This window comes from Miscanthus floridulus, chromosome 8 (assembly GCF_019320115.1).
Source record: "Miscanthus floridulus cultivar M001 chromosome 8, ASM1932011v1, whole genome shotgun sequence".
NCBI classification, from domain to species: Eukaryota; Viridiplantae; Streptophyta; class Magnoliopsida; order Poales; family Poaceae; genus Miscanthus; species Miscanthus floridulus.
The window spans coordinates 48,744,450-48,816,538 of record NC_089587.1 but is presented as its reverse complement, the minus strand read 5'-3'; the positions used below and the strand labels follow the sequence as shown (position 1 = coordinate 48,816,538).

The window sequence follows — 72,089 nt, the reverse complement described above, 5'->3', positions numbered from 1 at the left end:
GATCCTCTATGGAACTAACCTTCTCTACAACACAGGCAAGCCCCGATGCATACCACCCTTTTATAGCATTTATAAATCTTTATTACACTTTAAGTCTTATGAGATGTGCATTAAGTAATTAGGAGTTAGTCAAATACCATTGCTGCATGATTACCTTGATATACAGATATCCATAGTTATACCCTACAAGTATGACTAGGTCGATACCTCTTATGCTTAGTAATGCTTAGACTTCGATAGAAGTCGAATGATGGTTTCATCGTTCGAGAGAAAATAGGTTTACCTTGCTCTTCTCAACTCTGGTTATGGGTTGTGGATATCATGGTTAAGATAATGTTAAATTGAGATTGGGCGGGTGGCTTGCATCGAGTATGGAGTCTCCCTATAGTGCTTCCATCTGTGTCGATTAAGGATCATTCGTTGTAGGCCTATTGTGGTCGAGACCTTGTAGTACTGGCCACATACTCCGGTAAGCCTAATACCTTAGCTATTCCATTATGTGAAAGGACAACAGCGCACTGGGAGTGGGAGATGGTGAGAGTAGCATGTACACATCCTGTGAATCCATCGTCGAATTGCATAGGGAGGTGGAGTACTATACTCTTGGGTAGCGTTGGAACCATTCATGTTTTGGAGGATCCAAGTGAGGGTTGATATATGTAGGTCTATGACCTGCATATGTCATGTGGTAAGAAAACCCCAGCTGGGCCAAATCGATTCAAATCATCGTGCTCCTCAGTTATGGAGACTCGATCCTCCGACCACTCATCGTAGTTAATCAATGAAACATGGTTACTGATGGATATGAGATGATATAAGTTGAGAAGAGATGTGATGATTAATGAAGTGCTTGAGCTAGAATAAGTGCTAATTGGATACTGGTACACCTAATACAAAGCTAAAATATTAAAAGTAAGGATCCACTTGTAGTAAGCTTTTCTGTAGAAGTTATTCTTGCTTCTACCTTGCCTTTAAGCCTGCATACCCTTGGAGTATTTTCTTTTAGTCAGGTAAGACTTGTTGAGTACCCTCAAGTACTTAGGGTTTGTTAACCCTTGTTGCAGGATCTGACTTGTGCTGCTAGCGGAGGTCATGTCGGTGGGCTCGACATGATCTTGTCGTGTCTCCTACCTTAGATGCTTCACCTAAGTTGCTTCTGAATTTCTACTCATCTTTTGGAACTTAAGTTAAGTTTGACTTGAACATATTTTGTACACTAATGTTAAAATTCTTCCACAATCTGATGTAAGTTATCTTTGTACCAAATGTTGTAATGTTGTGGCAACTCCATGTTGATCCTGTATAAGTTGTAAAATGTGGATGATTCGAGGTTCCCCGAGGACGCCCGACAGACTACCTGAGTTATCTAGCTCTCATGTGCAGTAGTCAGAGGTCTTAAGGACAATGATAGGTGCATGTGGGCCATATAATTAGGGTGGTTCTGCCACCTGCACCCGGGCCATGTGGGGTGGTGATGGGGTGGGGAGGGGCTACAACAGATGTGCCGGTGCTGGGAGGGACCGCACGCAGGCCTATGTGGGACCATGATGGCTATGGGGGTTGTGATGGGGTGGGGACAAGTAGCCATGCTGGTGCCGCACATGGTGCCCGCGGCAGCCACACCGCTACCCTCCATGTTAGTGTCGCTCGCACAGGTCATAGGCTCTCGACCTACGTGTGAACAAAGAGTTTTTTTCTTTTCCATAAAGAGTTGAGAATACATGGCATTCTTGCCTTTTGTATGTGGCTCCACAAGACAGTTCACAATCGAGGTAGCCTTAATAGATGGTAGTTTCATTTTGGGAAAAAATCCAAAGGAGGCTAGATAAGGAACATTTCAAGTTTGAGTGCTAGTCAAATAAGGAATTTTCTCAATTTGTTTGCATATGAATGATCAATGAACTACATTGATTTTATTGGACACATTTTCTTTTCTAACTAATAGGTTCGGTAGTACGACATTGCCTATGTAATATACTATGGGTCTATTTGGTAGGCCGCACTAGCTCCTGCCAGGCCCGCAGAATGCAGGAGAACCGTGCTGGGCTATGGTCATGGCCTAGCTCCACGCGTGTAGATGCAACATTGCGGCCTAGCTTAAGGGGCATGCAGAATTCGATCGTCGCTGCCAAGCCCGACTCAACTGGGCCAGCGCGCAGCCCACACAGATGCCCCCCACACTCAGTTTTTGCAGCTCAGGCTAGGAAATTAGGAAACCAAACAAGGACTAAGCTTAGTCTAGCTCAGTTTAGCCTAGCAACCAAACAAGTTGGGATACATCCACACATCCTGGCTTAGTTGGGCCTACATCTGGCTCCTAGCCAGGCTAGCCCTAGAGCGGACTACCAAACAGATCCTATATTATGAAAGCAATGAATTTATCTCCCTAGTCGGAATTCTATAGAATACACTTCATCGTTCTACAAGCACCACTTTGCAGCAATAACCCCTCTAGCCCCCTTTCTTTGGATTTGGAAATCCAAATGCATCCCTCAGATTCAATTCAATACTTACCTTATTTTTGTTGATCGGTTAAACACAAGGGGTATGCCCTTGAAGAAGGCTATAATTGTGTTATGTGCCAAGATGAAGTTGAGGAGACATCAATGCATCTCTTCTTTGAATGCTCAGCTAGTGGGACACAATGGTTTGCACTTGGCTTCCAGTGGGACATGCAACCTCTCAGCAGCCATACTTCATGGAGATATTCATGATATATAGTGGTTTGGTGTATTTGGAAAGAGCGTAATGCTTTAATTTTTTATAACAAGGTTCCATCGGTCTCCTCATGGAAGGTCCTTTTTTAGCTAAAGTTAAGCTTCATCTGAATCTATTACCGACTTCTTCGCATCAAGTAGTTATGGATTAGTTACATAGTTTGTAATTTTAGTTGGTTGCTTCTTTCCTTTTAGGCCTTGCGCCCTATTTTCAGGTGAGTCTTTGTTAGCCCTCTCCTAACCACCCTCCCCCCTCCCCAATTTTGTAAGTTGTTTCACTCAATGTGTTTAATATATTCCTAGGGACCTTTGGTCCACAGCTCCGATCAAAAAAATCCAAAGAAGGCCTGATAAGAAACATTTCAAGTTTGAGTACTAGTGAAATAGGGAATTTTCTCAATTTGTTTGCATATCAATGATCAATGAACTACACTGATTTTATTGGACACATTTTCTTTTCTGCCTGATGGGTTCAGTAGTACAACATTGCCTATGTAATATACTATGGGTCTGGTTGGTAGCCCACACCAGCTCCTTCCATGCCCACAGCATGCAGGAGAATAATGCTTGGTTGCCTGGTGAAAGCCCTAGTTTGGTTTTGGATAATTGATGAAACCTAGCACTAACCTTAGTCATGAGTTATGATATGAGCTAGGTTGGTGCAATCCAAGTAATTGAGCAAGATGAGGTCCATGGTGATTGTAAGGAAAATGGACCCTAGGCCCATTTACGTTAGATTTTGGTGTTTGATGACAAACACAACCAAATTGGACTAACGAATTTGCAAGTAATTGTTTTGTAGTTCAATAGGATGCAAGACGTGACTTGGACAAAGGCGACATGATGATCCGATGATCGACACCTTAAGCAAGACCTTAGGAGCACAAGAGAAGACCCAAGATATCAAGCAAAGTCCAAGCACGAAGATAGGAACTAAGCTGCACGCAAGATCATGAAGAAACGAGCTCATAGAGGTGACTGGACGCTGGAGGAAAGTGACCAGACGCTCCGATCAGTGGCTCGACAACAACAGGCGTCAACAGCAGTGATTGGACACTGAACAAGTAAATCGACCGAATGTACTGATGGCATTGTTCATCAGCCAGGCAACACACTCAGCATTGACCGGACGCTGGTGACAAATCGACTAGACGTAGGACAGCAGTGATCGATCGAGTACAAAGAGGTTCTAGAGTGGCGAACTTGCGACCGAACGCGTTTGGTGGCAAGCAACTGGACGCTGGCAGCATCCAATCAGTTGTTCGTGGCTCCAATAGTCGGGATGACCTGACGCGTTCGGTCAGTAGCAGAAAAGCGGGATTTCGTCCCCAATGGCTACTTTCTCAGTGAGGCTTATAAATACAACCCCCAACTGGCCAAATGAGAAGTGTGGAGCTAAGGAAACATATCAAGGGTGTTGATACACCATTTTAGTGATCTCCACATGCATAGTGCTTAAAGTTTCATTAGGTGATTAGCGTAGGTACTTTGCGAAGTGCTTAGGTTGATTAGACCACCGCTTATATGCCTGCTCTAGGTTTAGGCCTAGTGTTTAGTGATGTTTGCATACCTCTTACAACTCGGTGCTTGTGTGCACCATTGTTGTACATCGGAGGGGCTTGTAGTCTTGCGAGATCACACCAACTGAGTTTGTGGTGTGGCCGCCACCGTGTATCGGAGGGAACAAGGCCCGTGGCATTTTGGCCGGAAGCTTAATAGTGAAGACAACGGAGAGCATCCAGGAGAGACTTGCCGGAAGGCACGTCGGAGACCCACTTGCGTGTGGGGAAAGCCCGAGGCTATCCACAGAGTTACCCAACTAGGAGCTTGGCCCTTGAGAGGGATTCCTTACAAGGGGCTCCAACGAGGACTAAGGGAAAGCTTGCGCGCTTCTCGATACCTCGGTAAAAATACCAGAGTCATCGATGGGAGTTTGCATATCTCTACCTTGCTTTTTAGCTTCCACATTTAGATTGATTATATTACTCCTTTTTTGCGGTAGAGATAGCAACACACTAGCAAACCCGTAGTTGCATATTTAGATAGTTTATCTTTTGCATAGGTTTTGCTAGGGATAGAAAAAGATGTCATAGTTTAGAGTTGAACTTTTAAGTTTCCTAATTCACCCCCCCCCCCCTCTTAGGCGTCACGGACCCCCTTTTAATTGGTATCAGAGCCGATTGGCTCAATTTGGACCTTTGGCTTAACCGTCGTTGAGCCGATGCTATTTAGAGTAGTTGGGATGGATACCTCTAGGCCTCCGTACTTTGATGGCACTAACTTCCCATATTATAGAGCTAGAATGGCTTGCTACCTTGAGGCTATTGATTTGGGAGTTTGGAGAGTCACTCGTGACGGGATGAAACCCATTAAGAATCCCGATAAACCCACGAAGAGTGATGAAAAGGATATTCATTTCAATGCTAGAGCAAAGAATTGCTTGTTTGAATCATTTAGCATGGATGTGTTTAACCAAGTATTCACTTTAAACACAGCACATGAAATTCGGTTAAAACTTCAAGAGCTCCATGACGGCACAAGTAACGTCCGTGAGTAAAAACATTGTCTAGTCAAACAAAATTATGATTCCTTTGAAATAAATGATGATGAGCTTGTTCATGATATGTATTCTTGTTTGAATCTAATTATCAACAAGCTCCATTCTATAGGATTAACAAAGCTAGATGATGTGGACATCGTGAGGAAGATCATCTCTGTGCTACCACAAAAGAAATATGCAAGCATCATCACCATCCTTCACAACATGGAGGACTTGAGCACCATGACCCTAGCCATAGTCATTGGCAAGATAGTGGCATTTGAAATGTCATACAAGATGGGTCAAGAAGAAGCCTCTTCATCAAGCAAAGGCAAAGCTCTTGCATGTGGCAAGAAAAAGAAGATGAAGGGCAAGCAAGTTGAGACAAGCTTAAGCTCAAGCTCCTCAAGTGAAGAAGAAAAAGATGAGGATGATGATGATAATGAAGATTCAAGTGATGATGATCAGTCTTCCTCCTCCACCTCCGACCTTCATGAAGAATCAATCAAACTTATCAACAAGGTGGAGAAGATGATCCAAAGGCTCAATGTCAAGGGTGTGTCCATCCAAATTCAAGAGATCATCTTCACCAATCAAAGAAATGAGCAAAGAAAAAGAGGATGCTATGGATACGGCGAGTTGGGGCACTTTGTGGAAGTATGTCCAAACAAGCCCACACCCAAGACAAAGAAGAAGGCATGCAAGAACCAAGCCCTCACATCAATAGGGTCATGGGATGATTCTTCAAGTGAAGAAGAACACCATCACAAGAGGCGAGGGCGCAAGCACTCATCATCAAGCTCTTCTCGTGTGTGCCTTATGGCATGAGGTAACGAAAGCTCATCCTCTAGTGAGAGTGATAGTGATGATGAAATGCCTTCTTATGAAGAAATTGTGCAATAAAATCTTAATTATGCTAAAGTTTACACTAGTCAACAAAAGAAGCTCGGAAAGATTAAAGAAAAGCTAGATAGTTCACAAGAAGCATACAAAACTTTGCTTGAACAATATGAGAACTTTGCTAATCTTAATGTTGAACTATCTACTAAAATTGAGTGACTTGAGGCTAGTGCAACAACAAATGCATGCACAATCAATGATGAGCAACTTATAAAGAAAAATGAAAAATTAAAAGAAAAGTTAGCTAGCTCACAAGATGCTTATAAAAGTTTGCTTGCTAAAATGGAAACCATGTGCAAACATTGTGATGAGCTAACTAATAAAGTTGCTAATCTCAAAGCCATTAGTACTACCCCCACCAAGGCATCTAAAAAGAAAAGCTCTACCTTTAACATGTCTAAAAAGGATGCCTCTACTTCTTGTAATGATTTATGTTTAGACTCACCTTTGTGCAACCAAGTTTATGTTGAGAAAGTTATTGTAGATACATACACACAAGAGGTTGCAAAGGAGAATGAGCAACTCAAGCAAGAAGTTGCTCGCCTCACCAAGGACTTGACTCAAGTGAAAGGCAAGGCGAAGCAAGTCCAACTTCATCAAGATAACACCATCAAGGGAGTGAAGAAGCTTGATGAAGGACAAACCGTGGTTTGCTACGTGTGCCACAAGGAAGGCCACAACTTTTATGAGTGCAAGGTGAAGAATGGGGGAGGAGCAAAGAAGAAGGAGAAAAAGCAAACAAGCAAGCTCTCCAACACCAACACCAATACCAACAAGGTGGACAAGAAGGCCTCCACACCTTATCTCTTGAAGAAGAAGAAAAATGATAAGGTGGTGGCCATCAAGGTCAATAAGCAAGCCAACAATGGGGTCAAACACTTTTGGGTGCCAAAGGAAATCATATCCAACATAAAGAGCACCAAAAAGGTTTGGATCCTAAAAGGGAAGTGAGAAGTCCTTTGGACTTTGGGGAATTTGGAGACTTGGCAAAGTATGGGTGCATTTCATAGGGTGCATCATGATGGACAAAATCATTGCCAAGTGGGTTAGTGAATACTATGGACCCAAATTCCCCTCCCCATGTTAGGTAACTAGATTCAATTTCCTTCAAATGGTATTAGATTTAAATTTTCCAACAATTGGTATCTTTTAGCATCTAGTTACTCTTCAAGCCTAGGTTTGCATTTGCCTACTTATATCTTTTGTCATGCATACACTAGGTATATCATATGGTAGGCTTGCTCGGTTTCATTCTTAACCCTTGAAGCAAACCTACATGGTTTAACATTGCTTAGAAGCACTGCACATAGCTTGTCCTTCAATTATTCATCTAATATGTGCTAAAGTCCAAATTGTAGATAATTTCTCCCAAATGTCGCCTTCGAAAATGACTCTCATATTCATGTGATGTCATCTTTCAAGTGGTATTTTTTTCTAAAATCAATGTGCATGTTTCCTACAAGTATTCCATACTTGTGTGCACAAATTTAGGGGAAGGTTACTCTACAAGTTGGATGCTTTGAGACTAACACCTTTTCAAGCTTATCATGTGTGTAGTAGTCTCATTGAAAGGAAAATGGAGTCCCCGGAGTTAAGCATCATACTTTAAATATCCACCACTGATTGCAAGTGGTAGAAATCAAATTGGTTTCCACATGTGGTATTTCTAAACCGATATCATCATATTGATTTCATTTTGATATTTATATGCTTTCTCCATGCATTATATACATTAAATTCCCTTGAGCAAAAGTTTGCCAATTGTGCATATGCTTTGTCTTCTACCATATTGAAAGGACCGTGACGCATAAGAGGGGGGTGAATTAGGCAACTTAAAAATTCTAACTCACAACTATGGCCTCCTTTTCTAACCTTAGCAAAACCTATGCAAAAGATAAACTATCTAAATGTGCAACTACGATTTTGCTAGTGTGTTGCTATCTCTACCACAAAAGGAGTAATACAATCAATGTAAATGCGGAAGCTAAAGAGCAAGGTAGAGATATGCAAACTCCCGTCGATGACTCCGGTATTTTTACCGATGTATCGAGAAGCACGCAAGCTTCCCCCTAGTCCTCGTTGGAGCCCCTCGCAAGGGCCAAGCTCCCGGTCGGGTAACTCTGTGGATAGCCTTGGGCCTTCCCCACACGCAAGTGGGTCTCCGACGTGCCTTCTGGCAAGCCTCTCACGGATGCTCCCCGCCGTCTTCACTATCAAGCTTCCGGTAGAAACGCCATGGGCCTTATTCCCTCCAGTACACGGTGGCAGCCACACCACAAACGCGGTTGGTGTGATCTCACAAGACTACAAGCCCCTCCGATGTACAACAATGGTGCGCGCAAGCACCGAGTGGGAAGAGGTATGCAAACCTCACTAAACACTAGGCCTAAACCTAGAGCAAGCGCATAAGCGGTGGTCTAATCAACCTAAGCACTTCGCAAAGCACCTACGCTAATCACCTAATGAATCACTAAGCACTATGCATGTGGAGATCACTAAAATGGTGTATCAACACCCTTGATATGTTTCCTCAGCTCCACACCTCTCAAATGGCCGGTTGGGGGTTGTATTTATAAGCCCCACTGAGAAAGTAGCCATTGGGGACGAAGTCCCGCTTTTCTGCTACTTACCGGATGCTGGAGTCATCCTGATCGGACGCGTCCAGTTGTCCTGATCGTTGGAGCCACGATCCACTAATCGGGCGCTACCAGCGTCCGGTCACATGCCACCAGATGTGTTCGGTCGCATTTTTGTCGCTCTGGAACCTCTCTATACTCGACCAGACTCTACTGTCCTATGTCCGGTCGATCTGCCACCAGTGTCTGGTCTAGCGTCTGGTCACGCCTGTTGCTGAGCCTCTTGATCGGAGCATCCGGTCACTTTCCTCCAACGTCCGGTCACCTTTGTGAGCTCATTTCTTCGCGATCTTGCGTACGGCTTGGTTCCTATCTTCGTGCTTGGACTTTGCTTGATATCTTGGGTCTTCTCTTATGCTTCTAAGGTCTTGCTTATGGTGTTGATCATCGAATCATCACGTTGCCTTTGTCCAAGTCACGTCTTGCATCCTATTGAACTACAAAACAATCACTTGCAAATTCATTAGTCGAATTTGGTTGTGTTGGTCATCAAACACCAAAATCCAAAGTAAATGGGCCAAGGGTCCATTTTCCTTACAATCTCTCCCTTTTTGGTGATTGATGACAACACGACCAAAGCAAGCAAATAATAAAAATTTGTAATTTTAAAATTTATCTACTTGCTAGGATGCAATGCAAGGGGCAAGGTTATGTGATGCTAAAAGATACTACTCGTAAGACTAAAAGATACTACATAAAAACTTATCTTGCCCCCTTGCAAATGTCCCATGTGGCATTATGGATTTAAGCCTTGCTTCCTACAAATTCTCCCCATTACATAGGCAATCCATAATCCACTATCCTCCCTTTCTAGGACTATTAGCACTTGTAAATTATTAATGCTTGCTTTTGGTCCTCTAAATTGTCCCCCTTTGGAATCAAACACCAAAAAGGAAGACATTAGTAGCATAAGGGAGGGTCAAACTTTGTGATCCTTTGTGTGTAGAGTGGAATAGGTCACAAAATTTGACTCTCACGTTATATAGATTAAGCTCCCCCTAAATATATGCAAACATATGGTAGAAAGCAAGGCATATGCATATTTGGTAAATTATTGCTCGAGGGAATTTAATCTATATAATGCATGGAGAAAGCATATAAATATCAAAATGAAATCAACATGATGATATCGGTTTAGAAATACCATATGTGGAAACCAATTTGATTTCTACCACTTGCAATAGGTGGTAGATATTTGAAGTATGATGCTTAACTCTGGAGACTCTATTTTCCTTGCAATGAGACTACTACACACATGATAAACTTGAAAAGGTGTTAGTCTCAAGGCATCCAACTTGTAGAGTAACCTCCCCCTAAATTTGTGCACACAAGTATGGAATACTTATAGGAAACATGCCCATTGATTTTAGAATAAAAAATACCACTTGAAAGATGACATCACATGAATGTGTGAATCATTTTTGAAGATGATATTCGGGAGAAATTATCTACAATTTGGACTTTGGCACATATTAGATGAACAATCAAAAGACAAACTATGTGCCGTGCTCCTAAACAATTTTAAACCATGTAGGTTTGCTCCAAGGGTTAAGAATGAAACCGAGCAAGCCTACTATAAGATATACCTAGTGTATGCATGACAAAAGATATAAGCATGCAAATGCAAACATAGGCATGAAAAGTAACTAGATGCTTAAAGGTACCAATTTGTAAGAAATGCCACTTGTAGGAAAAGCAAATTGATACTACTGGAAGAAAATTGAATCTAGTTATCTAACATGGGAAGGGGAATTTGGGTCCATAGTATTCACTAACCCACTTGGCAACGATTTTGTCCATCATGATGCTCCCCATGAAATGCATCCATACTTTTTCCAAGTCTCCAAATTCCCCTAAGTCCAACGGACTTCTCACTTCCCTTTCGGGATCCAAACCTTCTTGGTGCTCTTCATGTTGGAGATGATTTCCTTTGGCACCCAAAAGCATTTGACACCATTGATGGCTTGCTTGTTCACTTTGATTGCCACCACCTTGTCATGTTTCTTCTTCTTCAAAAGATAAGGTGTGGAGGCCTTCTTGTCCATCTTGTTGGTGTAGCTGTTGGAGAGCTTGCTTGTTTGCTTCTTCTCTTTCTTCTTTTCTCCTCCCCCATTCTTCACCTTGCACTCATAGGACTTGTGACCTTCCTTGTGGCACATGTAGCAAACCACAGTTTGTCCTTCATCAAGCTTCTTCACTCCCTTGACAGTGTTATCTTGAAGAAGTTGGGCTTGCTTCATCTTGCCTTTCACTTGAGTCAAGTCCTTAGTGAGGCGAGCTACTTCTTGCTTGAGTTGCTCATTCTCCTTTGCAACCTCTTGTGTGCATGTATCTACAACAACTTTCTCAACACAAACTCGGTTGTACAAGGATGAGTCTAAACATAAATCATTATAAGAAGTAGAGGCATCCTTTTTAGACAAGTTAAAGATAGAACTTTTCTTTTTAGATGCCTTGGAGGGGGTTATACTAACAGCTTCAAGATTAGCAACTTTATTAGTTAGCTCATCATATTGTTTGCATATAGTTTCCATTTTAGCAAGCAAACTTTTATAAGCATCTTGTGAGCTAGTTAACTTTCCTTTTAATTTTTCATTTTTCTTTACAAGTTGCTCATCATTGATTGTGCATGCATTTGTTGTTGCACTAGCCTTAAGTTGCTCAATTTTAGTAGATAGTTCAACATTGAGATTAGCAAAGTTCTCATATTGTTCAAGCAAAGTTTTGTATGCTTCTTGTGAACTATTTAGCTTTTCTTTTAATTTTTCAAGCTTCTTTTGTTGACTAGAGCAAACTTTAGCATAATTAAGATTTTGTTGCACAATTTCATCATAAGAAGGCATTCCATCATCACTATCACTCTCACCAGAAGATGAGCTTTCGTTACCTCATGCCATAAGGCACACACGAGAAGAGCTTGATGATGAGTGCTTGCGCCCTCGCCTCTTGTGATGGTGTTCTTCTTCACTTGAAGAATCATCCCATGACCTTATTGATGTGAGGGCTTGGTTCTTGTATGCCTTCTTCGTTGTCTTGGGTGTGGGCTTGTTTGGACAAGCTTCCACAAAGTGCCCCAACTCACCACATCCATAGCATCCTCTCTTTCTTTGCTCATTTCTTTGATTGGTAAAAATGAGATCTTGGATTTAGGTGGGCACACCCTTGACATTGAGCCCTTGGATCATCTTCTCCACCTTGTTGATTAGTTTGATTGATTCTTCATCAAGGTCGAAGGTGGAGGAGGAAGATTGATCATCTTTAATTGAATCATCATCATCGCCATCGTCCTCATATTCTTCTTCATCTTCACTTGAGGAGCTTGAGCTTGTCTCAACTTGCTTGCCCTTCATCTGCTTTTTCTCGCTACATGCGAGAGCTTTGCCTTTGCTTGATGAAGAGGCTTCTTCTTGACCCATCTTGCGTGACATTTCAAATGCCACTATCTTGCCAATGACTATGGCCGAGGTCATGGTGCTCAAGTCCTCCATGTTGTGAAGGATGGTGATGATGCTTGCATATTTCTTTTGTGGTAGCACAAAGATGATCTTCCTCATGATGTCCGCATCATCTAGCTTTGTTAGTCCTATTGAATGGAGCTCATTGATAATTAGATTCAAATGAGAATACATATCATGAACAAGCTCATCATCATTCATTGTAAAGGAATCATAATTTTGTTTAGCTAGACAATGTTTTTGCTCATGGACATTAGATGTGCCGTCATGGAGCTCTTGGAGTTTTAACCAAATTTCATGTGCCATATTTAAAGTGAACACTTGGTTAAATACGTCCATACTAAATGATTCAAACAAGCAATTTTTAGCTCTAGCATTGAAATGAATTTTCTTTTCTTCACTCTTCGTGGGTTTATCGGGATTCTTAATGGTTTTTATCCCATCATGAGTGACTCTCAAATACCCAAATCAATCGCCTCAAGGTAGTAAGCCATTCTAGCTTTATAATAGGGGAAGTTAGTGCCATCAAAGTGCGGAGGCCTAGATGTATCCATCCCAACCACTCTAAAAAGCGTCGGCTCAACGGCGGTTAAGCCAAAGGTCCAAATTGAGCCAATCGGCTCTGATACCAATTGAAGGGACTATGACGCCTAAGAGGGGGGTGAATTAGGCAACTAAAAAATTCTAACTCACAACTATGGCCTCTTTTTCTAACCATAGCAAAACCTATGCAAAAGATAAATTATCTAAATGTGCAACTATGATTTTGCTAGTATGTTGCTATCTCTACCGTAAAAGGAGTAATGCAATCAATGTAAATGTAGAAGCTAAATAGTAAGGTAGAGATATGCAAACTCCCATCGATGACTCTGGTATTTTTACCAAGGTATTGAGAAGCGCGCAAGCTTCCCCCTAGTCCTTGTTGGAGCCCCTCGTAAGGAATCCCTCGCAAGGGCCAAGCTCCCGGTCGGGTAACTCTGTGGATAGCCTCGGGCCTTCCCCATGCGCAAGTGGGTCTCCGACGTGCCTTCCAGCAAGCGTCTCCTAGATGCTCCCTGCCAACTTCACTATCAAGCTTCTAGCTAAAACATCGTGGACCTTGTTCTCTTCGGTACACGGTGGCGGCCACACCACAAACACGGTTGGTGTGATCTCGCAAGACTACATGCCCCTCCAATGTACAACAATTGTGCGCTCAAGCACCGAGTGGTAAGAGGTATGCAAACCTTACTAAACACTAGGCCTAAACCTAGAGCAAGCGCATAAGCGGTGGTCTAATCAACCTAAGCACTTCACAAAGCACCTACGCTAATCACCTAATGAATCACTAAGCACTATACAAGTGGAGATCACTAAAATGGTGTATCAACACCCTTGATATGTTTCCTTAGCTCCACACCTCTCAAATGGCCGGTTGGGGGTTGTATTTATAAGCCCCACTGAGAAAGTAGCCATTGGGGACAAAGTCCCACTTTTCTGCTACTGACCGAATGCTGGAGTCATCTTGATCAGATGTGTTCGGTCATCCTGACCATTGGAGCTACGATCCACTGATCAAATGCTGCCAGCGTCCGATCACATGCGACCGGACACGTCCGGTCGCATTTTTGCTGCTCTAGAACCTCTCTGTACTCGATCGAACTCTACTATCCTACATCCGATCGATCTACCGCCAGTGTCCGGTCCAGTGTCCGGTCACGCCTATTGCCGAGCCTCTTGATCGGAGCGTCCAGTCACTTTCCTCCAGCGTCCGGTCCAGCGTCCGGTCATCTCTGTGAGCTCGTTTCTTCGTGATCTTACGTATGGCTTGGTTCTATCTTTGTGCTTGTACTTTGCTTCAAATTTTGGGTCTTCTCTTGTGCTTTTAAGGTCTTGCTTATGGTGTTGATCATCGAATCATCATGTTGCCTTCGTCCAAGTCACGTCTTGCATCCTATTGAACTATAAAACAATCACTTGCAAATTTATTAGTCCAATTTGGTTGTGTTGGTCATCAAACACCAAAATCCAAAGTAAATTGGCCAAGGGTCCATTTTCCTTACACATATGTATGCATATATTTAGGGGGAGCTTAATCTATATAATGTGAGAGTCAAATTTTGTGATCTACTTCACTCTAAACTTTGTCCCCAACGGCTACTTTCTTAGTGGGGCTTATAAATACAACCTCCAACCGGCCATTTGAGAGGTGTGGAGCTGAGGAAACATATCAAAGGTGTTAATACACCATTTTAGTGATCTCTACTTGCATAGTGCTTAGTGATTCATTAGGAGATTAGCGTAGATGCTTTGCGAAGTGCTTAGGTTGATTAGACCACCGCTTATGCGCTTGCTCTAGGTTTAGGCCTAGTGTTTAGTGAGGTTTGCATACCTCTTACCACTCGGTGCTTGAGCGTACCATTGTTGTACATCGGAGGGGCATGTAGTCTTGTGAGATCACACCAACCATGTTTGTGGTGTGGCCGCCACCGTGTACCGAAGAGAACAAGGTCCATGGCATTTTGGTCGGAAGCTTGATAGTGAAGACGTCGGGGAGCATTTGGGAGAGGCTTGTCGAAAGGCACATCGGAGACCCACTTGCGTGTGGGAAGGCCTGAGGCTATCCACGGAGTTACCCGACCAGGAGCTTGGCCCTTGCGAGGGATTCCTTACGAGGGGCTCCAACGAGGACTAGGGGGAAGCTTGCGTGCTTCTTAATACCTCGGTAAAAATACCAGAGTCATCGATGGGAGTTTGCATATCTCTACCTTGCTCTTTAGCTTCCATATTTACATTGATTATATTACTCCTTTTTGCGGTAGAGATAACAACACTAGCAAAACCGTAGTTGCACATTTAGATAGTTTATCTTTTGCATAGGTTTTGCTAGGGTTTAAAAAAGAGGCCATAGTTTAGAGTTGAACTTTTAAGTTGCCTAATTCACCCCCCCCCCCTCTTAGGCGTCACGGTCCCCCTTTCAGTGATGAAGGTGGACATGTGTTGATAATGATCAAGCTCAACTTGGAAAAAAAGAAAGAGAAAAACAAAAACCGAGATGATCAAGACAAAGGTATAAGATATGTTTTTGTTTTGGCACTTAAGACACCATAGAGGGTGTAAGTGCACTTAGGATCGATAGTTGTACTATAAAGAGGGGAAATCTTTAGCTAAACAGTTTATCAAGTGCCACTAGGTGACATGACTCATGCATTGCATTTAGGAACCTAGTGTGCTAACTTTGACCCTTATAATATGCTTTGAAAAAATGCTAACACACGTGCACACAAGTTCTACACTTTGTGGTTAGCAAGTTGAAAGCAAGGGTGAAGTAGTTGTGGACTTAGAAAAAGAAAAGGAGGAAGAAGTCCATGGCCAGACGCTGGCCACGGGGTGACCCGACTCACCTTGGGCGTGTCCGATCATTTATAGGCGAGACAATGCGGCTGGCCGAGAGCTCAAGGCAGCGACCGGACGCATGCTTGGTTTGACCTGCGCGTTTGGTCATCTTCTAGATGGCGATGGTTCCACACAATCGGATGCGTAAGCCCTGAGTCAGGTGCGTGCTGATGTACGGTGATGTTAGCCTCGTGGGCAAGCTATGAGAGGCACATTGGACCAAACATTGGGGCACATCAGGTCAATGAAATGTAGCTCAAAAACCTCTCTAGAAATGATCAGACTCGGCTTCGCACAATAGAGGAGCACGTTTGATCGAACTTTAACTTAGGCACTGACCGTCTAGTTACCATTGAGATCGAATTGTATTCGAAGCGGTGACACATGGCATGATTCACACGACCGAACGCTGGCGCGGGCGCGTCCGGTCAACTCGACCGGTGGTTCGGTCAGTACGTAGGGCACCCCTCGTTGGCTCTAACGACTCTATTCGTTTGGTAAATAGTGTTTGGCTAGCTCCGAGGCAACTCTCTTGGCATTTTGACATACTTGACATCCTTGTGAGCCTAAGAAAACACCTCCCACTCATCTCTATCAATGATTCATCATCATAGTGAGATTGGGAGTGCTTCCAAGTATATTTGCTTGAGTGATTGTATCTATTGGCACTTGGGGATCATTGTGGCTGCGGATTTCTTATTTCTCTTGGTGGTTGCCACCACCTAGATGGCTTGGACCAGCAGAGGAGCTTCGGTATGAGTTGGTGATTGTTTGTGGCCAGCTCCGATGATTGTGAGGGGTCTTGTGCCTTCCCCGGTGGAGAGCCGAAAGGTAACTCTAGTGGATTGCTTGTGTCATTGAGTTACCACACTTGTGGGTAGGTTCTTGCAGTGTTCAATTGTGTGGACAAGGTCCGTGCAACACCTCTTAGCCACTGAACCACCAAGTGTTGGTCGACACAACGGGGACTAGCGTGCCGGCAAGCGCGTGAACCTCGGGAGAAAAATTGATTGTCTCTTGCCCTTTGGTAGTCTTCCGATGATTGAATTGGTATTTATCTTGTGATTGGTTCACTCCTCTACGCGGCGGTATAATCACCTTACTTACTCATTTATATTCCCGCAAACTAGTTGTAGTAAGCTCTTTAGTGTAGCTAGAATTGAGAGCTTGCTTTGTATCTTAAGTTCATCTAGTGGATCTCTTTAGTGTAGCAAGTTTGAGAGCTCTTAGTGAGTAGCAACTTAGCTCTTATGTGTGCCTAGTGATTATAGCAACTAGAATTGTTTGAATAGGTGGCTTACAACCCTAGTAGAGCTAGAGCAAAATTGTATTATGCCGTTTGTCATACTAATCAAATTGCTCTAATGATCTTATAGATTTTTAAATAGGCTATTCACCCCCCCCCTCGAGGGGCACGCAGTATTCGACCATTGCTACCGAGCCTGGCTCAGCGGGGCAGCATGCAGCCCACATGGATGCCCCCTCACTCAGTTTTAGTGGCCCAGGCTAGGAAATCAGGAAACCAAACAAGGACAAGGCTTAGCCTGGCTTAGTTAAACCTAGCAACCAAATAAGTTGAACTACATCCACACATCCTAGCTTATTTGGGCCTACATCTGGCTCTCAGCCAGACCAGCCCTGGAGCAGGCTACCAAACATACCCTATGTTATGGAAGCAATAAAATTATCTTGCTGGTCGAATCTATGTGAGTTTTTAGAGCTACTTGTGAACACAGTTGTGGGGGAAATAGAAGCTATACAAGAATGCGCATAGCGTAAATATCTAGCTAAATATAATATTGTTGGCTAGCCTCTGGTGTTGTCTGTGTTAGACTAATCTCACCAAGAACTAAATTGAGATCAATGTGGTCCTCGTGTACTCTACCACCTTGTTCCCTTCATCTTCCACATCCTTTGCCGCCTCGTTGGCGGCCGTGCGGTTGCCCTAACAGTTTGTCATTTTCCTCCGCCAAAATCCCTCTTCGTCTATTATTTGTGCAAAAGTTAGGAGGATTAAATAATGAAGAAACTGAGGACTAATGGACTATCTAATAATTATCATAGCCTCCTACGCCCTCATGCATGCAAGACCTAGTATATCTTTGCCAAATCAGCTGCCAACATGGCATTTTTTTTGTCTACGTGTCGTGACCATGAGAAATTATGCACCCACAGGCCAAGTTATTGAGCTCATATGTACATTTAGAGAGATGATGTAACTAGCTAAGTGCACCCACGTGCTAAGTTTATGTACTATTTGCGCACGAGGGACATGGGAGACCTAAGCTCGAGATTAGGCTTGATAGGAAAGCTGTAAAATATAAAGATGAAAAAAATACAAGCTATTGTCACGTCTCATATAAGACTTAGTCACACCAAAGAAAAAGGTGTGACTCTGATGCATCATCCGCTTTCACGTTACTCAGTCACACTATCATGACCAGCATGGCCTGACTTCTTACGGTAATACCATGTATAGACACTACCGGAGGTGGTTTCTTTGGCGAGTGCCTGAGGCACTCAGCAAAGGCTGATATACACTCAGCAAAGCCTTTGCCGAGTGTTACACTCAGCAAAGGGCGCTCGGTAAATAGTTTATCGGCAAAGACCTCTTTGCCGAGTGCACTTTATCGGACACTCGGCAAAGAAAAGTGGCTATGACGGCGAGCGCCACCGTGACGGTGGCTTTGCCGAGTGTCAAGGTCAAGCACTCGGCAAAGGTACCCGCTTTGCCGAGCGCCGTTGACTTAGACACTCAGCAAAGGTGGCCACTATGCCGAGTGCCGCCGACAAGACACTCGGCAAACAGACGACCTTTGCCAAGTGCCTGGCCCGTGACACTCGGCAAAGCATGTTCCTAGGTAGTCACTTTGCCGAGTGTCATGGCCATTGCACTCGGCAAAGTGACTAAAAATAGTCTTTTTATTTGTTTTTTACATCCCATCCAAACAAACAGAAGATATATATAACAAACATCACCAACATCACATATATATCATCAACAGCACATATATATCACCAACACCACATATATATCACAAACATCACATATATATCACAAACGTCACATGTCTCACAATATATCACAAATAAGTTCACAAGTAATCCAAGTGCTCCATCATCTTCAACCACAATTGCAAATAGAAGTACCATTAACAACCACAAGTATCATCACTGATTTGGTGAAGGATTCGCTGAAGCATAAGGATCGTTCGATGCCGCCGATTGATTCTGAACAAAGAAGAAGAGATTGCATGTGTGAGACAAGATAAATATATACCATACATGAAAACTTTCATACTCCACCAGGTTTGACCGTAAGCATGAACATACAAACTAAAATATTTATACTCATAGGAGTAGAATATTGAGGATGTGGAGGTGGAGGTGGAGCGAATAGCGAAGGTGGCGGAACTACACCCGTAGCGGCGCCAAGACTTTGCATGTACTGAAGAATCTCCGCCATCCTCCGCTACTCGGCCTCCTGCTCGGCCTCCACCCTCTCCATCTTCACCTGCATCTGCTCCCGTATCCTCCTCTCATGTTCCAGCTAGGCCTACAATATATTCACCCCAATATTACAATAATGCAAAGGAAAGGTATGAAAACCCCAATGAACGATGAATAAACCAGGAATAACCACGAGTGCCTCCACCCGATGGTGTGAAGTGTCCTGCCAAGGTCATATGGCCGGGCTCCTACTCATGCTGCTTGCTCAAATCTGGGATAGACTAGGAGTAGCGGCCGAGTCGATTGCGTCATCGCCAATCCAGTACCACCCATGCTTCTTGCCTCCTCCCACCCTCATGACGACTTCTCCATCAAGGTCCTCGGTGCTTGGATCATACTATGGCCCATGGACCTCCCTTGCCATCGATGTGTACTCACTGAGACGGTTGTGGACAGTCGCATTGTTGTACGCCTCGGGCCTGTCCTCTAGGTTGTAGTCGACGTCGGACGTCGCCTTGCCCTTGTGGGCCATAGCAAATGCCTTGAAGATGGAACAAGGCTGGCCACCATGTGACGCCGACTGCGAGAAAAACATCAAGATGATTAGAAATCATGCAGAATTGAGCGTTACAATAAATAAATAAATTCACGTACCCATGTTTCTATGTATCCGCTAAGGCTACGGCTACCTTGATGGTGTGCTACACCTAGCATCATCAAACGCCGCTCCTGGCACAAGTTGTGTGTCTCCTCCCACTCGCATGAGCACCACTTGTCCACCATATGTTCCTAGCACTGGGGATGCATGGCACACCAATAAGGAATCATCTATAGGCCATCAAGTACATGACATATCAGAAGATGAAATTAAGCCTACTTAATCTCAAAATGAATCAGTATTAATATTCTGTATTTACCTATAGGTACTGGTCCCGGGTGAGCGTCATGCTCCTTGCATCCCTTTTGGTGACCTTCATTCCAAGGACGGTCCCATGGTAAGTTATGACGGCCTAGATGCACGCCTCGTACTGGGCATGGGAACTTCCTATGAACACACCAGGCGCAGAATATCCCATACGCTAGGAAGTCATGCAGTGAGTAGTGGTACCAAACATGCATTTTGAAGTTTTTCTTTGTAGCTCGGTCGTATGTCCATACCCCTTCCTCCCAAGCATGGACTAATTCATCAATCACAGGCTCCAAGAACACACCCATATTATTCTCCGGGTGTCCAGGAATTATCAACAACAATAATACGTTCTGTCGTTGAAAGCATACGCCGGGGGGGAGATTGAGGGGGATAATGAACACGGGATAACATGTGTATGGGACAGCCATCATTCCATAAGGATTGAACCCATCTATTGCTAGCGCAACACATGCATTATGAGCCTCTTAAGCTTTCTCATGATGAATGCCATCAAAGTCGGTCCATGCTTCACCATCGGATGCATATACCATCCTATCAGGATTGTATCATTTGCCATTTTTGTGCCATGTCATCTGTTTTACGGATTCCACGGTCATGTGTTGCCGTTGGATCCTCGGTATGAATGGAAGGTGTCTTAGGATTATCACAGGAATATCAAGCTACCTCTTCTGGCCATCACCAGAATCTACCTCTAGGAATCTAGAGGATTTACACTTTGGACAGTACTTTGCTTCCACATATTCTTTCCTAAATAGGACGCACCCCTTTGGGCAAGCATGTATCTGCTCATACAGCATCTTAAGTGCACGAAGGAGTTTCTGTGACTCATGCATGCTCTTTGGTAGAAGGTGACCCTCTTGAAGCAGGCTGCCAATAACTGTCAACATACCATCGAAGGCGTCTCAACTCAGGCTATACTAGGACTTTAACGCCATTATGCGTCCAATGGCATCCAGTTGCAAAACCTTTGTCTGGCCATGAAGGGGTTTCTATGCTGCGACAAACATGTTGTAGAACGCCTTTGCGGTTGCCTCTGGCTCCTCCTCCATATGTCCTTCAGCGAACTGTGCCTCGTGATAGTCATTTAACATGTCTGCTACCCCGGCATCATCATCATAATCCTCGACGCGTGGTCTCACCACCTCCTCTCTCATACGATAGGCTTCACCATGGTAGACCCACCGGGTATAGTCTGTCGTAAATCCATTCTTCCAAAGATGTTCCCCCCATGACCTTCTTCGTTTGTCTTTTCCTGTTTGCACATTTGCTGCAGGGACAACAAATTTTACTCGCTCCTTTAGCAGCCACGCCAAATGCCCATTCCAAGAAAGCATCGGTCTTGTCGATCCATGTACATTCACTCATGGTCCTCCATCCTCTAACATATATAGCGACGAGTAATATAAACATCAACTGCATCTACATGACGTTCCTACTATCTAATAGGTGAGGATAGGTCCTAATCCCATGCGAGGATCCATAGATGAGGTTAGTTTCCATGCTCTACTCCTATCTGAGACAGAATTTCGATAGCACCTCTCCGTTGTTCTCCAAATATATGTCCTGCTAGGGAGAGTGTGTATCCAGAGAACAAAAGGGAGATGATGCTGAAACTCTATCTCAGATCAGAGCAGACCATGGAAACTAACCCCACCTATGTATCCATGGGCTATCCAAAAAACGTGGACAATTCAAAATAGATACGATTTTAGATATGAAAATTCTACATATTTCCAACCGTATCTCTTTCGAATGGGAGACGCCTAACTAGGTTACGTGATCTACGACCATGATACGGAAAGAGGGGTTATACCTAGAGTGGCGATGGAGTCAGGCTAGCGGGGCCGTGGTGGGTCGGTGCAGTGGCGAGGCGACGCGGTGCAGGTAGACCCGCAGCGGCGAGGAAGGTGATCGGGGTCACCGAGGTACTCCGACTCCACTCCAACGGGCTCTTCTCTGAAAAAAAAGAAACATAAAACTATCAATATAAAATTTCGGCGACACCTCCCCTGCACGGTGAGGTTTTCAAAACCTGCAAGAAAACCAACGGCACGATGGCCGACATGCACATATATATGAATGACACGATGGCCGACATGCACAAAATTATGTAAGGAACAAGTAGCAACGTAATCAGGATAAGCAAGGATTAGGGATTACAAATTCAGGATCTGTATCCCATTACTAATATATTCCATAAGCTATATTAATTTATGACAAACATCAATCCATGCATCCACAATCCATCCATGCTAAACCTCATATTTGCAGCTATGCACCATAACCAGCGTCTACGAAGGCACCCTAACCAGGACATCTTAATCTACTCATGCATCCACATCCATCAAGTAGAGACGACATAGGGGCTCACCACTGCAGAATGGCGACCGAGATGGCCGGATACGGGTCGCTGCTGCTGATGGCTACGCCGCACCATGGCGGCGTTGCTACGGCGCCGCTGCAGAAGCGCGCGAGGGCCAAGGCGTCGTTGCTTCGACAGCCACTTTCTCTTCCTCCTTCTTCCTCCTCTCCTCTTCCTCCTCTCTTTCTCCTCCTCTAGCGGCGCGGCGTGGGGGACGGCGCTGGCATGGGCGTGCGGGCAGCGGCGGCGTGGGCGTGGGCGGGGGCGAGGCCGGTGCTGGCGCGTGCACGCGGGCGAGCGTGGGCGCCTAAGCGAGCGGCGCTGCGCTAGGGCACGGGCGCGGGTGTCAGCGGCGCTGGCACGTGCGTGTGTGCGGGCCGGCCCAGCCGACGGGGTTAAGTCCTCCCTTTGCCGAGTGCCCCCGATCTGGCACTCGGCAAAGGTTTTTTTTAATTTTTTTTACTTCTTTGCCGAGTGTCACCTGGCCTGGCACTCGGCAAAGAGGGTTTTTTTTTTAAAAAAAATCTTTGCCGAGTGGCCCCGATCTGGCACTCGGCAAAGTATTTTTAAATTTTTTAAAATTCTTTATCGAGTACCAACCGGGCTGGCACTCGGCAAAGAGGGGTTTTTTAAAAAGTTTTAAAAATCTTTGCCGAGTGTCAGCTGTCCCGACGCTCGGCAGTGTCAGCTGTCCTGACGCTCGGCAAAGAGTCTTCTCTGTCAAGTGTCATTTTTTGACACTCGGCAAATCATATTTTTTCACTTTTGACCTTCAAATTTTTTTTGCAGTCCTCATACAATACCTGGTATTCTATGTTTCAATGTGGCATATTTCTCGGACTTTTTCTATATTTCTTTAATTTATTTTATTTAATTGAATTTTCTTGGATAATTCAAATTATAACTGCTAGTCCTTCGAATAATGAAAAAATGAATGGAAAAATGATATTCATGTTATTTAATATAATGTGAGGCCGTATCCAGGAACAGACCATCAATTTTGAATTCTTGTTCACAAAATATGACCACGAACTTATGGTCGAGTTGTTTTTAAATTCTATAAAAAGCAAACGAAGTCCAAAAATCATAAAACTTGTCAAGATATCAAGATATCATATGTGAAGGCTGTGATAAAAAAAATTGAGGAGGTTTCGCACGAGTTTGTCACGTACGATGCTTACCACCTCGTCGGCCTCTTCACGAAATCATGAAACTTCTTCGGAGATTCTTCGGTTTGCAAGCATCGTACGTCACAACTTACGCGAAAGATTCTCAATTTTTTATCACAACCTCCACATATGATATCATGACATCTTGATAAATTTTATGATTTTCGGACTTCGTTTGCTTTTTATAGAATTTAAAAACAACTCGACCGCAAGTTCGTGGTCATGTTTCTTGAACAAGATGTTCAAAATTGGTAGTTTGTTCCTGGATACGGCATCGCATTATACTAAATAATATGAATATTATTTTTTCATTCATTTTTTCATTGTTCGAATGACTAGCAGTTATAATTTGAATTATCCAAGAAAATTCAATTAAATGAAATAAATTAAAGAAATATAGAAAAAGTTCAAGAAATGTGCCACATTGGAACATGGAGTACTAGGTATTGTATGAGAACTGCAGAAAAAGTCTAGAGGTCAAAAGTGAAAAAAAAATATGGTTTACCGAGTGTCAAAAAATAACACTCGGCAAAGGAGCCTCTTTGCCGAGTGTCAGGATAAGACACTCGGCAAAGGATTAACGATGCCTGCCGGCCGTTAACGTAGACGGCCCTTTTGCTGAATGTTCTAGTTTGCCGAGTGCCGAGCCGTCCTAACACTCGGCAAACCACCCCTTTACCGAGTGTTATTGTTTGCCGACCACTTCTTTGCCGAGTGCCAGTTGTTTATCGAGTGCTTTCTCTCTGGCACTCGGCAAACAATTTCTTTGCTGAGTGTCCAATAAAAAACACTCGATAAAGTTTAGGACACTCGACAAAGAAGCCAGGCAGGGAGACGTGTCTTCCGTTAGCGTGGCCGTTCAAATCACACTATTGTAACGTGATTATATATTTGTCATGATATAAGTGTATTAAAGTGTCCAAAAGAGCTACTTACTGAAATTATAGTACACCACGTGTTTTTGTTTTTTAAAAATAGATTTTTTGTGTTAAAAATATCCTTAGCTTGGTACGAGTAGTTAACCACTCGCTAGCAAGCCCCTCCGGCCCTGACCTGCATTTTGTTCTCTCGTCTCCCTAGCCTACGCGGTCGCTCACTTCTTCTCTCTCTCGCCTCCCGTTCCCCCCGCGTGCGCTCTCTCCCTCCCTCTCTTGTGAAGAGTGAGGTCGTTGTCAGGCCCTTCGCCAGCTCTTCTCCGGGCCCTTCGCCGGCGACGAGCACCCACCAGGTACGCCTACCGCTTCTCATCCCCTAACTAAAGCTATCTGCATTCGGATCTGATCTAGTTATAAGTGTAGTACGCATCTAGTGTTTTCCTACTAACTTCGATTTTCCTTTACTGGTCCGCCCCTCGTTATGTGACTGGATCTGGTGCTGGTTTTCGGATCTGGGAATGGTGCCATTGCTTCGTCTGCGTGGGGTGTGATTCCTCTCATGGCGGGGCTGGCGAGATTGTTCATCTCTGTTCAGTTCGTGCGTAGGATTTGTGCTACTTCTAATTTGCTCGTAGATTTTTTTTTTAGCTCCGGGTTGGTGCTGAAGCATAGTGAAATCGGGCTTTGTGCGAGTTGTACAATTTTTTTTGAGAGAGGTGGTGGGGCCCTGATTGCGGGCTGTAGGTTGTGCATGTGCTGGCGCTATTGCTTCATGTTGAAATTATGTTGGCATGTACCTGTCAAGTTCTTTGCCGAAGCTTTAAGCTATACTCGTGATCTGATGGTATCGGTGGCGTGGTGGTTGTTTAATCCGCTGCCCGTACTGGTCGATATCATTTGGTAGGCACAGTTTGCTCTTACGTGGGATGCACTTTGTGACGCTGATGTAACCGTCGCTATCAGTTTTTTTTCTTGGGGTATTTAGTTCTTTGACTGTGGTCAGGATCGCTATGTCGCCGCCTCCACAAATTCTGCCTGTTTTGAGGCGTTTGTCTGTACTCTTTAGCTCTTTAGGTTATTTTGGTCCGAAATGGGTCTTACTTTATCGCAATGATGCGCGTTACACTATATACGTTGCTGAAACCTGAAATGGTGCTGCCAAAGCAACAGGTTTACCTCAGCGAGTGTTTGCTGTGTCTACTTGTGTTTGGGCTATATTTTGTTCCATGGAATTAAGTTTTTGCAGTTCGGGTGCGTAACCCTGACAGTTGTGTTTAGCTAACACACATGCACACACCCCTTTTCCTATTGTTAGCCTAGTTAACCCCACCTAACTTAGCCAGACAGTATTTAGCCAAAGCAGCAAAGCTTATTTAAGATAATCCAGCTTGTCGTAACCCGGAGCTAAATGCAGAGGATTTCAGCATGAGAATCTTCAATTTGCCTGCGCACAAACAGAAGCGCTACTCTGCTAATGCTAAGTATTTGCTCTTTGTTATAAACATGGTAACATTTTAGTCTAGCTGCTCTATATAGTTTCTATTTCCTAATCAGTGGGAACGTGTTTTGTAAGTATTTGTGCCAGCCAGTTTTACGTTACTATGTAAATGCTAATGCTAACACCCATCGCTTTACGTTACTATTGTAACTGGTAACGCCCATCGATTAGTTAATTTATACTTATTGAACCATCTCTGCTGTGCAATCAGCTGATTTGCACCTTGCATTGCATTGTAGAACACTATGAAAAGCTTCTTCCTCTATGATCGCTTTGATTCTTGCAAATCTTTGTCAGGGTGATACTTTTGTTCTCAACCTTTTTTTCTGTGCTGTTTGTTTTAAAGCTGTTCCATCTGGATGTCATCTGCTGAATCTGTTGCGCATACCCTTTTCTTTTCAAGATTAGTGATATGATCAAGTGTCTCTTGTTTTCATCTTTCAGTTGCTGATGCAAGGCTTTCACAAGTTTAACAGTCTCACTTGACGCAAAAGCAACACAATCAATCTAAAGGTTTAGACAGTCATTTCAGAGCATGGGTTCACGGTTTCCATCCCACCAGCTAAGCAATGGCTTGTATGTCTCGGGCCGACCTGAGCAACCTAAAGAGAAGGCTCCAGTCATTTGCTCCTCGGCTATGCCATACACTGGTGGGGACATAAAGAAATCTGGAGAGCTTGGAAAGATGTTTGATCTCCACAGAAAATCTGGTCCATTGGGTAATCAACCTTCAAGGAATACTTCCTTCGGTGGTGCTGCCAACAACTCTGGACCAGTTTCTAATGCTGTCGGTCGCTCCAACTACTCTGGTTCTATTTCGTCTGCAGTTCCTGGTACTGGAGGATCTTCTAGAACAAAATCTAATTCTGGACCTCTCAATAAGCATGGAGAACCAACAAAGAGGTCATCTGGCCCCCAATCTGGTGGAGTAACCGCAATGGCCCGTCAGAACTCTGGCCCTCTGCCTCCTGTGCTACCTACAACTGGGCTAATCACATCAGGTCCTATCACCTCTGGTCAGTTGAATTCATCTGGTGCTCAACGGAAAGTATCAGGCCCTCTTGATTCTAGTGTATCAATGAAGATGCGTACCACCTCTTTTGCACACAACCCAGCTGTCACAAATCTCAATGTGGGAGATGGTTACTCGATTAAGGGCAGCATTCCGACCACAATAATCTGGCTGGTCGCGTTGCTCTTTTTGGTTGGGTTCGTAGCTGGTGGCTTCATTCTCGCTGCTATTCATAATCCGATCTTGCTTATAGTTGTGGTGGTGATATTTGGTTTTGTTGCTGCACTGGTGACCTGGAACATCTGCTGGGGAACAAAAGGTGTGATCGGGTTTATCAGTCGCTATCCTGATGCAGACCTTAGAACCGCAAAAGATGGAGAGTATGTGAAGGTTACTGGGGTATGTGACTGATCTCTTTGTTGTAATGTACTAATGTTATTCAGTTATTCTTTGTATTAATCCTCTAGTGTTTTCTATGCACTTCTGCTGTTATCTTATGTTTGTATGCTTATGTTAGAATTTATCCTCAAAGTAAACTGTTTCTAGGTAGCATTGCACAAATAAATTCTACATAATCTGATGAGTCTGGTAATCTTTTTGCATTTGCATTTCTGGCTGGTTCTGTTGCACCATGCTTCTAAACTGCCTGCTAACTATATTTTGATGTAATTTCACTGCCTTTTTCAACACTAAGTATTTTGATATAGGTATAAGGTAAATTATGTACACTGTACAGGTATTACACTTCAGGTAGGTTTCATTTTTTTTTAAAGATAATTTTGAGGTTACCAGGAACATACAAGGGGATATCCCTTGGTGTATGTTGTTCGCTGATGATGTAGTGTTAATGGACGAAAGCTAGGCGGGAGTAAATAGGAAACTAGAGTTATGGCGGCAGACCCTTGAGTCTAAAGGTTTTAGATTGAGCAGAACTAAAACCGAATACATGAGATGCGACTTTGGCGGAGTTGTACAGGAGGAGGGAGATGTGAGTTTGGAAGGTCAAGTAGTGCCTAAGAAGGATACCTTTTGGTATCTGGGATCGATGCTACAGAGGGATGGAGATATTGATGCGGACGTTAGCCATAGAATTAAAACAGGGTGGATCAAGTGGCGACAAGAAGTGGCGACAAGCTTCTGACATTCTCTGTGACAAGAGGGTACCACAAAAGCTAAAAGGCAAGTTCTATAGAATGGCGATTAGACCGGCTATGTTGTATGGAGCAGAATGTTGGCCTACAAAGATTCGACATGTTCAACAACTGAGTGTTGCAGAAATGCGTATGTTGCGATGGATTTACGGTCAAACAAGAATGGACCGAGTTCGGAACGATGATATACGTGATCGCCTAGAGGTAGCACCAATTGAAGAAAAGCTTGTCCAACATCGGTTGAGGTGGTTTGGCCATGTCCAAAGGAGACCTCCAGAGGCACCAGTGCATTGTGGAGTCCTAAGCCAAGCTAATAATATGAGGAGAGGTAGAGGAAGACCGAAATTGACATGGGGGGAGGCAATAAAAAGAGATTTGAAAGCTTGGGATATACCTAGAGATCTATGTTTGAATAGGAGTATTTGGAAAGCAGCTATTGAAGTGCCTGAACCATGACTTGGGGCTCTTGGTGGGTTTCAACTCTAGCGTACCCCAACTTGCTTGGGACTGAAAGCCTATGTTGTTGTTGTTGTTGTGATAATTTGGATGCAGAGAACACAGAAAATTTACTTCACTCAAGCAGGTTTTATGGCTGTCAGTAAGAAAATAACCTTATTTATACTAAATATCGCTCCCCATACATGGACTAGTAAATGATGTAGCTTCATGTTATGAGTTTTCCCATGCAGTGATTTTTCTACTTATAGTTAAAGACATTGGCTTTAAGCACCAGCATTTTTGTGTATCATTAACAACAGCTAGTCCTCACCTAGTATACTGAACTTTGCAGGTTGTTACATGTGGAAATCTGCCCCTTGAGTCCTCATTCCAACGGGTGCCGCGATGTGTTTACACTTCAACTTGCTTGTATGAGTATAGGGGTTGGGATTCAAAAGCTGCTAACACTACGCATCACCGATTTACTTGGGGTCTCAGGTCAATGGAGGTGAGTTTGGTTGAAATACAAGCATGTCATGGAAGAATGCCTGACTCTTGCAATGCAGCTCTTTTCACCTTAATCATTTCTCTGGTTTGTTTTCTTCCTGTGCAATATTGGCAGCGACATGCAGTGGACTTCTACATCTCTGATTTCCAGTCTGGACTGCGAGCATTAGTCAGGACAGGATCTGGTGCACGTGTAACCCCATATGTGGACGAATCTGTTGTTATTGACATAAACCCAGACAACAAGGACATGTCGCCTGAATTCCTGAGGTGGCTCCGTGGAAGGAATCTCTCGAGTGATGATCGGATTATGCGCCTTAAAGAAGGGTACTCTTTCTTCCTTCATTTGCTTTCTCCTAGGCACAGCTTATTTTGTGATTACTATCAATTCCATTTGACACGGCCATTGGGGCTGCAGATATATCAAGGAGGGCAGCACTGTGAGTGTGATGGGTGTTGTTCAAAGGAATGAGAACGTGCTGATGATCGTTCCTCCAGCTGAACCCATCTCCACTGGCTGCCAATGGGCCAAGTGCATCCTCCCGGCCAGCCTCGAGGGCCTGGTCCTGAGATGCGAAGACACATCTGACCTGGATGTGATACCAGTCTAGCTAGAGGGATTGGTTCTGGCGATCCTCTGGTGCGGAGAAAGAGAGAAAAAAAAAGATGCCTTGACTTTTGATTTGGTTTCTGTGGGTTGTTAGGGTTGAAAGAATGTGCAAATGCAGGGTGTGATTATGGGCTAAGTACAATCTCAGTGGTCGGTCAGTTACCTGGAGCTTGGTCGTATAGTATATTATATTGTAATTTTCTCTTCTCTTTTTTTGGTTGAGCCATGGATGGTGCTTGTAACAAGGATGGCTTGCTGTCAGTATTACCTGCCTTACCATGGAGCCTGTTTGGAGATTCAGTGGTTTCCAGTTCATATTATGTTCCTGTTTTTGTTGTAGGGTTCCAGCAATGCCTTGAAACCTGCAATTTCCTTTTTTTTGTACCCAGATCTCCATAGAAATCGCTAACCTGCACATGGCAGGTATATTTCCGATGGTGAGAAGTCAGTGTAATTGATTGAATCCTATCCGTGTTGATGTGTTTACGCAGCTTACCAGGGACAAGAATCTATTGCCGTGGGTTTGTTGAGATGCTGCTCACATGGTGTTACATGTACGTAGGCTATATGGTAGCCGCGCATCTGCAAATGACGCGTTTGGTGTGTGTAAAGTGAAGGGGGTATGGGTATTTGCCCGATTCGTTTCATCCCTCTCCATTTTGACAGGGCACAAGCACGATCGTCACATCTCACATCCATACCGACCGGCTGGTGTGCCACACTGTCAACGTTAGGTTAGTGGTTAGCAACACAAGCTGCAGTGCATGAATTAGGAAACAACCGGGGGTTGCCGGGGAACCTTAGCTGGTAGCCTGGTCCTGTCCTGTCTGTCAGTGTCTTGTTCCGCTGTGGCATCACTCGCTCGCTGTCACCATCTACCAACCACGACCACAGCTTACAAGGCAAGTCTCGACGAATCTCGTCGCAACATAATAAATAAACGACGTGCAAACGGTATATTTTACTCACGGACACGGACGGAAAGCGACACGATATGACACAGCTGCTGGTACTGTAGCATGTCAAGTCGTTCAAATGAAATCTTACACCAGCAGCAACAAGCTACGCAATCTTCAAAATTTTGTCAGATTCAGATGTATTATTAAAGCAACAACGAGAGTTGAGGAATCGTTTAGGTCCTCGCTTCTTGTTTTTTTTTTATGGTTTCTTAGATAAAAAAAACTACCAAATGCTAGCTCGTAAAATGGCTTTGCGAGAAAAGCTACAAAGAGGAGCAGCCGTTTTTTTAACTAAAAAGATAAAACTAATCTATTGTTTTATATAGGTAGTGTACTAGATATATGGATGTCTATTGATAATTTAATATCTTTTAATGATAAGTTGGTGGGTTTTCTAAGGTGCTTGTAGGTAATGTAGGATCCTTGGAACTGAATTCATTTTAATAATCACAATTTAGACACATTAATTAAGCTAATATGGTTGTATATGGATGATATTTGTATATTATTGTTAGTTATATGAGAGAGATTGCATTTCTACCGTAGAGGAGTGAGTTGAAGAGCGTGTTATAAGTTGCAAAGTAGAAACATAGAATGATGATCTATAGAATCAATTATCATCTCTCACTCTATGAATTTGAGATAGGCTTATATGTGAACTTTGAAAAACGGTGGAATGTCAAATTCCAAGCTAAATAGCCCAATTTATTAAGTAGATTTTAATTTCTTCAAATGAAATGATCCAAACAGCCCCTCATTGAATTTGTGAGAATTGATAAGCTTAAGCAGAGATAGACAATTCCTGTGGGGATTAATTCCCTGGAAGGAACGGGGACGGAAAAGAAATTATCCCCAATGACATTCGTGGGGACGGAAACTCCCCCGCGGGAATAGGAATGGAGACCTAACTCCTGACAATAAAGTCCCCGTTGACATCTCTAGCTGCATAAAAGTATTATACAGACTAACGCTAATGAAAGCAACCAATCACACTCTTACTAGCCAACCTTCAACATTCAGGTTCAAACTTCAGTAGAGTACAATAACAACTATATTCGAGATGCAGATGGAATTCAGTGCCTGGAAATCAGTATGCACTAGTGAATAGCGAGTCATCCAGCAGTAAATTTTGTGACGAAGTCAGTTGAATGTTGCACCGAAACAACATCTTGAGCAAATATAATCTATCAAGAATGTACAGAATCAGAGACAAACTGAGTCTAGCCTAACTGCCTAAGTAAACCTTTCAGAGGTAGCATGCATGGATCTTGATGCTGAAGCTTGCCTTGCTGTCACAAAGTGGATCTGAACAGGAGCTCCATATTTCTCTCGAGCAATTATGTGCAAATGGTCCCTAATCTGAAATAATCCAAGCAACTATCGGTCCTGTTATCGCAGAATTAATGCGCACATGACATAACCTGCATACTGATATACCATTACAAGCCTCGACAACAATCTAGTACTGGTGGACCAAAGATCAAACCAGCATTCATCTTTGGGAGAAATTCTGATGCGTAGTGTTGCCAGTGTGACCCATGCACCATCATTAGATCAATACAAATAACAGGTTCTGTGCATGTGACGACCCAAGGACTGAATGAGATATGGTCCTCCTGCATTGAGCTAACTTGTGACTGGGATGCAAAGATCCAAGAGCAGCTCCATATGGTCCCGAGCAATCCTCACGCGTTGGATTATTATGGAAAACAACAATTATCCCTCTTCCCATGACTATATGATGGCTCATCAGGTAGCAAAAACAACCATCTGCTCCAGATGGTATTGACGGACATTCTTTGGAACATATGAATCTGACAGAAGGAATAAAAATTCAAACCCATATACAGACAGATCAGACCTTAATGGCAACATTACAAGGATCCCTGTTCCTTTCACAGATCAGCGACAGGTGTGCGCATGCATCCATGCGCAAACGACAGTTAGGCACCATTTGGAGTATCCTTACAATGTTGAAAACCTGGGTGACATGGTACTAGTACTGGTCACCTCAATATTTATAGGGAGACCTCCAGATTTATCATGAAGCAGTTTTTACAAACTACACCAGACGCTAAACATCAAACCTATGACATGTCTAGGATTTACAAGGGAACAAAATACACATTCTAGAGATGTAGCAGAAGCTCCACTTGATACAGATGCCCATCAAATCTCAAACCCCAGGCTTCTGCAGGGTGTACAAGGCCATCAACCATTCCACCAAAAATATACACACAGCAACCAGAAGTATCTACACATGCCCCATGGAAGGATCGGTAATTTGGGCACTGACCATCAATTCTTAGTTTTTTCCACATCTTTTTGGTCATTTTCTTGGAACCTGACTCATACTGAAGCAGAGCCGGTGTATCCAAGATCCAAAAGTCATCCTTTCGTCGCATTTGTGAGTCCTCCCCGCCATACACAAGGACCTTGCCACCCAAGGCAAGTATTGCTGAATGCCCAACTCGTGGAAAAGGAAGTTCACCAAGAGCACTAGACAAGTCATACTTTAGCTCCTTCCATTTGGGGTATTGATCACTAATATCAAACAGCCAGACATCATTAAGAACCTCAAATTCTGATCCTCTACCACCAAATAATACCATGCGTGTACCACCAATCCAAGTTAAAGAGTGACCAGAACGAGGTGGAGGCAAAGGCCATGTGTTGCCTATTTGGTGCCAACTGCCAGATCGGAAGCCATTTGAGAGATCAAGGAGCCATGTATCACCAAGCCGGCTGCCATAGAGCCCTACCCCACCATGAATTACAATAAACTTGTCATCCACGCAGCAGGCTGCATGAGCTCCACGAGGAGGTGGTGCAAGCGGACCTACCTCCAGCAGTCTCCATGAGATCCGCATCCTTCGAGGCTCTTCACAGATAATTTGACCTATCCATGTATCATTCAAGCGCTGCCCCTGATCTGTGATTCCACCAAACAAGACTAATGTGTCACCAACTAGATTGCATGAATGACTGAATCGACCACCTGGAGTGCCAGAGGCTAATTGCTGCCAGGTAAGTATAGCAGGCGGTCTATTTCCAGCTCCAGTTCCAGCATAAGCCACCCATGTATCATCAAGATGGTGACCTAACTAGAGCAATAGATAACATCAGAAAACTAGTTAGAAACCAAATACTAGGATAAAATCAAATCAAATAAGTCTTCATAATTGTAATGGAAGCATATAATCACAGTAAGCAATTATCCTTTCACATAGAAAGAGGAAGAAAGGTAAAAAGTTCGAGAAAAAAAGGAAGAAAGGTAAAAGAGACAATTGTCTCCAGTGGCGGAGCTAGGATTTATACTCAGGGGGGGCCGGCCGTCAGGAATTATACTTAGGGGGGGCCGGCTCGGTCTTTTTCATTGCGATAATTTTATTATCTAGTTGTGTTTTGTATGATTATATTATCTAGAAGATATTAATAGGTATATATGACAAGAATTTTATATAATCTCCCTCTTAATATAAATAAAAAATATTAAGTAATACTACTAATTTTTTTTGTTGTGAAACATTGGGGGGGGGGGGGGGGGGGGGGGCCATGGCCCCTGCCAGCCCCCCCTTGGCTCCGCCAGTGATTGTCTCCAATAACTACATATATAGAAAGTGTTATGCTTTAACACCATGTGTCAGGTGTAGCAGCCCTGGGACAGAACATATACATTAAACAGAGCATAAAGTTTTACATCTGGACCATTATCAGGGAGAGGAAGGACTGACAACATGGATGGAAGGAGATAATAAGAACATTGAACGTAGAAGCTGGAACATAGATAAGAGAATACATTAGAAAACAAATAGACTAATTTCACTTTCTCTTCTCCTCCAGACCTGGCCCTTTTATGGGGGATGGACCAAAGGACTCTCAAGTGAAAACTCTTTATCTCCAATCAAAAAAAAGAAGAAGAAGCCAGACTCAATTATTTGTCTGAATAGCCCGAGAAAGAACTGATCACAACTAGATATATATAGCTCATCTTTTTATACTTCCTGGATTTACTGCCATCTGTTAACATGAGATTCCTATATACGCAGTCCGATTACAACACAGATAACATGGGCAGTGGAACAATGACCACATTTTTTCCTGCTAGTGGTAGTAATGCTGGTGAAGTCATAAAGGTTGTGTAGTTGTGTTGGTCCCTTGGTCAAATATAGTGGCGTAGTAAGCGCAGCATCATGCCCGTCCCTCTTTCAACTTGCTTTCACGTTCATAAGTCTAATCAGTGCTATCATGGAATGAACTGTATTTAATGGAGACCACAACCCTTGACCTCACATGAATATGTCAGTGGTTCCCATAATAACTCCATAAAAGTCAAAAACTTGATGAAGAACACTCATCATCATAGCACCTAGATCATAACTGGTCTCTTGCAGAATCCACATCGTATGCATAGTGTCCAATATTTGTGTCCGGTTAACATCTTCTCTGTAGCAAAGGCCATGGTGTTCGATACAAAATGATGTGAAACGGTCTCATCATGGTCATCCCATGCAAAAGAAGGATAAATGGCGTGATTTGAAGGAGCATCAGGGGGATCATGTGATAGGCTGATAGCTCAACTGAAGTGCATGCAGAAGTACCATGAGTGACCAACAACACCAGAGAAATGCAGTGGTAGGCAGATGCAGATGGGAAGGGTTTGGATCTAGGCAGCTAAGTTCAGGGTTAGTATTGGCTTTTGCGCCAATATTAAATCTAGGGAGAATAATCATTCCTTGAAGACACCCACACCCTTATCTCCAAAGCTAAGTATTAGGATGTTAACTCTAAGATGAGTAGATGGCTGTCACCAGATCAGGGACTCGACACCTTTTAGACCACAATACTAACTTACTGGCACTATTCATGGATAAGAAGGTCTTCTTTCATATTGGTTGGAAAGGTCTTAATCATATAGCACAAAACGTTGCCTCAATTCTCAGAGTATAATAACATTTTATTTAGGTGATTGTATTCTTTTGCTTTTTTTTTCTTTTGCTTTTTTTCAAATACATAGATGATTGTGTTCAACCTATAAATCAATGCAAACAAGCAAATCAGGAGTTCAGGAGGATACATGTGATGCCTACAGTTAAGTAGAAAGAGCAATGAAAATCTTCTAATGGAATAACCAATGTAAACATAAAATAGAAGCTCAAATAATAATAATAAAGGATCACAAACAGCACATCAATGGTGAAAAGTATAGCTTCAAGCTGGACAGAGCCAAAAGCAATCTGTTGACAGTCAAAATATGATTGGGTGAGTTGAAGATGGATTAGAAAACATGTGTAGACAAGAAAAGAGCAAACATGATCAAATTCAGAGCAATTTGGGCTAATTTGGCATTGTCCAAGAAAAACCAGCCTAGACCGGTTTGTGTAGACTAAACTGGCCCAGGCCGGTTTTGGCAAGGTGCCTATGGTGTTCATTAGAAACCAGCCCAGGCCGGTTTTGGCAGTCTGAGCCCAAATTCATGTTTTTCCTTTGAAAACTCATCCTCATCTCATGGCAAACTTGTAAATTATGTGTGGAATAAGTTTCCTACTGGGATGAGAGCCCCCTATTTATATGAGAGAATCACGGCCGATTGAGAGATTCATCTATCCAATCGACAAAAAACACATCTACTACACTTTTTACCGTACTTTTCCATCTACTACTGCTCATCGTTCTTCGTTGCTGCTAATGGCCAGTGGTTCAACGACAACGAAGCTCTAGAGCGGTCAGGCCGGCTAGGGCAGCCCATAGCCGCTACATGCCCCGATGGGGTCCCCCCCCCCCCCCCCCCCCCCCCCAACCGCGCATGTGAAGTTTCGGGTTTCAAAAGACCTCGCCGGCATGCACTACCAACAAGGCTCCTCCAGCGACTTGTCTTGTGTATCGCCCTAATCACTGGAGGCACCAGGTGAAGTGTTCGTGTGCGAGGCCAACCTAAAAGTCAGCTAGGTTGATCTTTGGCCTGCCTCTACCGAGCGATCTAGCTCCTAGCTGGTGTGTGGCCTAATTAGCGTCAACACAATCATTTCAGAATGCATATCATTACTCCGCTCCTTAGCTGACCTTTCTTGGACACAGGATATTCAGGGTGTGGCTTCAGCAGGGTGCTAGCTGAATGAATATCTTGATCTCTGACTCTGGGTATCATTACTCCGCTCCTTAGCTGACCTTTCTTGGACAAGATATTCAGGAGCGTGCTAGCTGAATATCTTGGTCTCTGGGACCTCCTATCAGAGATTGTTTTGAAGCCAGGGGTTGAGGACACTCATCTTTGGCTACTATCTTCTTTGGGACAGTACTCGGCCAAATCTACTTATAAGGATTTCTTGCAAGGATCGATTCAGTTTCGGCCTTGGGAACGCGTTTGGAAATCATGGGCGCCTGGAAAATGTCGTTTCTTCATCTGGATGGTAATGCACAAGCAATGTTGTACTGCTGACCGCCTTGTCAGGCGAGGCCTACCACATCTAGAGCTTCGCCTTCATTGTGACCGAGAGGAAGAGACAATTGATCACCTTCTCACTGGTGTGTATTTGCAAGACTCGTCGTTTTGGCCTCCAAGTGCTATTACCTTCTTCTGGAGATGTGTCCTTCGATGAATGGTGGTGCTTTGTCAGTGAGGCCACAAATGATTTGCTGCAGCAAGGCCTCAATTCTCTCATTATTCTAGGGGCTTGGACCTTTGGATACATCAAAATCACTGTGTGTTTGATGGTGTTCCCCCAAGCATGGCTACTGCACCTTACTGCTTGTAGAAGAAAAGGTGTGGCTTTGGGGCATGGCTGGGGTGCAAGTGCTCTCATTGTTGAGTGACCTTGCACCTAGTGATTAGGTCTTGTCTTGTCATGGTTGTGACGCTGTCGAGTGTATCTTGAGAACTAAAAAAAAAAAATATTTGTACTCCACTAAGATTCAGCTCTCCTGCGTGTTCAAGACAAAAAAAAATATTTGTACTCCACTAAATATCTTGAAAACTGATTTCGGATGTCCATACAATTTATGTATCACATCAAACAGTCTGAATTTGAAGGGGAGCCTTGGCGCAGTGGTAAAGCTGCTGCCTTGTGACCATGAGGTCACGGGTTCAAGTCCTGGAAACAGCCTCTTGCAGAAATGCAGGGAAAGGCTGCGTACAAAAGTCCCAAGTGGTCGGACCCTTCCCCTGACCTTGCGAAAGCGGGAGCTACGTGCACTGGGGCTGCCCTTTTTATCAAACAGTCTGAATTAGATTTACACTTAGACTTCTAACTTAATTAAAATAATCAGGTTAAGTATAACCTCCAAGTCATCAGAGGTTCTTTCAAGTCTAATATTCTTAAGGCTAATGGCATCAAAGATAAACTAATCATGCAAAAAGAGGGAAAAAGTATTAAAAGGGCAGAACTTTAAGTGCAAAAAATATAGCGACGGAAAGTTCTCTGATTTTTTCTTTTTCTTGCTTTGGAGACTAAATAGTTTATTAGATAACCAATGTTATCACTCAAACAAAGTACTCTGAAGGGAAGCAACTAACTTGATTTGCAAGACAAATAGTTCCAGCTAATGAACCATTTGGATTTGATCCATAGGATTTAATTCAAACTTGAAATGAACTTCTAAATTTCCAAGGAATTCCTCCTACAATCATGATGTAAGTCTTCCTGATTGATGTGCTACACTACCCGCACATGCATGAGTATATTACAGTCAGGATACATGCGTATATTGGAGGAAGGTTCTCCAAACAATTAGCAAGTCTGTCATAACTAACAGAGCTGTGCAAGCTTCATAATCGACATAGAAAAGTATTTTTAATGAAATCATAAGTAAAGTTGAGCACTAAGGCTACTCACAACGGGTTGTAACATACACATCTATTAGAATTAATTAGATGCCATGTAGGATGTTTTCATTATGTGGCATAGAAATAATTAAAAGAGAGAATGAAGCTGTGTTACAGCTTTGGCATGAAATCCAACCATTCAGCATTAATTTCAATCGTTTGGACCCACTTTCATAGACAGAAACATATGAAATAAGTAATTGCTATGAGTCATAGCATTGGATACAGCGACATGATATCATGCACTGTAGATGTTGTTTCTTCATAGGAATTTAATACTCTTCTTATGATGTGGCAGCTTTGGATATCAAGTATGATACCATGGATTCGGATTAGCCTAAGCATCCTACCTTTTCTGAACAGCTCCCCTGTTGTTTTCTTAAACAGGCATAAACAGAACAAGCAAATCGAAGCATCAATCGGACATCTGCAACAGAAGCAAAGATTCTGCATATAATCTGCAAACTATATGCAACTTAACACCCCAAACAAATCTATTGGAGTTCATAATGCCCCCATTCTAGTACTCTGCCCCAGGTATCGAATTTTCCCTCGTGAATTGATTCATAGAGAAGGCACAAAGCGATCATCTTTTTAACCTTAATGAACCAATTCTGTAGCAAGAAGGACGTAGTAAAACAGTTTGGTGGAAATTACCTCCCTCGCAGCCGCCGCCGAAGAGCACGAGCCAGCCGGCGACGAGGTTGAGCGAGTGCGACGCGCGGGGCCGCGGCGAGGCGCCCCTGACGGGGACGCGGCGCGCGGACAGGGCGCCGAGCCTGGCGACCTCGGCGTAGACCCTCCGCCACGGCGCCAGCAGGCCGCCGCCGCCGCCGCCGCCGTGGCGGTCGCGCCGGTGCTCGGCGAGCGCGGCGGTGGCGCGGGTGCCCCAGTCGCGGCGGCACAGCGCCTCCCAGAGCGCGTCCGAGGAGGCCCAGGCCCGGAACGCGCGGCAGGTGGCGGCGAAGGAGAGCACGGCCTCGGGCGGGAGCAGACGGAGGATGGAGAGGACCTGGTCGTAGCCCAGCTGTGCGATGGGCGGCGGCGACGACGACGACGACGTCGACGCCCCCGCCTCGTCCTCCTCCATGCGCTCACCGCCGCCGCCAGCCTCCCTATCTCCCCCTCCCACCTAGGTCGCCACGGCTGTGTTTGTTTCTTGGGCGGTTGGATGCTGTGAGAAGCGGGTTCGATGCTAGTCTTCTTCCCTAGTTGGTTTGGATGCCATGGATGATCCTGGAACGTCAAAAAGGAAGGCGAGTGGAGGGAGAGGAGGCTGATGTGTCGGGGGCACTGGAGCCGTGGGAGCTCGAGCAAGCAAGCAGGCAGCTCTGAGGAGGGAAGTGGCGGGGAGAAGAGTGTGGCCCGCGTGTGCTTGTGGTGGGCTGGTGGCGGTGGTCACCTGCGGAGCAGTGCAGTGCAGAAATGTCGTTATGCTGATGGGCTGTTTCGAACTGCAATCAAACGTTTTTGTAGGAGTATTCAGTGTCACTTGTGTTAGATCATGTGCTAATTGAGTTCTAGGCTGCGAGGTCTTATCACATTGTAGATTCCACCGATGTACTAACTTGGTCCTAAATTAAGTGCCGTTTATTCGTACCGGTCAAACTTTCTTAAGTTTAACTAAGTCTGTAAAAAAATGCAATATTATATCTTCAAATGAGTTTATTATAAAACTAGATTCAACGATCTATCTAATGACACTAATTATGTTCTATAAATATTAATATCATCTTGTATGTATTTGTTCAAAGTTAAAAGTGTTTGACTTCTCGGAAACGAGAACAACACTTACTGTTATGGCATTCGTGCCATCAAACTTTCTTAAGTTTGACTAGATTTGTAGAAAATATTAACAATATTTATATCTCCAAATAAGATTATTATGAAAATATATTCAACGATCTATCTAATTATACTAATTATGTACTATAAATATTAATATTTTCTTGTATATATTTGGTTAAAGTTAAAGATGTTTCGCATAGAAAGCAAGAATGACGCTTATTTAGGACTGAGGGAGTACGTATGAAATGAAATCCACTCGTTCCGACACGTTTAGATTCCAAATGTGAGCTTCACGCACCAACCGGGTTCTAGATTCAGCTCATACCCGGCCCGGTGGTGGTGGTGGTGCTAGAATAAAGTGAAGTGTTACGGTCACGTGTGGGTACGTAGCTGCGCAATTTTCTTGTAAATTTGAGCTTGAAATCTGATGGCGATGGTTTTAGTTTGGACGGAAATAATTTGGCCTAATTTGGCGCGTTCCGGTGGCAGCCAATAGAGATGGGACAGGATTCTTGTGTTCTAGACTAGACAAGGTGTGTGGGGGCATGCACCGGTTCATGTCCGGATTGCCCTCTGATAACGATGCTTTCTGCCATGTTCGTTTGAACTTAGCGGTTATACGGTTTCAGCAAAATAATAACGTTTTTCTCTTATAATAAATCAGCATCAGTATCTACATCAGCTGTTTTCTCCATCTAAGAGAGCCATTTCCTCCTCTTGCTGCTATCACAAGAGCAGTAAGTAATAACTCAGCAGCATGCGGTCAACCAAAACTCACCCACTCCTAGCTCCTACAGTAATAACTACTCATTCCGTTATAAATCATAAGTCGTCTTGACTTTTTAGGTTCATTCATTTTGCTATGTACCTAAACATATTATTATATCTAGATACATAGAAAAATAGACGTATCAAAAAAATACTTATAATTTAGAACGGAGGGAGCAGTAAGTAATATAAACATGTTCACCTATGTATCCTAACAAACAAACAAAAACACTTACGAAACAATGATATGAAGGTACAGTGCCGACCTATAAGCCACGTTTAGTTACTACTCTATCCGTTCAAAATTAGAAGTCGCTTTGACTTTTTTTATTCATCCATTTTGCTATGTATCTAGATATATTATTATATTTAAATATATAGCAAAATGAATATATCAAAAAATTCAAATCGACTTATAATTTAATTTAGAAGGAAGGGAGTAGGATAATATGACAAACACGGTTTATTTACAAAGTGGACAAGCTTTGCTATCAGAGTTGCAAGCGGGGCACAGTCATCTGTCATCCAAAGCAGAGAAACCAGGCATCTCTGAACTTCTTCCACTTGCATTGGTAGGCTCAGCAAAGCAACCAAAGGTACTCTAACAGATGTTAGGATGTCACAGAAGGTAGTTACGTGGCCAAATTGATCCCCTTCACCCTTGGTAGCTAGTCAAGCTAGATGCTGAGTGCTCTGCAAAAGTGAGTCTGACTTGCTGCAAATCCCGTCAAAGTTTCGGACTCCCCTCTTTTAGGGTACAGATGCTAGTCTATGCAGGGCCAGACCTGGGCCTGGACCGAGACTCCGCCCAAAGCCTAGGGTAGGCCCATGAGAGTATTACGGCCCATCACGGTGGTGGGATTCTCGATGGCGTTAACGCAAATGCAGGACCAAAATAAGCAGATGTCCTTATAGATTCCTTAACAAGATTTTGTAAGAAAAATATCGCGATAAATAGCTGAGGATCAAGCTCTATCAATATGTAAAGAGAAATCGATGTTTTACTATTGATCACAAGCTTTATGTTGGAGCGTTCAGTTTACCCTGTTCCGGTCCTACGTCAGTTCACCTATTTCCAACCTAGCGCTAACACATTTCTTCCCTCGGAGACCGCATATAGCAAGTTCTTGATCACTCAGTGCCAACCCAATTGAGAAGAATTGTTTGGGACCCGGCTAGGCCAGTCCTTCTGCGCCTCCGCCTGCCCAACCGGCTTGGCCAGTTTGAAACCTGGCCAGGCCAGGCCTGCACCGCTGCTGCTCGGCCTAGCTGGCCTCCGGAGCCCACGAAACCGGCCTGCCCGGTTTGGAAGCCGTCCAGGCCTGTTTCCCTGTTCGAGTCCGAACCAGTAACTTTTCAAGTTGGTTTTTGGACGTATTTTCACATGACAAACTTGGAGATTACGATTTGGATTCGTTTTCTATTAGGGTAAGATCACCCTCTCTCTATATATCAGAGGATCATGGCCGATTAAAGGATCCAACACTCAATCTCTTTTTACATCTAGTGATAAATTTGCATGGCCTCTTACTCCAAAAAAAAAAAAAAGTAGCCATACATCTCTTAAGCCGATTTAAAAGAGTCCGAAAGATGATATGAAATTTACCTTTGATTTGATCTGGCTATGTGCGATAAATTTTTTGATGAATCGCTTAGAAACGGATATATTAGATTGACTCATCCTTTACCATCATCTGAGGAATTGAAAAGAAGAGCTTATTGTAAATGGCATAATTCTGGTTCTTATGCCACTAACGATTGCAATATTTTTCGTTGGTAGCTCCAATCGGCTCTCAACGAGAGACTATGGAGTCTAGGAGAGATATAGGTTGATAAAGCTCCCTTCGCGTTGAATGTGCTGGAATGCAACAATCCAGCTATCTTGGTTAGGCCAGATCAAGCTAAATCAACCGTTGGGAAGAATGTGGTGATTCGTGAGCCAAGGAAGGATGAGAAGAAAAATGCTCGCTGTCAAGTTGCTCTTGAGAAAGATGAGATGGGCAAGAACAAGCTCACAATTACCATTGGTCCTTCTCTGCAAAAGAGACCAGCAAGAAACAAGCTTCAAAGGTAAGCAAACGACAGCAAAGCAGCGCTAGAGGTGGCCAAATCGGCCAGGCTAGTTCCCCAAACTAGCCTGACCGGTTCTGCGCATGCCCAGGCGGCCAGGCTGACTCCTGGAACCGGCAAGGCTGGTTTGGTTGGCCCAGACAGCCCTGGGGGCATTTGCACACCTACAAGCCCCCAACGTTCGGAGATTGGCACAAGGAAGACTAACGTACCCAAAAATCTAGGAAAGATGGTGAGATATCGTTGCACTTTTGATAAGCCCATGGACAAATACAAGAAGAAGAAAAAGGTCGATTCCTTGAATCGGCCCTTAAAAAACAGAGCGCTCACCTCCCAAGCAAAACGATTCGCCAAAGCAAATTGTACTAGCTTCGTCTTCGGATCAGCAGAGGAAATCTTCTCATGTGTCTCATTAGGGTCCTCTAGTTCAACCTCCTACTCATCCTATGTGAGGGCCCTTTGGTGTGTGGGTGTCATATCCGCCAACGACACATATGATGCAACAAATGCAAGGAGTTGCTGCCGGTCCTTCTTCACATCCTTCGATGTTTAGCCGACTGAACTTCGGTCAATCGAGCTCCAACAATGCGAAGCAACAACCCATAACATTGAGGACATTCCCAGCTCATGTGAAGGGGAAGGCACTAATCAAGCAAGTCTATGTGCCCAAGAAGAGGTGCCCGCTGCCCCTGCACGAGAAGTTGATCCTCCCGCTACTGGAAGTTTATCGTGACCAAACAAGTTAGTTTTGGAAAAAGTTTTCCTACGGTGCTGTTGGGTTAAAAATGAAAAAAAAAATATGCCGGCCCTCCCTCGTTTAAGGCTTTCTCCCTCAATGGGTGTTGACATCGATTGGATCTCGGATGTGCTTTAAAGATGATGTAGTCTCGACTAGCAGACTATCATGTGTCAGACTCTGAAGCTTAACGATGGCTTCTGGAATGGAGGTCGCTACAGTTCAGCCACTAGGTGATGGTGTTTTGTTGGTGAACAACAACATGCTAAGGTGGTGGTGTTTTGTTGGTTAACAAACAATACAATATGTTGTTGGCGTTTGTGTTTGGCTATCTAATTGTGCTTGCCTGGAAATTTGTTCGGGTGGGGATTATCGCCCCTCGCCGGTGATTTCTTCTCTTAAAAAAAAGCGGCAACGCAGCTTCCCGGCGATCTTCCGTGGACCGCGCTGCCCATGGTCGACGGTCGCATTCGTCGTCATCGTCCATAGCGTGGCGCCATCTGAGCCCGTCGTACTACCTTAGGCGGCCGGCGCGCCTTGCCCTCCTCCTCGTCGGCTTTGTCGCCGCCACCTTCGCCGCCTGGGACCGCCTCTCCCTCGTTCGCGACTATGAGGTAAGACTGAGCCTAACGACGCGCCCGATCCGATCCGTATTGGCAGGGGATCTGCCTGATTGCCTGCGCTAGCTAGCCTTTTGGTACCTGAAACGCGGAAGGTTTACTGATAGCTGAAGACTTTGATTAAAGATTGTATTTTTTTTGTGGGTTAGAATTTAGGAACTGATCGGGATGCTTGTTTGGCATCTGTCACAAGTCATTAGAATTTCGACTAGCTTAATCTTCTGTTTCATCAGCTGGTTTACACTTCATTATTCTGTATAAAAGTATAAATGATGTTTTGGAGTGAAATAATATGTAGTCCTAGATTAGATTTTCTTCCCTTTATGCAGTGCATTGTATAAATATATTAACTTGTTCCATCATGTCAATTAACAACTTTGTTTTATTTTTTTATTTTATGCTTGCAGGCTGAGATATCCCGATTGGATGAGGAGGTAAATCAGCTGCATGACCAGGTACATGTGTGTGCACGTTTTGTTACAACTTAATGTGCACTTTATAATATTGCTTTGCCTATGCGACTATGTGAGTTATGTTGATTCTTTTACAGCCAATTCAACATTTTAGTGGGTTGCCACTTTTATGTAGTTAAGAATGGCTGAAATTTCTCTGGATGAAAATCTAAATATCGAAAGCATCATCAAGAAACATCATCTAGAAGTTGACCCTGTCAATAATGTGAGGAGAGAAAAGGTTAAGGAAGCTATGCTTCACGCTTGGAACTCATATGTAAAGTATGCATGGGGACAGGATGAGCTCCAGGTTTGTTTCACTTGTACCTACTCTGGTAGCTGCTTTCTTTTAAATTGTATTAAAACAAGCTTTAAAATTATTTCATTTTGCCTTTTGCATCCCTTAATTGTCCAGCCTCAGTCAAAGAATGGTGTCAATAGTTTTGGTGGCCTTGGGGCAACAATTGTGGACTCACTTGATACACTACATATAATGGGATTAAAAGATGAATTCCAGAAGGCTAGAGAGTAAGCTCCTTTTTCAATGCCATTTGTTACCATAAACAGAATACAGCTCCATCTCATCCATGTTCAAGAAACTAGATTAAGTTTTAATCTCGTCTGCGTGGCTAGTCATGTTATGTTCATCTTTTGGGTACCATATTGTCAGTTTGCCCTTTAATTACTAGCATAGAAGCATTGCTGGTCCTACAAATGGTAGAGCTAAGTTGGTTCCCCTCACTAGAATATACATTCTTTGTTTGTTTTTGGAGAGTTTTCCATGCAAAAAAATGTTTCTGTGGGTCTCCCGAGTTCCCAACTCATAAGCCCCAATGTTAGGTATTGCCATCACTTGCTTGGATGGGCAAGACAAGTGATCGTGCATGCAGTACTATGCATGAAGTTTTAAGATATAGTCATTTGTACTGAAGCCGCTGTTCACTTGCATCCCTTTGAACTTTAATTGCAGAGTTGAAGAATACAGGTTTTGCAAAATGGATTAATTTCTGTGCTTTATTCCACATCTTGGTTGGACTAGACACATAGTTTATTGTTAAGTTTTGATCTGGCTAGTGGTTACCATATCTTTCATTTGTATCCAGTAGTCTAACTTTTGTTGTTATTTTAGGAAACATATTAGATCGCTGTAGTGCAAAGTGTGACGACAAACATTCCCATTATATGCAGAAATAACTAGAAAGCTATCAACTTGAGCAACTGTTTACATGATACAAATTATTGCGCTTCTATTAGCACCATTTGATAAAACTAAATATAGAGATGATGTCAATCTTAGGGTCCTTCTTCGGTTCTGCCTCATAGTTCGGCCAATAGTATGCTTATTGAGTGTGATCTAAATCTCCCTATACTGAAGAGATCATCCTAAATTTGTCAGTACGCTATTTGGTTATGTATCCTTGCATTTCATTAAGTGTCGGATCTTTCTAAATCAATGAAGTTTGGTTCTTTTTCATCGAATGTTACAATTGTTGACTTCTATTTCTGCTAGTAAATATGGGCATAACTCTTGAAAAAATGTAAATATGGCCATATGGCATTGTCCCCTGACAGCATGTGAACCCCTTGATTATTGAAAGTAGATAATACTCGCATTTATCAGTTATATCATATATTTCTGCTCTAACTAGTGTTTCTTGATGATGACAGCTGGGTCGCAGAATCATTAAACTTTGACAAGGATTACGAAGCAAGCGTGTTTGAAACAACAATAAGGTCTGTTATAATATTTAACTTGTTATATTATGTTATTATCCAGAATACTTTGCCTTTGGATCGTAGTGTCTTTTTTTCCCTTTACTTTGGGGTAACTATGTTGTGTTAATAAATTGTCTAAGCTTGGACTCTTATTATTTTATATTCAGAGTAGTTGGAGGTATTCTCAGTGCATATGATTTGTCAGCTGATAAAATGTTTCTGGAGAAAGCAAGAAACATCACTGATCGACTGTTACCCGCCTGGGATACATCATCTGGTATCCCATACAATAGAATCAACCTAGCTCAAGGCCAGACTAATAATCCAGGATGGAATGGTGTAAGGCTCTACTTTTCTATTTTCTAACTGGCAAGGTAGTTTGCAAAGAACTTCATTGTAATAGCAATCATAATTATTTTTTAACCATTACTTTTAGGAAATATGTTTGTCATAATTGTTGTGGGTTGAGGATTTCTGACCTTCTATTTATTGTAAACATAGATATATTCAAGTTAACTGTTGTACTAATCTTGTTAGAAATTGACATTGTCATATTTTATCTATGGACTTCCATTTTACAGGGTGGCAGTACACTTGCAGATTCAGGCACAGCGCAACTTGAATTTATAGTTTTATCACAGAGGACTGGAGATCCAAAGTATCAGCAAAAGGTTTTTCAAACTGCCATCACATAATGATTTTACAGGCAAAGCATAAGAGTCATGCTTGGTTTCTTCATTTTGTTCTTGCTGGTTGCAGTTAAAGTACTAGATACCTATATGAAGAAAATGATGATAGACTTGGTGGTCCAATGATCTAGTCATTGTTTCACTGAGTGTTAGAATGTTAGTCATGTCAGGAGTTGGTTCAGATGGAGCTTGAGTCCAGGACAATGAGGCTAGTAGATTGGGGAAGAGGAAGAGCTCAATTAAGTCAGATTAAATTTGAGGGCCAATTAAGTTATGTTGAATTCTCAGTTTTTTTTCTATTTAGTACTATATATAAGTGTCTGCTGTGCGATAGATTGAATCATGTATTCACACCAGAAAAAAAACATTTTCTTATTCTCTGTGAATTGTAGTGCAGCCTCTCTAGTTTCTCCTGTACCCCACTACCCTTTTCCTAATGCTGTAGCACTTGGTTAGGTATGCATACTAATACCATCTTTTCATTGAATTGTACAATGAACAGTACAGGGACTGTGTACAATGTAAACACAAACTGGTGATCGTTCTCAACTAGTGTTCATGAAACCTAATTTTTCACTTATTGTAAGCCATTTACTCTGCTGATATGCTTTCTAATCATCCACCCCTTTGATTTGATTATTCATACTATGGAAATTTCACTGGGAGCATTGTTAAATTTTAGGTGGAGAATGTAATCAGGCAATTTCAGAAGATATTCCCTAGTGATGGCTTGCTTCCTATTAATATAAATCCTCATTCGGGAGCTGTGAAATTGCACTCAAAAATTACATTTGGTGCTATGGGAGATAGGTATCATATTTTTTCTTGACTCGTCATCATTGTGCTATACATTTTCCAAAACTTGAAAATCTGCTTTATAGATAGGCAAATTCACACTTTCTAACTAGAAAAGTGTGAAGTTGTTTTTCGTCTAACTGCCTTATTCATACCACAGTTTCTATGAATACTTGCTCAAGGTATGGATACAGGGTAACAAAACTGAGAGTGTCAAACATTACAGGTTCAATACTATAATCATCCTTTGTTCAGACGGTTTGTCAGTTATGTTCGTCAAAGTTTTATAAAATCCGTTTTGTCCTTTTAACCATGTTACGGAAATGTGGGAAATGTCAATGGAAGGCCTGTTAAGTTTGACAAGGAAAACTTCTTCTAATTTCTACTATGTGTGTGAGAAGAATGGGGATTCGTCATCTGAGAAGGTAAAGAATCCCCATGGAGCTAATTATTGACACTGGATTGTTGTTAATAGTTGTCCTATATATCTTTCTGAAGTTGTGATTTGTTCAGCTTGTAACTAGAACAGATGAATGAACTTGCATGCTTTGTGCCTGGTATGCTGGCATTGGGAGCGTCAGGCTATGGCCCCGAAAAGGTAGAGCAAATTATGAATCTTGCAAGAGAGGTGATCTTTCTTTTATCACCATATGTGTGTTTTTTTTTTTTTGCTGATTTGTATGACATTTAAACCAGTTGTAGTTGTAACTTTGCATATTATACTACAAATTTTTCCGTACAGTGCGACATATTTCTCTAATTTTCCACCATTGGAGGCTTATGCCTATTCACATCACTATTCCTAATCTTTTTGTTACTGCAACTGCTGTTTGTATCAGGTAACTGCTACCTATAAACCAAGATCCTAAAAATTAACCCAGAATCACAGAATGACACACTTGAGCATGATATAAGGTGTCATGTCGCATGTTGGTTCACCGAAAAATATGGATTTTTTTTTCTTTTTAATGAATGTAAAATGCAATGACCTTTTGGGTGTCAGCTTTATACTTAGTTAGCCTGCTAAAGATGTTATGTTAATGATATAACTAGTATACTATATTGTACTGCCCAAATTATACTACCATGATAATTTCACAATGTTTAGACTGGATAAATTATGAAGGGCAGGCCTGGTGCAAGCGGTAGAGTCTTACCGCCTGTGACCGAAAGGTCCTGGGTTCGAGTCGCGGTCTCCTCGTATTGCACAGGTGAGGGTAAGGCTGGCCACTAACACCCTTCTCCAAACCCCGCACAGAGCAGAAGCTCTCTGCACTGGGTACGCCCTTTTTAAAACAGTAACCACAAACCAGTATAGTTTCCCTTTGCAGCTGTGAAGCCGTGTTAGAAATATAATCTGAAGGGACTCGAACGCCGGTTTGTGAACATTCCAGTGGCCAGCGCTGAGACTCGAACGCCGCAGTGACGCCGTACATGCAGCAGCGCATGCCCCATGCACAGCCTAGGGCCTAGGCACGTGCGGCCTGAAGTGCCACTGCGAGACTAGGCTGGGCAGCACGTGTGGGGGACCTCGTGCGTGTAGGTCTCAATCTCGAGGAGCTTGCCCGCGGTGCAGCAGCCTGCAGGGACAGTAGGACGTACACACAGCTGCTCTGCCGCTATTGGCCGCAGCCTGTGATGTGGGCCTCACTTGTCATATGGTCCTTTGGCCCGTTCGCGTGCCCTTAAACCCAGTTTGATCCGCTTCTTTTTTCATCCGGAACAGTATTTTTCTCTCATAAATTTTTTCAGCATTCCTCCAAACCATCTAAATTCCTCTAGAATTCCTCCAAGCGAACAGACCGTTCATCACATAAAATAAGGCAAAAGCTTGGGCCTTGAGGGTATTGTTTCCTGTGCTAAATTAGTAAAGACTAGTAGGATACGGATGAAACAACCACCTTTAGTGTAAAAGTTTTCTTTTATAATTTCAAAGCTTTTTCATAATATTTAGGCTATGTTTGGTTTAGCTTCTCGAACATGCTTTTTGGGTGTAAAAAAACGGAGTTAACCAAGCTGATGGAATCTGAAGTTTTTTTTTTCAAATATCGTTGCTTTCACAGTAATAATAAATCAACCAACCAAAAGGTGTTATATAAGCCGTTAAGATGACCGAGCCATATAAAAGTCGTTAAGATGACCGAGCAAAACAAGTAATACGTTCCGTTGCAATGTACGTATACATTCGCTATTCCAATAACAATATATCAACCATGATGTGCTTCGTCTGATCCATTATTAGTTTATTAGGTCGCATATACTTGCTTCGAAGAAGAACGGTTGGTTGTTTTGCTTGAAAGCAACAAATCAATTACATTATCAAGGCTAGACGTTCCAACCAGATTGTTGAAACAAATCAATGTCGCCTGCCAAAATAAGCACTAGTTTGAAAATACTAATATAACAAAGCATGTTGCTGTGGGAAAGCTATTCAGTTTGTCATTATCCAACATTCCAACCAAGAGGCCCCATATATATACTACAGAAACAAAAACCACTTTAATTAGGCCAAAGGGTCAATCATATCCAATTAAGAAACAAAAAAGCATTTTCCAAGTGGCAAGTGCAACATTTGGTACATAAGAAAGAATGTTTCCCCATATGGCCCTCCCCAAATGCAAAAAGTAATCATACAGTGATCATGCATGGACTCATCTATTTGTAGATATAGCCCCGTTCACGTGCCCTTAAATCCGGCTTGATTCACATCTTTTTTTATTTGAAATTATATTTTTCTCTCATAAATTTCTCCAGATTCATTCAGAACTTTAGAATTCCTCTGAGCGAACGGGCCGTATCTTCCACCTGGCCTAGAGCGCGTGTTGTGCCACCCAGCAACAAGTCAAACCAAACAAAAGGTGGAGCCGCCGTAGCGGCTGCTAGATGCACACACATGACCATCGCTAGCTAGCTGCTGCTGGGACCTCTCGTCTTCCTCCCTGTGTCTGCATATTGTCTTCTACTCTCTTCTTCCAGCTATATTATATCTCACCCTTTTGCTTCCCACCTGCCCCGCACGCATCCACCTGGCTCAACAACCTTCTAGCTAGTCGAGGCAGACACACGGAGCGAGAGATCAGAGTACGACGACGACGTAGAGGTAGTAGCAGGATCGGACGATGGCCTCGTCAATGGCGGCGGCGTGCTGTGGGGTGGCGGAGGAGACGGTGATGGGGGAGCAGAAGGCGCCGGGGGCGTGCCCGCGGTGCGGCGGCGCGGTGGTGGCCACGGACGTGGAGAGCGTGCGGCGGGTGCTCGGCTGCCTGCCGCTGTGCGTCAAGAACAAGCGCAAGTTCTCCTGCTCGCGCTGCCGACGAAGCCTCGCCGCGCTCTACACCCACGCCTAGCTACCTAGCTACCTAGCTAGCTCCTGATATTACCATGCATTCTGAGATTATTCGCAAGCGTGTAGCGAGCTTGTCCGTCCTGCTAATTGAGTTTTGGCTTTTCATATCATATTAGCAACGCAAATCAGCACTACTACTAGATTAGCAGTAGTTCTGCAATCCATCTGTTCGTTGTGTTTATTTGGTCATGTCTAGCTAGCTGTTGTTAGTTGTTACTTGTATTGAACTATTGATGTTGGGACGATCATCAATGATTCATCAAGTTTCGAGCAACTTCTCATTTCTCTTGATTTGCTCGTTTTATGTTATTGTTATATAGGAGTATATATATGTTATTACATCCATATATATATATATTTCTCGCAGCGGCCACCTTAATATATTGATAGATACGTGGTCGTCCTTTTCTTGCCTATCCTTTTCCACACTATGATAAACAGTCTGTTCACTTGTTAATTTTAGTCAGAGCTTATCAGTTAGCTAACAGTGTTTTTCTCTCATAATATACCAGCACCTGCCGAGCTTATTAGCTCAGAACCAACCAGCGAACCGGTGAGAGTGTGTGTGACCCCTACGTACGATTCATTTCTTTTTGTCGAAAGCAAGTGCTCCATTGCTTGCACTACTTTTTTGGCTGGTGCTGGTTTATTGTGAAAGGAAAATACTGTTGGCTGATTGGTTTGGGCTAGCTGAAACCAACAAGCGAACAGGCTGATGTGTTTCCATCAAACTGCATGCTTTCATTAATTTCGTGGTTTTTAGATACAGTAAATGATAGCATTACATACAGCCTTTCAATTTGTATAGATGATGCATACGGACGGTCAGATCACTTGTTTGCTTTTGGAAAGGATATTTGAACTGCTATCTTCGTACACTGAATGTGTAGATGATATTGCGGGTAGCTAGATACGTTGGTACAATTTGACTGCAATCTCATCTTAGCCCCAAAGTGGTTGAGCTAAGGAGTAGCGTTTTCCTCTCACGATAAATCAGCGAACAATACTTTTTAGTCTGGTTTTTCAGCAAAGCGAACAGGGCCACGTTATTTTTGAACTTTCCATTTCATAAGCTTTTGAATTTCCAAGGCAAAAAATAAGTCATTGGCTCCGTACGTATGACGTCATGAATTACCAAATCATATCCCTGATTACTCAAATCCTGTATGCATCTAGGAGTAGAGACCCAATAGAGGGCATGCACTGCGGTAGAGCCAGAGGGATCGCCCTATCAAAGAAGAGACTACGACTATGGAGGCAACGGGCAAGGCAATGATATGGAAGAGGTAATTAGCTAGGTAAACAAACGATCTACAGTAATTTTTATGGTCTACGACGTCCGCGGCCTTTATTTGCGGAACGTCGGTCACAGTAATGCAGCATATATGTTGGAGAGGATTCGTGTAGATTGAGCGATAATCGAGGCTTAGTTGAGTGGACGGAGATTTTTTTTTATTCATTCAAATATATGTGAGCCATGTGGAGCACGGGAGGAATAAATTAATTAAACAAATAAACTACTAACAGCGTGTTTCCTACCAATCTATGTTGAGCATGTTCGCTGGTTGATTTCTGGACTGATAAGTTCAGTTGATGCTGGTTTGTTGTGAGAGAAAAATACTGTTGTCTGACTGATAAGCCCTGACTGAAACCAACGAGCGAACAAACTAGTTGGATTCGTCCAAACTTATGCCGCCAAACATGGTCCTTGAACGGCCGCTGCACTTAGGGCATGTTTGGTTCATCTAGTAGCTCCTAAATTTAGTAGCTTTTAGTTTCTTTAGTAACTTTTTTGTTAAACACTATAACTAAATGTGACTAAAAGGGTTTTAGTCCTCTCTAGTAACTCTAGAGCGACTAAAAATGACTAAACCATTTAGTAGCTCCTAAAGTTTAGCAGCCTAAACCAAACATGCCCTTACTTGTCCTGTACGTGCCAGGATAAAGCACATGCATGCCAACTGGCAACTGCCAATTTTGACCAGTTTCTATCGGTTTTAAAAGGCCACACATCGTACCTAAATTCCAAACAGTGCATGTACTCTTGCTCTCAGCAGCTTAGGTAGTGTTTGGTTCAAGAAATCAAGTGGGATGGGGTGAGATGGTCCTGGGATAAGGGGTGTTTGGATGAGGGGCAAGCAAGGGCGGGTCCGTCCTAAGACGGAATATTCGGCTTAGATCCGGGGCGTCCCCGTCCCACGAAATCGAGGGGACACTGGTAGAGAACCGAGCTTTACTCCCGGTGAGGAACCCCCTCTAGTCCCGGTTCCTCACCCGGGAGCAAGCATCCGGGACTAAAGGGGGGGTCCTTTAGTCCTGGGTCAGGAACCGGGACTAAAGGAGGACCTTTAGTCCCGGTGGGTAACACCAACCGGGACTAAAGGTGCCTCCTGACATGCCACGATGGCCGGCACCTTTAGTCCCGGTTGGTAATACGAACCGGGACTAAAGGTTTTTTTCTTTTTTCTTTTCTTTTCATTTTTTTGTTTTCTTTTCAAAATAGGTTTTCGAAGTCGTATTGTACGCTGCTAATTATACATTTATATGCGCATATAGTATGTTTCGGTTCAAGCACAATGAACGTATTAAATCACACAATTCAAGCATAGAAATATATATATATATATATATATATATATATATATATATATATATATATATATATATATATATATATATATGCATGCATCATATATATATTTACATGCATGCATGCATATGTGTATTTTACATTATATTATTTCATGTGCATATATTACAAAAGATTGCATTATAGTTGTTGTGACATAACAAGTTTCTTCTCATCCTCTAGCTTGGCTTCATTGGCAGTGTTGGGTCGAAGTAGAACTCGCCCTTGGAATCGATGACCTGCTCATTAAAAAATCCGGCTATAGACTCTTGAATTGCTTTGATTTGGTCTTGCCGTATGACCTTTTCCTCCAACCATCGAGTCTACAGGTTTGAATTAAAGGAAAATAAATTAATATATGTACATATATATATATAAAGACATAGTAACACAATCAATAATAATAATTAAATGAATATATAGTGTATTTTTAACGTACTTTGAGTCTCTCTGTAGGAGTTCTTTGGGAGAGCACCTTGATAAACTTGCAAACATAGTAACCACAGTAGTTGTTCCCCTGTTCCTGCCTCAGACACCACTTTACGAGAAAAAGATTTGTCATCCAATCTGGTGATCCGGTGAAAGCTATATGTTTAATTAATAAAGATGATGCGATTCAGGGGACTTACTTTCAATGGGATTACATTCAGTGGCGCTTTGCATTTTTCCATGTGTTGCTTCTCAATAAAGGTTTTCCAAACACTGCCCAATAAAAAATTTGCCACGTCATCAGATATAGTTAATCATCATGTTTGTGTGTATATATAGTTGCTAGAGATCCCGAAATTACCTCTGGATAATATCTATCATATCTTGGTAGTCTTGTTGTGGTTTTCTCATCGAGTCATAGATTATCAAGTGACTTTTCACCAGATCGATGTTCATCAATATCCAGTGATTGCTGCATGTGTTTATAGGATATAACGCATAACACTCATTAATTAACTAGAATCAACATATGAGCCATTAAGGCTATGATCGACATGATTAACACTCACTTGAAGTTATAGGGAAAGAGTATATCCTTCTTGTGGCGTTGGTTCACTAAGAAGTTCATGATGTTACTCTCTGACTCAGACTTCCAATTAGTCATTGGAGTAATTGGGTCTTTGAATACTATATGGGGATCAACAAAACCAATTTCATTGCAGCCTTCCTTTCTGAGCTCTGTCATTGTAAATCTGCATATATATAGTACTTGTTAGGATAATTTATATGCATATGCACACATATGATGAGTTTAATAATAGATCGAAAGAATTATTACTTACAGGCAATAGCAGCTAATGATAACTTTGTCCAGAGAGGTAAGGTGGCATAGTTGATGAAATTCTGCAAAGTCAACATACATAACATCATCGCCACGGAACCAATGTTCGTCTCTAATTCTGACACCAACGCAGAAGTCTCCACTGGTAGACGCCTGCATGTACCACTTGTTTAGCAGGTACATTTGCGTCCCCAGATCAGATAAGGCTTGAGGGTTGTATAGACTCTGGCCTAGTACAAATTTTTTCTTCCAAATATCAACCTCCGCCGCACTCTCAATGTTTCCATCACCAAACATCTGGTAAAGGTCGAGACCAGTCTCATCAAGAAATTCACCAAGGTGATCCAAATCGACATCCGGAGGTATGTTTGCCTGATGCATTAATCCTAAATTCGAACCATATTCATTACCAACAACTAGCGGGGGGATTGATTGGTGCGCTTGTTGTCCGAGTTGGGCAACTCCTTTCCCTGCCCGCTTCTTTTTCTGTGCCGCCTCAATTGACTTGGTGAGAGTGCGGTCATAGTCTGATAACGTTGATTTGGATGGCTTACGAGATTCCCGCTGTTGATGCTGGTAAGAAGTCACCTTTTTTCTTAAAATATCCGGAGCTACGAAGAAGTACGGTTTCTCTGGGTTTCTCCTTGCTTCTTGATTCATTTTAAGTTTGTCATAGAATCTAGACATGTCTTTTTATATGCATCAGTTCCTTCTTCCTTCTCTTCAGATATTATTTTGGGAATAGCCCTTGGTTTCACGGTGGCTTTCTTTGCAGGCGGGGACTGATTCTTCGTTTGAGGGGCTGGCCTCTTGCTAGGCTTCTTGGTAGGCGGGGGCGGGGGAGGCGTTGGAGACCTCCTTGGAGGTGTTGGCAGCGGCGTTGGAGACCTCCTTGGAGGTGTTGGCAGCGGCGTTGGAGACCTCCTTGGAGGTGGCGGCTGTGGCGTTGGAGACCTCCTTGGAGAGGGTGTGGATGCAGCCTCGTCTTCCAACACAATGTCATCGTACAGAGCACTATGATGATCTGGCGATTGAACAATTGGATTTAGGTTGGGGGAGGATCTGCTACAAAAAAAGGAATGACATATTATTATGAGCAGATTGTTAATTATTTAAGCCAATACAAATTAATGATGTAGTGTTTTCATCCGCACGTACCTATGGTGAGGTAGTTCAGAAGGAGGTGGAGCCGACATCCCTGGAATGATGATGTAGCGCTTGCGCCATAGAATGAATGTCTTCTCCGCTTCTCCTAGAGTCTTCTCGCCATCACCTCTAGGAATGTCAAGAGGCAAATCACTAAAACCTTTTTCAGCTTTATCTACCGAGATGGTGGCATATCCTTCTTGGATTATATTCCCATGAATCCTTGGTGTCTTGGTTCGGTCGATAGGATTAACAAGACCGATAGCCACCTTGATTGTGGAATTCTCCTTCGGAATGTGTAGCTCACACGTTGTACAAGGTTCAGTGACGTCATCCACAGGGAAGCGCAGTCCTGTGTCCCCTTGATTTGGTATCTCCGTGGAAGCGCAGCTGCTTTTCAACTGAACAGATTGGCTAATGTTGATTCCTGGCTCTGATGCCTGCTTGCTTGCACTCACTGCTATTTGCACTTGCCTTTTGATTTCCTCCTGCATTCTCGCTTCAAGGTTTTTTTCCCGCTCCTGTGCTTCACGCACCGCTTCCTCCAACCTCTGGAGCCGGTGTGCCTCTTCTTCCTTCTTTCTCTGGTGACTTCTGTAGGAAGGTCTGTCCTGAGGGAATCCATGCTCCCACGAGACACTTCCTTTGCCTCTAGTTCGGCCACCATGTTCAATAGTCCCGATGGCGTATGTCAGCTCATCCTTCTCTCTGTTGGGCCTGAACGCACCACTAGCAGCAGCTCTCTGAGCATAAAACAATCTTTCTGCTGCTTCTTGCAGTCTTGCGCCATAAACGCACTTCCCTGTCTCCTGGTCTAGTGTTCCCCCATGAGCGAAAAACCAATTCTTTGCACGTTCTCCCCACTCGAGTGATTCTGGTCTGATACCCTTGGCAAGAAGGTCTGCTTCCATTTTGTTCCACTTCTTAATGGCAGTCGGGTAGCCACCTGATCCCAAGGTATGGTGGTATGTCTTCTGTTGGGCATTACGTTGGTTCTTTATCACCCGACTCACACCCTCTTCTGAAGTCTTGTACTGTACAAACTCATCCCAATAGGGCCTCTGCTTTGAGATCGGGCCTGGGACAGTAAAATCTGGTGCTATGTTCTTCTTGACATACGTCGTGTATAGGTGTTTCTTCCAAGTCTGAAACTGGGTGGCCATCTTCTTCATTGCCCAATCCCTAACTCGCTCCTTCAATTCATCACCATCTATTATATCATCATAATCATCTGTTTGGAGCGTGAAATGTACCAAGACATCATTCCAAATTAACGCCTTGTCACGATCGGAGACAAAACTGATATGAGGAGCATTGGTCTTCTTCTTCCAGTCACGGGTACTAATCGGGAGCCGGTCCCGTACAAGGTAACCACAGTGGTGCACAAATTTCATTTTATTCGGCCCCCCCAGTTCTCCTGTATCCACATTGAACTCCGAGATGATGAAGCGACCCTCCAATGGCTTTTTGGGACCTCGAACATTTTTACTCTTCGTTGTAGTTGTTGATGTCGATCCAGAGGGCTACAAAACATAAACATTATTTTTAATGTCATGAGCACACATAAGACATATGATAATATATATATAGCTAATAATAAAAAATATATACTTGGCCAATATGTTGTTGCTCATCTTGTTCAAGAGCTAAGTACTGACTCCCGTCATCTACATCCTCTTGCACGTTATTTTTAGCACCATCATCGCCGGCAACTTGAGTGCCAGTGTTGATCAAATTCATCATCAACTCCTCCTCATCCATATTTCTCGGGTCGGCCATCTAGCTTCAAAAAATAAAACCAATATATAGTACGTCAAATCTTTGCTTATTACATGCGTAAAATCTACAAACAATATGCATTATTAAATCTTGCCCCTCGATCACGGACGCAATTCGCCACACTAGGACGAACTACGTCGGTACTAGGGCGAATTAGGGCACGAGAAAGGGCGGTGTGACAAGAGTGGCGGTGCTCCACTCCGCCGTATATATGTCTGTACACATGGGTGAACGAGGGCGGCGGTGCTCCGCCGTATACATAGAAACGCATGGACGAAATGCATATGAATACAAATGACGTATATATACGTGTCGGCGCGGTGGCCGGTGTGCTGACGACGATGACGTGAGGCGGGCCGGCGTGCTGACGACGACGACGACGTGAGGCGGGCCGGGGCGGTGTCGGTGCGTGATGTTGTGATCCTATGTACCATGTGATCAACCATGTAGTCATTCATCATATGAGAAAATTCTATGTTAATAATATAAGTATAAGCCATTATGAAATGTAAGTATATGTGTCTTATTGCTCATATAACCATTACTATTTCCGAAATGATAAGAATTTATTTTCTTCTTCTACAGGCGATCTCTGATGCTATGATATAAAGTTTGAAGATAGTCTTCCTGGAAAAAAATATGTAATGCTCATATTACTTTAGCAACATTAATATATTATATCTGTATATTCAAAGTTCACAAATGAAGAAACATGTGATATTTTTGATAAACTAAAAAACGCTTAGTTTATAAACTGGGTATCAAAATTGAGTTCCTATTTGACCATTATATATCCTACAACAAATCCTTCAAAAAAAAAGACCCTACATGAATATATTTGGATAAAATTTCGTTAACAAACATTGATCTATGAAGATAGAAAAAATTCTTCTATTGAAACTGCATCTTGAAATAATGGCATATCATATAGTGATGAATATATGGCGGTTGATGGGCTGGATCATTAGCGGATGGTTCGTAGCGTTGTTTCCAAATAATATATAGCGTGTTTATTATACAAGCCATGGATTTACATCGATCTAATTAATTTCTAAAGTAATTTCATTGGTGATCCTTAATTATACTTGTCATTTAGAGTTCCAAATATTCAAAACTTGCCTTAAGATATGTTTTTATTTAAAATCATTTAGAGTTCCAAATATTCATTTTTAGTTTCTATAGATTTTGTGATTCAAAATTTGGAATTTTCAATCGACCTCGACCGTTGACATGGCTTACACCAAAGTTGTAGTTTTCGACGTGATCTATAACTCGGCAGTGGAGGGCTCGGACGAATGTACAAAGAGATCGACGAATATATCACCTCGAAGCTCGGCAGTGTACGTACTGGAGGGCCTCGGGCCGGCGCGGTGGGGCAACGCGTGGTGGAGGGCCTCGGGCGCGGAGGAGGGCGCGGTGGAGGGCCACGGGCAAGCGCGGAGGAGGGGCACGGGCGCGCGCGGTGGAGGCCGCACGAGGAAGAAGACGGCGGCGCCGGTGTCACGGAAGGCGAACGGACGCGGCGCGAGGTCGAAGAAGAGGGCGGCGGTGTTCGACGAGGAAGAAGACGAGCAGATCGATCTGCCAGGCGCTGGAGGTTATATAGCAGAGGAGAATTACTCCCGGTGCCAGCCACCAACCGGGAGTAAAAACCCTTTACTCCCGGTGCGTATTACCAACCGGGAGTAAAGGTGCCTTTACTCCCGGTGCGTGTTACCAACCGGGAGTAAAGGTATACCTTTACTCCCGGTTGGTAACACGCACCGGGAGTAAAGGCTTTTTTTTGGCGGGCCACGAAACTGCAGCCCACCTTTACTCCCGGGTGGGCTTCCCACCCGGGAGTAAAGGTGGCCTGCAGTTTCGTTTCCCGCCTGTTTTAAGCAATAGTCTTGTTAAATAAAATAGAAATGCAATAGTTTTTATTAAATACATAGTAAATTAAATAAAAGGCATAAAATTATTTTGTTAAAAATATGAATTTTATTTTTGTTTATTGCACATAGGAAAAATCGATAACATAACTTTTTTTATTTTTTGTTAGAATTATAAAACATAATGTAACTAATATTTATTATTTCGTTAATGCAAAAATGTAGTGTTTAATTAAAATTATTAAAATTATTGGTTTTGGACAGGAAATTTGTTTTCACATCATTTTAACGTTAATATTTTAATTTTTCATCACTCAGTATCCTAATTTACCTTTTTGAGAGAGAAATCCCACCAAATCAAACATTGATTTAATTTGAAATATGACATAATAAACATCTGAATTCACAATTATTACATAATATCTCAAACACACACTATATTAAATCACTATATCATCAAGTGGGCACAGCAGTGAACTTCTTCTTTACGTATGTCCCTTGGTTATGATCGCTTCGTAACCATGGAGTGTCCTCATCATTTACCAAGATGCTAGGGTCTTTGTTCACTTTGAAGGGCGGAATTCGGTCATCCTTTTCATATTCTTCTGACATGTCCGACTTGTCCTCAATTCCCACGATGACTCTTTTCCCTGAAAGAACTATGTGGCGCTTTGGCTCTTTGGTTGAGTCATTATCGTTTTTCCCTCTTTTTGGTTTGGTAGACATATCATTGACATAGAACACCTGATTCACATCCTTGGTAAGGACGAATGGTTCGTCTTTGTACCCAATATTACTAAGGTCTACTGTTGTCATTCCATACTCGTTGTCTACTGTTACTCCGCCTCCGGTCACCTTGACCCATTGGCACTTGAACAATGGGATCTTCAAAGTAGGTGCATATTCTAGTTCCCATATTTCATCTATGCGTCCATAATATGTCTGCTTATTCCCATTTGGGTCTGTGGCATCTATGCGGACACCACTGTTTTGGTTGGTACTCCTTTTATCTTGGGCTACTGTGTAGAATATGTTCCCATTTATCTCGTACCCTTTGTATGTGACGATATGCCATGATGGTTGCATAGCCAATAAATACAGTTGCTCATGGATGCTCTCATCACCTTGACATTTTTTTCGCAACCAACCGCCGAAAGTTTCCATGTGCTTATGCGTAATCCAAGCTTCAGTCTTGCCTGGAAACTCGGATCGTAAGAGATCCTTGTGTGTCTCAATATACGGATCTACCAAAGAGGAGTTCTGTAGAACTGTGTAGTGCGCTTTATTGAAATAATCATCATCCGTACCAATATATGTTTTCCTCCCTAGTGTCCCCTTTCCGCTTAGTCTCCCCTCATGTCTCGATTCAGGAACACCAATCGAGTCAAGGTCGGGAATAAAGTCAACACAGAACTCAATGACCTCTTCTGTTCCATAGCCCTTGGCGATGCTTCCTTCTGGGCGAGCACGGTTGTGAACATATTTCTTTAGGACTCCCATGAATCTCTCTAAGGGGAACATGTTGTGTAGGAACACAGGACCGAGAGTGAAAATCTCCTTGACTAGGTGAACTAGGAGGTGTGTCATAATATCAAAGAAGGAAGGAGGGAACACTAACTCAAAGCTGACGAGACATTGAACCACATCATTCTGTAGTTTAGCTAGATCAGTTGGATCAATTGCCTTCTGAGAAATTGCATTGAGGAATGCACATAGCTTTACGGTGGCTAGACGTACATTTGGAGGTAGAATTCCTCTTAATGCAACTGGAAGTAATTGCGTCATGAGAACGTGACAGTCATGGGACTTTAAGTTACAGAATTTCTTCTCTGTCACATTTATAATACCCTTTATATTCGAGGAGAATCCAGATGGTACCTTGATGTTGTTTAAGCATTCAAACATGATTTCCTTCTCCTCTTTGCTTAGAGTGTAGCTAGCAGGACGTAAGTAATGGCGTCCATCATCTGTCTTCTCTGGATGCAGGTTGTCTCTTTCTCTCAAACAACGCAGGTCCTGTCGTGCTTCAAATGTGTCCTTAGGCTTTCCATACACACCCATAAAGCCTAGCAGGTTCACACAAAGATTCTTCGTCAGGTGCATCACGTCGATCGAGCTACGGACCTCCAGGACTTGCCAATAGGGTAGGTCCCAAAATATGGACTTTTTCTTCCACATGGGTGCGTGACCGTTAGCGTCTTTCGGAATAGGTTGGCTTCCATGTCCTTTTCCAAAGACGACTTTCACATCATTGACCATATCGAGTACATCCTCACCGGTTCGGTTGCGAGGCTTGGTCAGGTGGTCTGCTTTCCCTTTAAAATGCTTACCTTTCTTTCTTACGGGGTGATTTGCAGGAAGAAATCGACGATGGCCAAGGTACACGACCTTTCGACATTTTTTCAAGAATACACCTCTAATATCACCGAAGCAGTGTGTGCATGCATTATATCCCTTGTTTGACTGTCCTGAAAGATTACTTAGAGCAGGCCAATCATTGATTGTTACGAACAACAATGCTCGCAGATCAAAGTGTTCCTGTTTGTACTCATCCCACACACGTACACCTTCTTTATTCCACAAAATGAGAAGTTCATCAATAAGTGGTCTCAGGTACACATCGATGTCATTGCCAGGTTGCTTCGGGCCTTGGATGAGCACAGGCATCATAATGAACTTCCGCTTCATGCATAACCAAGGAGGAATGTTGTAGATACTTAGAGTAACAGGCCAAGTGCTATGACTACTGTTCTGCTCTCCAAAAGGATTGATACCATCTGTACTTAAAGCAAACCTTAAGTTTCTTGCGTCATTTGCAAACTCCGGGAATTCTCTATCGATTGCTCTCCACTGGGACCCATCAGCAGGGTGTCTCAACATATTGTCTACCTTACGGTCTTCTTTGTGCCATCGTAACAATTTTGCATGTTCTTTGTTTCTGAACAGACGTTTCAAGCGTGGTATTATAGGAGCATACCACATAACCTTGGCAGGGATTTTCTTACGTGGACGTTCGCCCTCAACATCACCAGGGTCATCTCGCCTGATCTTATACCGCGACGCATGGCATACCGGGCATGCATCCAATTTCTCGTACTCTTTGCCACGGTATAGGATGCAGTCATTAGGACATGCATGTATCTTCTCTATTTCTAGCCTCATAGGACAGACAACTTGTTTTGCTTCGTAGGTAGTGGCGGGCAATTCATTGTACTTCGGAAGCATCTTCTTTTGAATTTTTAGTAACTCTCCAAATCCCTTGTCAGATACACCATTCTTTGCCTTCCATTGTAGCAATTCTAGTGTGGTTCCCAACTTTTTCTGCCCTGCATCACAAGTTGGGTACAACAATTTCTTGTGATCTTCTAGCATCCGCTCGAACTTGATCTTCTCCTTTTCACTTTCACATTCTCTTTGTGCATCACGAATGACCTGACAAAGATCATCAGCCGGCTCATCTTCTGCGGCTACCTCTTCTTCAGCTTCTCCCCATTGCAGTATCATTGAAGCACGCACCATCAGGAATAATATCATTGTCGTCCCATTGTTCTTCTTCATCTTCTTCCATTACAACACCGGTTTCTCCGTGCTTTGTCCAACAAATATAGTTTGGCATGAAACCCGACTTGAACAAGTGTGAATGAAGAGTCCTTGAGCAAGGATATTCCACCGTATTCTTACATATGGCACATGGGCAGCACATGAAACCGTCGCGTTTGTTTGTCTCGGCCGCACGTAATAAAGAATGCACGCCGTCAATGAACTCTTGTGAGCGGCGATCAGCATTATACATCCAATGACGGCTCATCTGCATTACATGACATAAATATCATATTAAAACCTAGATCATAATTAATTATTTATACAACATGCGTGCCACCACAAAAGATACAAATTTATGAAAGCATCGCTACAATGTAGACAATCCCAACTACCACTAAAAGAACTAAAGCTAAAATACATTTCAGGAGCACAAGGATTTCGCGACCAATCTCAACTAAAACAGATAGATCCCCCGATTGTGCAACATCTTTGGGTTTCTTCGGCTGGATCACTGCCTCATTAGCCGCCGTATCTGCCTGTTGTGCAAGATATTTTTGCACGAGTTCAACATACTCTTCCTCCCAGTAGAAGCCTGAACATCGTCCACTGCCATCCCACTGAAATTAAAACAAAAAACTAGAACTTTAATCACAACCATCATGAAAATAGGTATAAACTAACCATAATCATTAAATACGATAAAATAACTCACATTGCGATCCGGACACTTGTAGAAGATACGATCCTTGTTGGGACCCTCCTTCTTCACTCGGTACTCCATCACAATCTTCATCTCATCACGACACTTGCCGCATGGAATGAGAGGAAGGCCCGGCCTAAGTCGCTTTGGAAACCCATGAGAGGCCGAGGACCCGGAAGCAGTTGCCATCTACTCTCTATACTCATTTTTTAATACACTATAAATTTCTTCTTTTATAAACAAATAAAATTAACAAACTATAAAATTATCTAGATCTCTAAACAATGATATTTTTAATGGTCATTGTGTTCTCGTCTTTTACTGCGGCAGGTAAGTAATTCATATGATATTTCCGCAAATTAACAGAAGAATGGGAATGTACACACATAACAGACTACTACGACGATATCGGGACGTGTGAATAAATAACCATCCGTACTAGTTGACCTTGCTTACGTGATCATCTCGGCGAGCATTTCTCCACCGGACAGCACCGTACTTGGTCAAGGAAGAGCTCCGATTCTATGAGGAAGGGAACACGGTCTCCCACGACCGTTGTCGCTCTCCCTCGTAGAATCAAAGCTCCTCCTTGATGTCCGTTACCGCTCGACAGAGAACATGCTTGCCGAGCTGAACACGGTCCGCAAGTTCAACTAGTACGGATTTTCTATAATTTTCTAACTATTTTCTAAGTTTTTATTTATATATACTACGTTTAGGTACGGTGATTGACAGACTACTACGACGATATCGGGACATGTGAATAAATAACCATCCGTACTAGTTGACCTTGCTTACGTGATCAGCTCGGCGAGGATTTCTCCACCGGACGGCACCGTACTTGGTCAAGGAAGAGCTCCGATTCTACGAGGAAGGGAACACGGTCTTCCACGACCGTTATCGCTCTCCCTCGTAGAATCAAAGCTCCTCCTTGACGTCCGTTACCGCTCGGCAGAGAACATCCTCGCCGACCTGAACACGGTCCGCAAGTTCAACTAGTAAGGATTTGCTATAATTTTCTAACTATTTTCTAACTTTATATTTATATATACTTTAACCTTCTTTCATGTAAATATGCAAGCTTAAAGTGATTTTGAGCTCAAATTGCTTACAAATGAAAAAAAACCACAATAAAGAACCATAAATATATATAGTGAATAAAATGGCATAAGAAAATGGTAAAAAATGAGAGTATGAGATTGGTAACCTTTACAACTGAAGAATCGACGGAGGAATCGAAGAATGGATGGAGGAACAATGGAGGGAGGGAGGAAGCAAGAACACTACTGCAGTGAGCTTCAAAATGTGCTGAGCTCGGGCTCGGGGAGGAAGGAGGAGACGGCCGATTTGTAAAGGGAGAACATTTAGTCCCGGTTGATAGATCCAATCGGGACTAAAGGTAACTTTCCAACCCCGGGCGCAGCCACGACCCGGGAGTAGACCTTTACTCCCGGTTGGAGCCACAAACCGGGAGTAAAAGTATACCTTTAGTCCCGGTTGGTGGCTCCAACCGGGACTAAAGGTCCCTGCCACCTCTGTCTGGCGCAGTAGCCGTTGGGCAGGGACCTTTAGTCCCGGTTGGAGCCACCAACCGGGACTAAAGGTATTTCTAGTCCCGGGGGCAAAAAATTCCGGGACTAGAGCCCATTTTGGCCGAGGATCAAAGGTCTGTTCTCTACTAGTGGGACAGGGTCAGCCCCAAGTGGGATGAGCGTGCTACAGGCGAGGAAGAAGGAGAGAGCAGGCACGCTTGCTCACGAACGGCGCGTGGGAGAGGATGGGAGGAAGAAGGACGGGCGCGCGGGAGAGGATGCAAGGAAGAAGGATGACGCACAGAGGAGCTCGAAGATGGAGGAACCTAGCGGAGCGAGCACGCCGCCTCACGGGCCTCCTTGTGGGCGAGCGCAAGCACGCCACCTCGCCGGCCGCCGAGCGCCGCCGCCGAGCGGGCCGCCTCATGGGCACGGGGCGAGCTCGGGGGAAGGAGGCACAGGGCTAGCTCGGGGGAAGGAGGCGCGGGGTGAGCTTGGGCAAGCTCGCTGGGGAAGCCAGGCGCTCGTGGAGGAGACGAGGTGCGCCGTGCCCATGTGCGAGACTCGAGTCCAGGCGGTTGGGATCGAAGAGATAAGGAGAGGAAAAAGAAAAGAAGAATTTTTTTTAAAAAAAACTGACAATTGGATCCCACCTGTCAGTAGCTAATCCCACTTTTGTTGTATCTGATCCAAACATAAAACAGGTTCGTCCCATCCCTCCTTAACCAAACAGAGAATGAAGCCGTCCCATCCCACGAATCAGAGTCAAGACCATCCCACCCCACTTTGACTCTCAACCAAATGCTACCTTAGGATGCGTTTGTTTTGGGAACGAGGCATGACATCCTGCTTTGATTTATGAGATGAGACTGTCCAATTTCTGTATTTGGTTGAGTATATATTGTAATTTTTATTTGGTTGGAAGGATTCATGGGATAGGATGATACAAGTTTTTTTTTACACTTTTAGCAACTATTATCAATTGGTCTCATATGTCATCCACGGACCCCACCTATCATTGTCCTTTTAACTGCCTTAGGCCCTGTTTGATACAAAGTATTTTTGGAGTTTTGGAAAAATACCATGGGTTTGTGAAATACTTTGGTTTTAGAATGCCATGAAGTGTTTGAGTGCAACAAACTTTATGGTTTTGAATACCATGGCATTGCTGAAACTGTAGTCTTTTCAGAGTTTTAAAAACTCTACTCTAGATCTCTTTTTTCTAAACCACGGTTTTGCTTCTAAAACTACAGTTTCTTGATACTATGGTTTCTTGATTTTACAATATCCAAACAAGGCCTTAATCTTTTCTTGCTGAACCTGTAGTCTTTTCCTTCTCATTCTTCCCTGAGTCGCTCCTCCCAGCCTTTCCCGGCGGCTCGAGCGAGCTTGTGGATGATGACATAATATGGCTCATGGCGGTGGAAGGGAGGTGGTGGAGGGGTCACGAGCTCTCGCGCGGCTAGGGTTTCTCGATGGAGGGAGGGGCAGAGGAGCTCTCGGCTAGAGATTGGGACAAAGTTGGGTTGGAGAGAGACGTGAAAGATAGAGAGATTGGGGTGGGCTCAATGGACGATACTGGCTCCAATATGTGTGTGAACGTCTAATGGGCGGACTAGTATTTAAGGAGACCAGCTGAGGTATTTGCACAAGCAGACATTTTAGCGCCCATCTCTGAAAAAATGCATCTGGAATTACGGAGACGGAAGACCTTTTTTCCACCCCATCCAAAATTAAAATGGTTGTCTCCTAAAATCTATTTTCTAGTAGTGTCTTACCCAACATTGGAGGTTCGCCAAGGTATGCACCTAGCCATCAAGTCTCTCATAGTCAAGGAGTTGGGTTTCCACACAAGGCTTCTACCAACCAAAGGCATAGCGTGAGTCAAATGATCTCACCATTACCACCTGAATCTTACGATCATCTTAACACTAAATTTCTCCACATAAGGGAGGTGTTTCGCCAAAAGGAAACACGCTCCTGACTAGGGAGAGTAGGTCCTAATGTGTAGGTAAATAGATAAATGTGCGGACGTGCCAGTATACATAAGTATACAAAGTAAGTAAAAGAGACACCAAACTCAGGGAACTCGGACTTTTATTAATTTATTTGAGAATTACAAAGTACACGTTCCGGATTATATTGAATTTGCGCTTAATAAATCTGACTAAACAGACGATCATTGATTGAAAAGTTCTTGGTTCCGGGGGCTTGTTAAGCCGCCGGTTAATTACATCCACAGTATTGGATCGTTGGAAAACCTCCGATTAAGCTGCAATGATGGTCGTCGTCTTGAATTCTGCACAAATATTCTCCAAGTATAATTGGTACCAATAATAGCCATATAATATATATGCCCCAAAGCCTTGTCTATCTTCAGTGAGAAGTATCCGGCCTCGGTCACGGAATTCATGATAAAGTCTCAAGTGTATGTTCGGCCTCGAACCTCGTCGGTCACGAACAAAAAGGGGTCTAGCCTCGTCGGTCACGAACAAAAAGGGGTCTAGCCTCGTCGGCCTCACAATTGTGATGGTCTCCAAATTAAAACCTCGTTGGTCAAGGAGAAGAAATGTGTCCAGCCTCGTTGGTCAGAACATATGTGCTCCCGGCCTATCGGTCACTGGATGATGGTGATCATTGCTTGAGAGACTTCATGATGATACTCCGGTCATATCGGACACGAATAAGTCTTTTGAACCGAGTGAATAGTATACTGGTAGTGCATACAACTATTTGAAGTCAGACGCTAAAAGCAAGTCACGCCTTGAGATGATACAAACATGTCTACCTGATCAATGAGCAAATTCTTTTATGGACTACTTAAAGCCCAGATTGCGTCATAGAACTTCCTAGGTCAAGGACTCAAGGAAATGACACTGTGCATGGATTGAAGATTACAAATAGGCAAATATTGCCATAAATAATATACTCGACCACATGCTTTTATCGGAGCAATGCACTGCCAGCATATATAGGTCTCTTTTATCATTGTCGAATGGGCTTTGATAGCTAGAAAATTTCTAATGATCACCAGCTGGAGTATGCATGGCACAGTAAGGACAACAAAGGCATTAAAATTTATTTTTTTATATATTGATTGCCGGCCACAGGAATCAACTCAGGTGAAATACACGAGCTGTAATGATCTCACAAGTATACGAGGGCATGGTGGTTGTATGTCAGGAACTAATTGTGGCCAAGGTATCTGAATGAACTTTCTGGTGGGTGTATTCCCGTATCTCAAGAGAGCTGAAACTTCTTTCACAGTACACGTGTGTTCTCAAGACAATTTGGAGGATGAATCTACTTCTGTGTGAACAAAACTATTTGGTCGAGCTCGAGTATTATGCCTGGCATCAGGGCAGCGATATCATCGGCAGCAGGCTGCACAATTTGATTTTTTATACATAGGACCCATCAGGGAGCACGCCACAAGCAGAACCCATCACGTTTACATAATCAGTGCACTTGTGAGGACTACTCTTGTTAAATCATAGGGCCGGATTCACAATAGGCCGCTAATAATCTGTCATGCCTAAAGTATTTCAAACATTCTGAGGATTACACGGATTACAGTACATTCTATTTCTTTCGGTTAATCCTCACGACAAATTGACACTTCATAGCACATGCTAATTACTGTACTATACATTTTACATCTTGCTTGCTTATTACACAGCACACGCACTGACAAACTTCTGAAATTTGGGGCACACATCTACTGAAAGTCTTCACTATAGCAGGCCAGCCTTATTCTTCAGAGAATGATCTCTGAATAAACCACTAGCCACGGTCCTCTCGGCTCTACAAATCTTCTATTGCAACATCACTATACTGCTGCCGAACAGCTCAAAGCATACTTTGCCCAGAAGTCTGTCTCTGTTGTTCAGAGCCATGCACTAACAGGTCACTCACTGCAACTTATCTTTTCTGCATTCTTCAGGAGTTTCAATGCATCATCACTGACACAGAGGATAAGAAAAACTCCTGGCCTGCTATAGCACACGATGGCCTCTCATGAATATTATGCTGACAGCCAATGAGTCTCACTATTGTTGGTGATGATTTGCAACATGCAAATCCTGCAATCTGCACATTCTTCTTTCTCCCCCTCTTTTACTAAAGCCAATTATTTTCCTGACATCAATCAGTGAAAGTGCATGTTCTCTTACACATCTGCATCTTGGGATCTCACTTCTTCTGTATCAAACCACAGTGACAACTCTGCTGTGCACCCTCCTAAGATGTAGGACTCTACTTGCTTGCTGTATATACTGAAGTCTATCGTTTCTTCTCAACTAAATCTTCTTGGCTCTCAAACTGCGATTCAAAATCTCTCTTTCTCTGAACTCCCAAATTTACTTGCTTTCACTGAACATGCAAGTCTCACAACTGATCAGACACCACTCTACCACTTCCACAGCTCTTGCTTCAGGATACTATCCTTCCTGTAAAGGGCTTCTCTGATCAAAGCCTCTAAATAATGAACTTTTGACAACCACCATTTGCATACCATGCCGGTCTGCAATTCTATCACTCCTTCACTCACACATCTGCACTCACTCTTTTCTTCAGCTGGAAACTCTCTGACTTGCATCTACTGAACTGCACTACTTGAAGCACCTACACTAAATCTGCCCACTTCTCCTCTCTAATGCAGTACAGTGCCTCTGCCTTCTCATGGAATTCATGCTCCGCCTAATTTCTTTGAACACACAAGTCTGCTAGCATGTCAGGCCCACTACTCTGTCAAACTATCACTGCTTTGATCACTTGCTGCATTCTTCAGGCTTTCTCCTATACTAATTTCTATATTTCTCTTCTTTCTAACTGCAACACAGCATTTTACTTGCCATCAAAGCTCGAACTCCCTTTCTCCTCTACTCAATCTCACTTCACTCACAGATCAAATACTGCTACCCTGCCACCTCTATTGCCTCTGCAATCTCCCACTTTCGCTTCTCATGATATAGCTCTTTGATCTGTAACTGTCAAATGAAACTACATCTACGGCCTCTTTAATCAAAAGCCTCTGAAATCTGAAACATTGATCTTATGGCACTTTAGTCTTGTGAAGATCACTAAACTACAACCTCTCTACTCACAACGACGCCACATCAACGCCCTTCTTTGCATCTGAATCTCCACTACTCCTGACACTTACTTGAACTTGCAATCTCCTCACCCCTCGTGGCATCACTCTCTGCAAAAACTACATGTACTGCTTTGCACGGGCTTCAAAGCCTCTGAATCTTGTGCCAATCACCACTTGCAAACTGCTGGAGCAATCGAACTTTTGCCCTCACACGCCTACAATAACATGGCAGCAGTGCTTTCCCTCCACTAGAACAGCTGGGTAGACACCATGGCAGGGCTCTCTCTTCAACTGGAAACTTCATAATTTGCATCTACTAAATTATAAATTATACTACTTCACCTACGCTCCCGAGATGCTGTTCTTCTTCTCATTCAGCCACACGCCTACAACAGCACAGCAGCTAGCGCTCTACCTTCTCCAACTTCTTCTAACTACACTGCACCATCTACGCTTCTCCTATCTCTGCATCACACCTCTACTGAATCTCCATCATTCTTTTCCTGCACCGATCACCTCACACCGCCCTGCAGCAGCATCTAACAAAATAAAACAAAACCCCACTGGTGGGGAGTCTCACCATTCAATGCAGCCATGGCGCTTGACCTCCTGCAGCGCGCGGCATCACCTCCCTCGGCGCGGTGTGCTTGGGTGGATGTGCGGTGTGTGTATGAGGAGCTGTGTCTGGCGGCGACGGCAATGTGATGGTGCCCGTAACTAACATTTTTTCTTTTTTTCTTTTCTTTTCTTGTTTATATCATAATATTCATATATTATTCATATCATCTCATCTCACACTATAAAGAGCAAGTTTTTTTAAAAAGGGACTCTCCCTCTATAATACCTGTTCGTTCCATTACGATTTCACCCTGTGTTTGTTTAATACGATTTTCCGCTGAGGTCATAGATGGAGCCGATGTTGTGTGCAAGCATCCAGTAGAACTTAACCCTAAAGCCAATCTCCATCTTTTTTTTAAGCCTCTCATCTGGATATAGCTATAGTATCTGCTACATGCACGAACGCACACCCACGCTATCCACACACACACACCACACGTGCACAACTAGACCTACAAGTACAAATAGATTGAAAGACCATGTCCTTCTTAAGATCACCTGGACCATCAAGGCTCCATAG

The 72,089-nt window shown here is 43.2% G+C and overlaps 4 protein-coding genes across 4 annotated transcripts; 3 read left to right on the top strand and 1 right to left on the bottom strand.

Annotated features, from left to right (window-relative positions):
• The first annotated feature begins 24,580 nt into the window (after positions 1-24,580).
• On the top strand, positions 24,581-29,964 carry LOC136476321 (uncharacterized membrane protein At1g16860-like). The gene is made up of 5 exons (XM_066474103.1): positions 24,581-24,762; positions 26,352-27,318; positions 28,861-29,016; positions 29,131-29,342; positions 29,434-29,964. The coding sequence occupies exons 2-5, from the start codon at positions 26,443-26,445 to the stop codon at positions 29,624-29,626; spliced, it is 1,437 nt and encodes a 478-aa protein (XP_066330200.1). The 5' UTR covers positions 24,581-24,762; positions 26,352-26,442; the 3' UTR covers positions 29,627-29,964.
• Positions 29,965-32,399: 2,435 nt separating this feature from the next.
• On the bottom strand, positions 32,400-39,805 carry LOC136476320 (F-box/kelch-repeat protein At1g51550-like). Its single transcript, XM_066474102.1, has 2 exons — positions 39,064-39,805; positions 32,400-33,684 (listed from the first exon to the last, which is right to left on the bottom strand). The coding sequence occupies exons 1-2, from the start codon at positions 39,494-39,496 to the stop codon at positions 32,714-32,716; spliced, it is 1,404 nt and encodes a 467-aa protein (XP_066330199.1). The 5' UTR covers positions 39,497-39,805; the 3' UTR covers positions 32,400-32,713.
• Positions 39,806-44,172: 4,367 nt separating this feature from the next.
• On the top strand, positions 44,173-48,698 carry LOC136471924 (mannosyl-oligosaccharide 1,2-alpha-mannosidase MNS2-like; the record flags this gene model as incomplete). The annotated part of the gene is made up of 10 exons (XM_066469665.1): positions 44,173-44,382; positions 44,796-44,843; positions 44,977-45,150; positions 45,256-45,368; positions 46,509-46,574; positions 46,724-46,895; positions 47,138-47,227; positions 47,928-48,055; positions 48,201-48,465; positions 48,554-48,698. Coding segments are annotated over 9 exons (1,131 nt in total), but the record flags the coding sequence as incomplete, so codon positions are not given.
• A 2,351-nt stretch (positions 48,699-51,049) lies between these two features.
• LOC136471923 (uncharacterized) lies at positions 51,050-51,647 on the top strand. The gene has a single exon (XM_066469664.1). The coding sequence runs from the start codon at positions 51,160-51,162 to the stop codon at positions 51,385-51,387; it is 228 nt and encodes a 75-aa protein (XP_066325761.1). The 5' UTR covers positions 51,050-51,159; the 3' UTR covers positions 51,388-51,647.
• The last annotated feature ends 20,442 nt before the right edge of the window (positions 51,648-72,089 follow it).

What these genes read in the sequence shown, in the direction of transcription:
- LOC136476321 (XM_066474103.1), top strand. Translation starts at nt 26,443, where the DNA reads ATGGGTTCACGGTTTCCATCCCACCAGCTAAGCAATGGCTTGTATGTC. An exon ending in AGTATGTGAAGGTTACTGGG is followed by an intron (nt 27,319 to 28,860) that starts GTATGTGACTGA and finishes TGAACTTTGCAG; the next exon opens with GTTGTTACATGTGGAAATCT. An exon ending in GGGGTCTCAGGTCAATGGAG is followed by an intron (nt 29,017 to 29,130) that starts GTGAGTTTGGTT and finishes CAATATTGGCAG; the next exon opens with CGACATGCAGTGGACTTCTA.
- LOC136476320 (XM_066474102.1), bottom strand. Translation starts at nt 39,496, where the DNA reads ATGGAGGAGGACGAGGCGGGGGCGTCGACGTCGTCGTCGTCGTCGCCG. An exon ending in CGGCGGCGGCTGCGAGGGAG is followed by an intron (nt 33,685 to 39,063) that starts GTAATTTCCACC and finishes TGCTCTAGTTAG; the next exon opens with GTCACCATCTTGATGATACA.
- LOC136471923 (XM_066469664.1), top strand. Translation starts at nt 51,160, where the DNA reads ATGGCCTCGTCAATGGCGGCGGCGTGCTGTGGGGTGGCGGAGGAGACG.